The sequence below is a fragment of the Momordica charantia genome, assembly GCF_013281855.1.
Source record: "Momordica charantia cultivar OHB3-1 chromosome 10 unlocalized genomic scaffold, Mcharantia_2.0 BLBB01000010.1, whole genome shotgun sequence".
Lineage (NCBI taxonomy): Eukaryota > Viridiplantae > Streptophyta > Magnoliopsida > Cucurbitales > Cucurbitaceae > Momordica > Momordica charantia.
Genome location: NW_028275158.1, coordinates 16,186,693 through 16,258,781, shown reverse-complemented (window position 1 = coordinate 16,258,781; position 72,089 = coordinate 16,186,693). Strand labels below are relative to the sequence as shown.

General features: G+C 39.8%; 2 protein-coding genes and 3 pseudogenes across 10 annotated transcripts; 4 read left to right on the top strand and 1 right to left on the bottom strand.

Annotated features, from left to right (window-relative positions):
- The first annotated feature begins 6,460 nt into the window (after positions 1-6,460).
- On the top strand, positions 6,461-9,346 carry LOC111023683 (pectinesterase 2-like; annotated as a pseudogene).
- A 14,602-nt stretch (positions 9,347-23,948) lies between these two features.
- On the top strand, positions 23,949-25,979 carry LOC148208677 (plant-specific TFIIB-related protein PTF2 pseudogene; annotated as a pseudogene).
- A 2,266-nt stretch (positions 25,980-28,245) lies between these two features.
- On the top strand, positions 28,246-40,018 carry LOC111023677 (plant-specific TFIIB-related protein PTF2). Of its 9 annotated transcripts, none has more exons than XM_088118032.1 (14): positions 28,246-29,009; positions 29,111-29,168; positions 31,001-31,095; positions 31,192-31,265; positions 31,359-31,400; positions 31,536-31,586; positions 31,666-33,751; positions 35,678-35,879; positions 37,284-37,353; positions 37,445-37,530; positions 38,957-39,059; positions 39,445-39,489; positions 39,602-39,685; positions 39,761-40,018. In XM_088118032.1, exon 7 carries the CDS (start codon positions 31,715-31,717, stop codon positions 33,326-33,328), a length of 1,614 nt encoding a protein of 537 aa, XP_087974158.1. In that variant the 5' UTR covers positions 28,246-29,009; positions 29,111-29,168; positions 31,001-31,095; positions 31,192-31,265; positions 31,359-31,400; positions 31,536-31,586; positions 31,666-31,714; the 3' UTR covers positions 33,329-33,751; positions 35,678-35,879; positions 37,284-37,353; positions 37,445-37,530; positions 38,957-39,059; positions 39,445-39,489; positions 39,602-39,685; positions 39,761-40,018. The 9 variants fall into 9 exon arrangements, with proteins under 9 accessions (XP_087974158.1, XP_087974155.1, XP_087974151.1 ...); XM_088118029.1 differs by having other exon boundaries at positions 31,185-31,265; XM_088118025.1 differs by adding an exon at positions 29,598-29,650 and having other exon boundaries at positions 29,792-31,095; positions 31,185-31,265; positions 31,359-31,586.
- Positions 40,019-54,863: 14,845 nt separating this feature from the next.
- LOC111023681 (pectinesterase 2-like) lies at positions 54,864-56,785 on the top strand (annotated as a pseudogene).
- Positions 56,786-66,384: 9,599 nt separating this feature from the next.
- LOC148208676 (uncharacterized) lies at positions 66,385-66,837 on the bottom strand. The gene has a single exon (XM_088119147.1). The coding sequence runs from the start codon at positions 66,835-66,837 to the stop codon at positions 66,385-66,387; it is 453 nt and encodes a 150-aa protein (XP_087975273.1).
- Between the last annotated feature and the right edge of the window lie 5,252 nt (positions 66,838-72,089).

The window sequence follows — 72,089 nt, the reverse complement described above, 5'->3', positions numbered from 1 at the left end:
TCTAATTTATTGTTTAATTTGTGATAAAATTAATTGTTCCTAAAAAAGTTTACTTATTTGTTTAAATTTGGGCCCACCGTAGTAAAAAGTTTATAAAGTTTAATTAAACCCTATTCACCCCCCTCTAGGGTTGTCATACCGATCCAACAATTGGTATCAGAGATCGGTTTCGCTCTTCCACAAAAATTATTTTTCAAATTTACCTTGATATTAAGTATCCTGTTAATTTTTGAAAAATTATTTGAAAAGCTTAATTGCTAGAGCTATGACAACTTTAGATTTTTTGGAAAGTTATTACATTGATAGACCTCCTTTCTTTTATGGTAAAAAGTATGATATTTGGAGACATAGAATGAAAACTTTTTTGCTTGCTATTGATTTTGATATGTTGTATGTTTGTGAAAATGATTTATCAAAATTCAAATTAAGTGATGAAATGATTTCTTTTAACATCAAAGCTATAAATATCATATGTTGGGTTTTAGATAAAAATATATGTGATAAAATTTCACATTTAACATATGCATATGATATTTGGAATTTTCTTGATGATGCTTATAGTATTGAAAATTCTCCTTGTACTACTAATGATTTATTTGATGTGAAGGAGAATTATAATTCTCAAAATCAAGAAAAATTCCATGAAGTGGAAAAAGAAAAATATGATCGATCCTCTTTGTGTTTGATGGCTCATAAAGACAATGGGAGCGATCTTGAAAGTGATGACAATGAGGTAATTCATAAACCCTCTTCATATGATGAATTGTTTGATGCATTTGAAAGCATGCAATGTGATTTAGAAAAAGTTAGTTCTAAATATGTTAAACTATCAAAGAAATATAAGACATTATCCATAGAGAATAAATTTTTGATAGATGAAAATTCTTGTTTGAAAAATAGAGCTACTAATGATATGTTGTTACATGAAAATATTGATGATTGTTATGATGAGAAAAATATCTTGAATGATAGGATTAAATTTCTTGAAAAGGAAAATGAGGATCTCAAATCTTTAGCATGTGAATTAAAATTGGATTTAAATGATTTGAGAAACAAAAATGAGAAAATTGAATCTTTTTCTTTGAAGTTAAAAGATAAAATTACTAGTTTAGAAAGTGAAATTGTTATTTTAGAAACTAGCAATATATCTTTAAAAAAAGAGAAAATTTCTTTTATTGATAAAATTAAATTTCTTGAATGTGATAGTCATGAGAAAAATGATCTTTTGCATGTGCTTAAGGAAAAGGAAATGCTTGCAATTAAAGAACTTGAAATTGCAAAAGAGTCTATTAAGAAGTTGACAATAGGTAGTCAAAGATTAGATAAAATAATTGAAGTAAGCAAATCTTTTGGTGATAAGAGAGGTTTAGGCTATATAGATGAATGTTCTACTCCTTCAAGTTCTAAAACTATCTTTGTTAAAGCATCACCTATTGTGCCTAAGCATCATCATTGCGGTATTGAAGGACATATTAGACCCAAGTGTTTTAAATTGAAATATGCACGAACTACTTCTTCTAGAAGAAATTTTTCTCAAATAGCAAAGTCTCACAATGCTCCAAAAGAAAATTTCCCAAAAAAAAGTAGAGTGCACAAATTTGTTGAAAAAAATAAATCATTGTATAATGTTGTTTGTTCCTCATGTGGCAAGTATGGACATAAAGCTTATTCTTGTCACTTGTCTAAATCTAGAGCTTCAAATGTAAATGCAAGTTCTAAATTTATGCCTAAGCATGGAAAGACAAATATGCATGTAGAATCAAAATTTGTACCTAAACATGCTTATGTTAGAACTAATTATATACATAGTGCTAAACTTGTGTCTAAGCATGTTCATGGAAAATCAAATTATATGCATAATGACAAATTTGTGCCTACATGTCATTTTTGTGGAGTTAAAGGTCATACTAGGCCTAATTGCTTTAAATTGAAAAATACTCCAAGGAAGAATTTCTATAAGAAAACTATTGTGCCAAATCATTTTGTTAAAAAGAAATTCTTGCCTAATGTTGTTTGTTATTCTTGTGGCAAAATTGATCATAAATTTCATACATGTTATTTGCCAAAATTAAATACAAATAATGTTGGAACTAACTTGAAGTGGGTTCCAAAATCTATGCTTCCTTACAATGAAGGACCCAAGAAATGGGTACCAAGATCTTTTGGTTGAGTTTTATTTTTGTAGGTATGTTTCAAGAAGCAAAGGGTTGCTTTGGACTTCAAATTGAAAATAAATTTCAAATGAGCAACGTCCTGGCTTGCTTGAACCTAACAAAGAAAAATTGCCTATGTGGTAACCTTCATTTTTTTAGATTATTATGCTATTGATATAATTTATGGAATAATTATATATTCTTGATGGGTTAGAAAAGTTTGAATTTGTCTCTTGAACTTTATTGTTTATCAAATAAAATTCCTTTGACTAAATTGAGAATATGTTTGGCACTTATGTCTATTGGTCGATTATTTATGAATTAGTGGATTAATTCTCTTGAAAAACATTGTGGTAAATTATTTTGAGACTTATCGATAATGTTTGTTGCTAATTATTTGAAATATTGGATTGTTATATGTCATTGAGAAATTATTGAATATCAATTTTGCATCATACTGAAGATATTGAGTATTATTTTGACATTTGTCTATATTGCTTGAATATTGGATTATATGTCTTGGAGAAATGATTGAATATCTATTTTGGCATCTTTTACATGATATTCGAATATTGGTTTTTAATATTTATCAAAGTTAATTTATGATTTATCAAAATATTGAAATTTTGATGTTAAGATTTATCCAAATTGCTTGATTCTTTGATAAACTTAAAGTCTTTAATTTTTGGTCCATTAGTTGCTTGTTATCCTTGTGTTTTCTTGAAAAATATTGAGGATATTTTGTCTTGAAAAATATTGTTATGGATGGTTGAAATTTTGTGTTGTGAAATATTGTTTTTGATAGGTGATGGTTATTGTTTACTCTCTTTAAAGAATTTGTTTAGATGCTTTTTGGCCATAAACTATGTGCTCTCTATGAAAATTAATTTCAAAATTTTTGTTCATTATTGAAAATTGTTTGTTTTGAAATTTTGTTTGAAAAGAGTAGTTGAATTCTTTGTCATAGGGGGAGTAGCTAAGAATCAGTTTATATTCTAGTATTCCGTTAACATGTTGCTCAAAAGTGTTCAATTGATTTTTGTGATTTTTGCATTTTCTATCTTTGATTAAATTCTTTTGTAGTCAAATTAATATTTTTATGATGTCATTTGCCTATATTTAATTTGTAATTTTTTTTTGACATAAATCAGAGTGTACCTATGATCAGAAACAATTGGTATCAGTGTTTGCCTATATTTAATTTGCAATACTTTTTAAGTGGTATAAATGCGATATTGTTTTGTTGTTAATTGATATCAATGTTGATTGTTCTTTATAAATTATTTTGTTTAGCATTTAATATTTTTGGTATCTTGATTTTATTTTTGGCATACCGATGGTGTTTTAATTCTTGATGTTTAACTTTTTTTTAGATAAATTGATGAGTTCAATTGAGAGTATCTTTCATGTATGTGATTTATTGTGCTTAATCATAAGAATTAAAATTGCTCTCTTGAAATTAATTAGGGTGTTTGTATTTCTAATTTATTGTTTAATTTGTGATAAAATTAATTGTTCCTAAAAAAGTTTACTTATTTGTTTAAATTTGGGCCCACCGTAGTAAAAAGATTATAAAGTTTAATTAAACCCTATTCACCCCCCTCTAGGGTTGTCATACCGATCCAACACAGCTAAGTCGTTTCATGAAGTAATAGATTCAGTAGGTAGAGAATCCAACAATGCTCAAGCAGTATCCCTAAGATACTAAGGGAATAACTTCAGGCGAATCTACCACTTGCATGAAATACCGCAAAATCTATCGGCTTCAATTATAGTATCTGCAATAGAAGAATTAAAGTTATAGAATGTTGGGGCCGAATAAGCTCTAATCTCCTACATTACATCATCCGCGAGCAGGACGATATTCAGAGGAAGTACTGGCACGGCTTGGCAAGCTCCAGCCCCTGATATCTTCTCTACTTCCTGTTCGGGGGGATTTGGTGCGTTCAGATTTATTGCAACCCCTCTCATACACTGTACTCACTGTTAAACCCTTCTTTTTAAGGTACGTTCTGGTTCTGGGTCAAACGCGAATTCAAATGTAGGGAAATCGTTCATTCACTACACAAATCACTTGAAAGAAAAGTGAGGGACTCTTCAAGCACCGTATTCCAAATACTAAAATCAAAATATAAAATATAAATCCCCGTGTAAGGCCAAAAACTTGTTCGCTTCCTCACAACTAGGCAAAATATAGTGCAAATATAAACTAAATAATCAATTGTAGTACCAAACAAGGTTGTCTCCATAGGGATTTGAGTTATATTTTCGACTCGGTAGTTTAAAATACCAAAAAGAAAAATAATGGTTTGATTCAAGTATTGTGATTGATTTAAAAGTATGGTGTAAAAACAGTAAAATAGCCAGCTACAAAAATCTTTTATGTACAACGCTGGAGCATTCAACACAGATGACATGCAAGTTACAAAGAAGAAACGATTTAAATATAAATCGATCAAGGAGGATTTCGCTCAGATGCTTTCACCTTTTGCTAACCATGCTCTAGCATCCCAAAAGTATTGAATGCCCAGACTGTCGTCGTTCTCTCCCAAGAGACCAAAACATGCTTTAACCAAACTCCCGTTGTAATCAAAACAAGTAATAAAATAAATCTATAGACACAAAAGGGTGAGCCTCATCTCTGAGTACTCACCATTCTACTTGAAATAGAGGAAACTATAGCTAATAGAATTGTTGGGTATTTCTCTACCTTTAAAGTGATTAGAGACTCATGCAAGCGCACACAGGCACAAGTAATACTTGGGAGTAATTCAAGGTCGAATCCTCAGGGATTTGTTTCTTTCAAAGCAGTTTCTAAGGAGTGAATGGTTCAAATATGCAATTGTGGTTTATGAAGAAAATTGTGATGAAATGTTGTTGTTTGGGGTTTTAAATATCAAGTCATTTAATAAAACTCAACCTCTTTGCTTTCTACCCTAATTTTGATGCAAAACATGGAAAATACACGATGTTGGGAAAATGCACCATGCGTAATTCTAGCTTTTTTACTGGGAAACTTAGTTCTACTCTTTCACTACCGCTTTTGGTTGCTACAAAGGCTAGGGTAACCTACAATCATATATCTATGTGTGATTACAATTCTAGAGAATATATATCAACTCATTTGCATTATGGGTCAGATGACCTATGTATAGGACCGTTTTATGTGCTTATGTCTAAGTCACATCTCATATTGGTTTCTTATTATTTTACCTAACTTACCCTTCTTAGGGCTGGGCTTTAGTGTATATGTCAAGTTTCCACTGGCCAAATGGAAAAAAAGACGTAAAGAGAAGTTTTTAGAAACCAACCCAAAAAAGTGTCAGGCGCATTCTGGACAAATTCCGAGTGTGTTGGAAATCAAATCATTTTTACTAAGGCATTTCACAAAGAGGTTGATAACTAATCTATTGCATGATTGAAGGAAAGAAAATGCACGAAAACATAGAGGAAGTATTTTTCATTGAATTCAAATGAATAAGTAAGTCGTACAAGGAGTTTTAGCTTAACCATCTTCTCTTTAGAGTGTGAAGGGAGTGTAAACTCGCTACATAACTTATGAAGAACATAATAAATGAAGAACAAAAGATAGAACTTTAATTAAAAGCAATACGGTAAGCAAAAGTATGAAAATACAAGGAAATAACAACTAAAGCATAAATCTAAAGCATATGAACGATTTCTACAACGAAAGTTTTACCTATTTTAGAACATTATTAAAGGAAATAAAATGCATGAAAACATAAAGAAACTATTTTTCATTGAATTAAAATGAATAAGTGAGTCGTATAAAGAGTTCTAGCTTGACCTTATTCTATTTCGATCACGAGGGGAGTGTAAACTCGCTAAAGAGCTAAAGAAGAACAGAATAAACGAAGAACAAAAGGTAGAACTTGAATTAAAAGCAATACGAGAAGCAAAACTATGAAAACACAAGAAAATAACATCTAAAATATAAATCTAAAGCCTAAGAACAAGTTATATAATGAAAGAAAAAGTAAATTAAGCTGAAAACGAGCTTGGAAGGGATGATTTGCTGCTGGAGGAATGACTTTCTTATATAGGCTCTTGAAGTTGTTGAAATTCCCACCATTTTAGGTGGAAATGAGTTGAGATTCACCTAACTACTTCTATTTGAATTAGACTCACGGTTGTAGCTTGATTCAAACACACATCCCTATGAAACTCATCCTCTCCCTTTCTATATAAACCACCAACCCTTTCAATATCAAAACCCCAAAAGAAAAAAAGAAAATCTGAAAAAGATGATTCGATTTCAAAAGCTTCATTTTTTCATCGTTCTCGTTTCTTTGTTCGTTGTTTCACTAATCTCCCCTTCTCTCTCGGCCAACACCATCGACATATGGTGCAGCCGAATGCCATATCCTAACTTGTGCAAACACTTCTTTAACGTCGAACAATTCAACCCAACGAAGCTCTCAGAATTCAAAAAATGGTTCGCAAAATCGCCATGCAGAGAGCTATCACAGCAAAAACTCTCACAAAGCAACTCGGCCTTAATAGCCGTACCGAAAAAGATAGAATGGCATGGGCTGATTGCATACAGCTTTACAAAACCACAATCCTTCAACTCAACAAAACATTCTCCAATAAATGTTCTGATTTCGATATTCAGACGTGGCTCAGCTCTGCCCTCACCAATCTCGACACGTGTCGCGCTGGGTTCACGGACCTCCACGTGGCTTTCCCGCTGCTGGCGAATAGCCGTACCGAAAAAGATAGAATGGCATGGGCTGATTGCATACAGCTTTACAAAACCACAATCCTTCAACTCAACAAAACATTCTCCAATAAATGTTCTGATTTCGATATTCAGACGTGGCTCAGCTCTGCCCTCACCAATCTCGACACGTGTCGCGCCGGGTTCACGGACCTCCACGTGGCTCACAAAGCAACTCGGCCTTAATAGCCGTACCGAAAAAGATAGAATGGCATGGGCTGATTGCATACAGCTTTACAAAACCACAATCCTTCAACTCAATAAAACATTCTCCAATAAATGTTCTGATTTCGATATTCAGACGTGGCTCAGCTCTGCCCTCACCAATCTCGACACGTGTCGCGCCGGGTTCACAGACCTCCACGTGGCTTTCCCGCTGCTGGCGAATAATAACCTGACCAAGCTTATAAGCAACAGTTTGGCGATGAATAACTACTCGGAATCCAAATCGGAGACGGGTTATAGAGGGGAGTTTCCAACGTGGGTTCGGGTCGGGGATCAGCAGCTGGTGCATTCGACATAGCCGAAGGTGGATCTGGTGGTGGCGCAGGACGGGTCGGGGAATTACTGGACGATTCCGATGGCGTTGGGGGCGGCGGGAAGGAGGAGCGGGAGCGAGAGATTTGTGATATATGTGAAGAGAGGGGTTTATGATGAGAGTGTGGTGATTGAGAATGAAATGAAGAATATAATGCTTTTAGGGGATGGATTGAGGTACACCATTATCATTGAGAGTAGAAGTGTTGGAGGAGGTTTCATAGCTTTCAATTCTGCTACTGTTTGTGAGTTTCTCTCCTTCATCTTTTTTTCCTCTAGATATACTTTTAAAATTTTGGAATCATAATGGGATAATCCCAAAATTTAAGAGATGAAATGGAGATTAGTCCTTAACGTTATTTGAGGAAGATTTTAATTGGGTTAATAATTTCAATTAGAAATTTTAATTTTATGGATTAGTGAAAGTTTTTTGTTTTTCCTTTTTTTCAGTGGAAAATTAGTTTTTTAACAAAAGGAAAGGAGCTTTTGATGTTAAGCTAAGTACCAATACTTTTAAAAATGACATTTTATATGGAATTACGAATTCTAACCCTAAACTTTATCAGAGATTCAGAGATGAGTTTGACATATATGTTTGAGTTAGGTCGGAAACAAAAGAATCCTAATTCACAAATTTAACAAATTCTCATTATTTCACATTTTGGCAACAACCAACAACTGTTTGTAAACGCCTTCGAGTGTGTTTGGGGAAAGAATACCCTGGACACGTGGAGGACAGCCATTGGTGCTCCAAGGTGACCCATGAGTCATGCCCCAGCTCGGACCGCCGAGATCACCACCACTAGCGTTGACAGATGCTAAGTATGAGGGCCGAGGTGAACCTGGCCGAGGTCCGATCTACCAGGAAGCTCGGTGCGGGCCGATGTGAGCTACTGTCAGCGGCGTGATTATCGGGTGTAACCGTCGGGCCCGAGATTACCGGGTGTAACCGACGATCCCGAGATTACCGGGTGTAACCGCCGCGAAATTAGCGGGACTACCACCCATAAATAGAGGACCTCACTCCACGATCAGGTACGATGATTTCTGACCTCGAACTAAACTGGGAATCCGACCTATACTGACTTGATCGTCGAAGTGCTCACCTTTTTGTGCAGGTCCGCCCAAGTATTCAGATCGGTTCGGAGGCCGAGTTCGAGCTGCAATCAGAAGTACACTGTTGTTCATATCCTTGCATAAACAGAGTGTGACTTTGTTCTTCAGTTCTGAGAGGCGAATGTTTTATTGCTTGTGGCATCACATTCCGCAACACCGAGAGACCTGAAAACTACCAAGCGGTAGCCCTCTTCTCAGCTCCGATCTCTCCGTCTTTTTCCGGTGTCAATTCGAGGGATATCAAGACACTCTCTACGCCCATTCCCAAAGATAATTCTACAGAGAGTGCTACATCTACGATACCATCGATTTCATCTTCAGCAACGTCGCGGTTGTCCTCCAGAACTGCATGATCTATGCAAGAAAACCTATCCATGGGTAGCAATGCATCGTGATCGCCCAAGGCCGCATTAACCCGAACCAAAACACCGGAATCTCAATCCACAACTCGAGGGTGATGGCCACAACCAACCTCGAAGCGGCTCGAAGCTCGGTTGGAATCTACTTGGGGAGGCCATGGAAGGAGTATTCTCGCACAGTTTACTTGCAAAACTACTTGGATAGCTCGGTGAAGCCTACAGGGTGGTCAGAATTTAGTGGTAATTTTGCCCTTAATACATTGTATTATGGAGAGTATAAAAACTTTAGGCCTGGTTCTTCTGCTAGCAATAGAGTGAAATGGAAGGGTTATAGAGTAGTTACAAGTGCCACAGAAGCATCAAAGTTTACTGTTGAGAATTTTATTGTTGGGAGTTCATGGCTGCCTTGGACTGGAGTGCCATTCACTACTAGCCTTTGAAATGGATGATGAGTGATTTTGATATTCAAGTCGTTTGACTTTTAGCTGCATAAAACACATTAATAAGTTGTGGTTATTGTGGGTGTCACTTGTAACATCTTTGATTCATATATCAATTGTTGTGCTTGTGTTTTATTGTATTGATTAATAATACACAATTATCGGGGAAGTTCTTCAGCGTTAATATTTATTATTTCTTGTTTCTTTCATTGTCTTCCGAAAATATATCGGAACCATTTCATTAAAGCATGTGAGAAACATACCCAACAGGGAGGCTAGATGAAAGCGCTCCGATCAAGAGAAATGAAATGTATATCATAATTATAAAAAAGAGTTGATTTGGATGACCAAGAAGAGATAAGAACTATGATGTCGTCCCATAAGGATCATATGGATTTCTTGTTTCTTTCTTGGTAATCTGCACAAGGGTTCGTTGGTTTTCGTTTTTCGTTTTTCGTTTTTTTTTCCAAATTTTATTAACAAACTTAAGCATTTTGCAACTCATTTGGTTTTTTGTTTCTCATCTTTTTTTTTTAAAAACATTTTCAAAATTGTATAGAAATTTTGGAAACAATCCAAACAAGTTCATTGTTTGTTGGAAAGGAAACAAAATTAAAATTTTTACACTGAAAAAAGTTAAAATTTGTATTTCAAACTTAACATCAGACAAGTATACATATTTTATTTTACCTAGCATATCTATGATCTTGACAAGGGAAAAAAAATCGTGTACAATTTCCATGTTGACATGTCTTTAAAATTAATTTATTTTGAAGGTATATGTGATTCATGGTCGTAGATATTAATTAATGAAGGTGGAAACTTTTTTTTCTTGAAAGAGGAAATACCGCACCATTCATTCAAAAGGTATGTGAGAAACACATAATAAGGAGAAGCTAAATAAAAGAGCTCCAGTTTAATGAGATGATGGAGATATCATAATTACAAATGAAGGTGAAAACTTTGATGGAGTGTTATCTAGTATTAATTAATTATGTAATTTTGTTATTTAAATTTAAAAAGAATAGATAATATTTCTTTTTGGTGAGTGAAACTAAATTAATTATTGGTAGAATAAATAATTTGTGATCTTGTTTAAGAGATTAAAGTACACATGTTATATATACACAATAACTCAAAATGTAGGGGGAGAAAACATTTATAATTTGTTTCTATATTTGAAGGATGTTGATCGCATTTTTTTGCAGGTAATTCGAGAACAATTTGATTCAACCAATAAGATGAATTATTAAAATCATGGAGGGATACATTATTAAAATCGTTGTGGGATGAATTATTAAAACATCGAGGGATGGATTATTAATATCCTCAAAGAGCCAAAATGAATATAACTCAACGTTAATTAAAGCATATCTCCAATCAACCAAGAAGCTTGTACTACTCCTTAAAACACTCATGAAATAAGATACGTGCGTTGCAACCAGATAAAAAGAATACCCTACCTATTGCTTCTATGTAATTTGTTGATAATTAGAAATTAACAATTCAGCTAAAAAACAGATCTCTACAATCCTGCCGAAGTTGGGTATTATATTTTGATCAACCTAACTGAGAATTTAGATCTTCAAATTTAGTTCTTGGAGGAGCTTTGATAAATCTGTCAATAGCTTGGAAATTGGTTGGAGGGTAAGATAAAAGAGCGCTTAGCAAATATGGTAAAATTACAATTTCACCCTTTAATATATCTGATCATTGATATATATCTCTGATATACCACTCATATAATAATGATATACAATTGATTTACTTCTGATATAACCATGATATCTACTCAACTTCTAACATGTCTTACCACTGATATACGTGTGATAACCATTGATTTACCACGCTGATACAATACATATATATTTGATATACAATTACCATTGATATACAAACGATATACCACTGATATAACTATGGTATCTACTGATATAACTTCATATATGATATATGATTTACCACTAATATAACACTGATATATATTTGAAATATAATTAATATGCTTCTAATTTACCACTTATATACCTCTGATATAACCATTCTATATACTAATATATCTATGATATATGTGTGCTGATATCATACTATTATATCCAATATTTTTTTTAGATGAAAACAATGGTGCAAAATTTTTTATTTTTTATATTTTAAATATAAAATTATTATATAAAAGGTTTATGTGGATCATGCACGTCCAAAAGATAAGTTAAAATTTTGATATACTTTATAAATTTAAATAGTTGATATCTCTTATATTTAGTATCTAACTAATATTAATATTGAATAAATAGTAGTGATATAGTAATCAACATTATTGATAATATTATTATATTAATCAACAAATTGAAATGATAAACTAGAATTTAAACAGTGATATACCAGTAAAAATTAAACATTTGATATACCTTATATTTAGTATATTAGTATATCAATTGGAAATATATTTAGTATATCATAAATTAGAAGTACATCAAATATATATATTATAGGTATAATACGTACATTTTATGTATATTCGTGGTATATCTGATAATGTATATCATGGTACATCTGATACTGTATATGACAGGTACATCGAATGTATATCAGAAGTAATCAGAGTTGCCTCAAATGTACATTAGATATAGATTTGATGTATATCATATACAAATTTACATTAGATATATGTATATCATATATAGATTTGATATGATATACATCAGACGTATATCATAAATAAATTGGATGTATACCAGATATAGATATACATAAGATATATATAAGATATCATAAGGGTAAAATGAGAATAATAAAAATTTCGAAAATAAAAATTCAAATAGTTTACTATATTTGAAATTTTGAAAAGCTGGCGATATTTTTTTAAATACATAAAATATTTTTGCTACCCACTGCGATTACCAAATATGAACTATATACACATATTTTGTCAAAAATATTTCAATGCAGGCATGTATAGTCTTCTGAGAAATGGTAGGTATCTACACTTGTAATTGTAATGTAATATCCTTTGAGTAATCATTTCTTTTTTATTTTTTAATAATTAATTGTCTACGATACTTCATAAAACTAACTACTCCATATCATAACAGTAATGGACTCATCGAGATCATAAATGAGATAATTAATCACACACTAACAAAAGAACACCCGAAGTCTTTAATTATGTACAAAAATAGTCTACTATGAGAATCGTATCAAATTGTCATATATTTATATATATATTAGACACATCCTTAGTATTCTATTGGGCGTAAGCTTATTATAATCCTAATAATTTAATCGTCAATCCGAAACATAAGTCAAATAATTAAGATATATATCATTGATTAAATAATTGAAAATGGAATATAATTCTCTTCCCACGTATCGTTGATAACAAAAGAGATTAAGACGCGATTAAATGATAGAAATAGTTGCTAAGCTTCGACACCTTTCATAATACTTTTGGGTTTGGAACAAAGAGAAAGAGTTAAAAGTTAGTGCTAAAGTAATTAATATCAATTAAGCAACTACTTGATGCTTCTCCATCTTCTCCGATCACTGGATAAGCTTAAAGGTTAAATTATACAAAATACAATTGAAATTTAACCTATGTTTTAATTGTGTTGTTATTATTTAAAAAAATTCAATTATATGTACTCTCAACCTTTAAAATTGTTTAAAAAAAATATCCTGCTATCAACTTTTAAATTAAAAAGAAAACGAAAATGTGACTTGGTGTTGTGGGTTGGGCAACGAATTGTCAAAAGAGAAATACATTTAGATATAAGTAGTTTTCAGTTACATCCTTTAACTCAAAGTTCAAGTTTCAATTACGTTGTTTCCATTAAATTAAAGATGAAAATGTGGCAATATAATGAGCTGATAAATAAATTTGAAGCGTCTTAGTCACAAAAAAAAAATGACGTCATTTTTGGGTAAACATTTTTTTGGAGAGATTGGATCAAATATTATGTTACTCTCATGATCAAAATATTTGGGAGAAAAAAAAAATTTGAGAGGGTATGAACGATGGACATAATTTGGCGTCTCCCTTCCCACGAAGACAAAAATTAAGGATAACAAAGAAATCGAGTCTAGGATCACGAGCTGCTTGATAATTAAATTTGTTGGTTTTGAAGATGAAAACTGTCTTCCTCTATTAGTAATTTCTAATCAAAAGATCATGAATTCGAATCCCCACCCCATATATTGTACTAAAAAAATTTCACAAAATGTTGACTAAAAACTCAGACCCACCTATCTACTTCGTCTCTCCCCAGTGAGCACCATTTTGAATGTGACTATTTGTGCCCACATGTAACTTTCATTTTACAACCCATCAACTCATTAGCTATCATTTCACATATCTGTTTTATTTTCCATGAAAATATTGACAGAATGATATATTTGCAATAATTTTAGAAGTTGAGTGTAAAATTGAAACTTTTGAAAGATAAGGGTATATTTTGAAACCAGCCCCAAATTTCATAGGTGCATTATTTAACCCTAAGTTTTGATTTTTTTTTTTTAATAAAAAACACAATGGCTTAAAGATAGGAAGAAAAACAATAATAAAAATCAGAAAAAAAAATTATAAAGAAATAAATACCATGTTTAGACCAGTCCTCTTTAGATGAACAAATATGTAGTATGGATAAAAATTTGAACCTCTGATTGATGCCAGTTAAACTATACTGAGGTGATCAATAAAAACCAATTAAATTCATCTTAAATTTTAAATAAATGGGAAGAACAAATGTTACTTGGAAATTGATGTACTGAATGAGATTCAATGATATAATAGATTGAGTTGGCTTGGACAATTTTGGTTATTTATATTAATGTTATCGAGAAAAAATAGTACACAAAGGTAGAGCTTGAGTGATCTGTTGACAAAAGTAAATTGAAATTATAAAATGCGGGTGTACAAGCAATTACATTGTAAGCATTTTATTATTATTATTATTATTATTATTATTATTATTCTTTTGTGGGATCGGATGAGCAAAAGACATTGGTCGTGGCATTCGAAGGAATTTTCATTTTTTGAAACAAAATATTAGTTACTTTAATTAGCTCAGAATGTGATCATGCAACACTTACTAGAAAATTATACGCGCATTCAACCTATTGTTTTCAGATTTTATTTGATAAGGGTTTTATGTTTTATTTTAAGAATTATTTTCTAAATTTCAGTCGATGTGAAGAACAAAACGTAAGTTTCAAAAACTTTTTTATTTTATTTTTAAGCTTTGATTAATATAAAAACGTTAAGTTTAGATTATTAATTTTAATTTGTGAACATAAATATTATTTTCATTTTACTAAAGTAATAATAAAATAAATAAAGTATAAACTAACAAACGATTCTCAACTATCCCAAATTTCAATAAATATATATATATATATATATATATATATATATTAAGCATTGTGAAATTATAGTTTTTCTTTTTCTGGAAATATAATTTTAAATATAATAAAAGTTCCACAAACATGGCTCATAATAATGCTATGAAGTAAATTTTTTGAAAAATTAGTACAATCAAAATGGGTGAAGATTCAAATCTACCAACTTTAGAATGTTACTAGTTGGTTGGTTGAATTATGCTCAAGTTAATATAATAAAAATGATAATCATGTCAATTATAAATTCCCTAGTTTGGCCAATGCACCACTAATCTCGAGTGGTTAGCCAACATGAGCTTAGTGTCACAACCATACTAGTAGAGAGTAGGTTGTAATGCCCACATAGTGGACAAGTGGTGGCGACACGCATATGTCGCCCGTCGAGCCATGTTGAGGGCCGAGAGAGAAGTGTCATGATGCGATCAAGGAGGATGGTGCATCACCTATCACACCCCATGGATGTGCACAAGAATGCCTAGAGAAAGCATATGCAGAATGCAAGATGAAGGCGATGTCAGTGGTGTCGGTGACAAGCTCAACGGGGGCCAGTTGGGACCCTGGGCCATGACCTTAGAAGTCGGGGTTCCGTCGAGAGTTTGGACGAGCGGCTTTAGAGTTAGATGCATATTACTGAGATATGCAAGCACGCCAAATTTCGTGGAGTTCAGACATGCGCTCTACGTTGGTGAGTGGCTCCTCGCCACTACACGCCTGCCAGACCAAGAATGCCTTAAAATGTACCTTTAGGGGAGGCATGGTGTCAGCTCTCCACCACCCCTAGGCCATGTCAGGGCCTAAGCGAGCTACCCCGTGGCACATGCGTGTGTCGGCGTGGGCGAGCGTCTACAAGACGAGTGTCTTGGGTGGCTTCCTTTGAGGAGAGAAAACTCGAAGACAGTGTCGGGTGGCACGGGTGTGCCGGCATTGCACCTCGATCCATGTGTCGGAGGTTGCACCACGAGGTCCTTATGCGGTACGGTATGCTCGAACGATACGACACGGGCGCAAGAGTCATCGTGCCTCGATAGTGTCTGGATGGCTGGATGTCCGAAAAGTCCCGATCATAAATACAAGTACATGGGTCGGTTCTTAGTATGCGTGTCCAAGTGAGCAGTGAAGTCCGATGACATCCCGATGCTCGGGGTGGCATCCTAAAGTACCGGTGGGCACCCAGTAAGTGAGAAAAAGCTAGTCTTGGCCCGGTAAGTGGTAATACTCATCCTGATTGCCAAGTTTAGTCATTCCTTATTCGGAAGTCTGTAGGAATCATCCCGACAGTATCCGGTAAGGCCGTTTAGCCCGTTATTGACTAGTTTTTTGGTAGAAATGGACTTAGAGGCATCCGTTGGGTTTGATAAGCTAGCTTTGACATAGTTAAGCGGCAGGAATCTCCTGGTTGTACCCGGTTGGCGTTTTAAGCTCGTTCTGACCCCGTTATGGGTCAGAACTCATCCTGAAAGATTCTGGCTCATCGTAGGAGCGGGACGACCGAGTGGCCGAGAACCAAGATGGTTAGAAAAGAGTTGCGACGTCGTACTTAGAAGACCTTGGCCTAGAGTAGGGGCAAGGTAGAGCCATGGGGCTTGGCCTAGTGTAGAGGCAAGCCGGCTAGAGTCGCGATAGAGTTGAAATGCACGTACGGGCGACGTGCATTGCCGAGACAAGTTAGAATTCCGCTGCAAGTAAAGCTTGGTCGAGGAAGAAAGAACCTTGCCTAAGGTCCGACGAAGCCACAAAGGGCGCGAAAAGTGGATTGGGGCTAGAGTTCCCCATAAGGCAGGCCATGGTCTAGCTTAGATCATGGCGTCGCATGGTTGAAAATTGTACGACCGTGACACTTAGCATCTATTTCTAACCAAGAGGTGATACTACTAAAAAAAATTCTCCTAGTCTAAATATAGCCTGAATCCTCATCTCACATGTTGTAGTACTCAAAAAATAAAAATAAAAATAAGATATTTCACCCTCTTAAATAAAAAGAAAAATAAGAAATAAGAAAGAAAAACATGTACTATAGGGGCCAGTGGCCCGATTAGATTCGTCGGCTCGTGGGTTTAAGAAAATGTGGCCGAAAAGTTGGCTATGAAAATAGAAAATGAAGAAAAAGAAAAAAAATTTGTTGCCAGAAATCGAACCTGGGTTTCTCGAGTAAGAGCCGAGTATCCTAACCAACTAGACTACAACGAAGATGTTTAATCTGGTGATGAAAATTAGGGTTGTTAAATTAACTTGTTTTGGCCTCCTCAATTCTAAAAAAACAAATTTCTAGGGTTTCTCTACTTTAAGTTCTTCTCGTTTTCTCAAAATTTTCTTCCGAAGATCCGGTATTCAGCTAACTAAGGGAAATTGAATCAGATGACCCTCAAAAGTTTTTGAAATCCTCAAATGACTCACCCCTTTAATTGTGCCCAAATGACCCACTTTTTGCATTGATGATGTGTCAGAAGTATGTGAAATGACTAGAATGCCATTTAAATGTAACAGATGACCGTTGGAATAATTCCCGACCGAGGTAGAAAAATTTCCACCCGAGGTAGCTTCAATGCACGGCAAAACCAATTTAATGCACACCAACTTGTACCTAACCAATCAGTATATGTCATTACTAACCTCAGAGAACATATGTCCTTATCGTGAATATTTTCTTTGCACAATCCTAAAAAAACTGAAAAACATTATGAATATTCTCTTTGGAAGTTTCAAGATTTTGGGAGAGGTAGTTCTTTATGCTTTCTCCTTTTGCCAATAATCTTACTTGATGTCTACATTTGAACATATGTGTTTTTATTTGGTCCTCGTTTGGTTTATTTTTGTTACAGTCGGAGTAACAATAACTTTTTTTATTTTGTTTTAAACCCATATGTTCATTCCTCCTGCACTATGCTTTTTAATTTTCGGGTCATTCTTGAGCGACGTGATATGATTCTCGGTCGAGAATCATGTTTTTGATGAACCTCGGGCGTGGTACTAAACTTTATCGACCGGGGTCAGAGGTTTTCAAAACGGAATGTTTGTTAAACTTACCTTGGGTCGAGGTCAGAAGCACATTTTTCTTGATTCCATAATTCTCGGCCAAGTTATACTCGACCCCAGCCGTAAAATTCAATGAGCTACGAAAATAGAGATTAAAGTTCTGTACATTTAATATGGAGGTTGTTCTTTATTTCAATTTTGCCAATATTCTCGAGCTCGAACTCGGTCAAGGTAGAGACCAAGGTTGGTATTTTTTTCAGTTGTGCAAAAAACCTCGAGCGTGAACCAGCCTACCTCGACCGTAAAATACAATGTTCTTCAGAAATAAAGATTAAAATGATCCTAATATTGAAAACCCAGTCCTAAACTTCATTAATTATTGATGTTTTGTCTCAATGTATCTAAACGAGTCCCTGTTAAATCATACTCAATATACTTAAATTCATTCGTATTATCAAATTTAACTAAGTTACGAGGTACAAAATAAGAAAACAGTTCTAATGGACTATTCAAAAATTGGTCTATTTGCCCAAAGTTGAAAAGCAAGTTGCCTCCTAAAGTATGCGATCCTAGACTGTCTTAGAGTATCCAATGCGGACCCAGTTACATCGTACTCGAAATACTTGACGCAGAAAATCTCACAGTCACCACCGCCAATCTACTGTGGTGCTGACATATCTCATCGAATCCGTCATGGTTGGATCGGTAGATTGGGTCGGACTTTCATAACATCACATTTTAAGAGCACTACTGGGATGATGGTGCGCATTACCTTCAAATGATCCTCCATAGCATCATTTGTGGTCATTGAATTCAAGCAGTCTCATACTACGATCTCGCCTTCCTCGAGGTCGATAGATACCATTACCCAATGCTTGCCCCTGATGTTAAAAGGGAGATATATGGCGTCCACTTCCATCCACCTCAAAGGGTAGTCCGTATGAGCGTCGTCAGTATAACCCATGATGCTCTTGTCCCTCCCGTCCCAATCGTACTCGACCGCCACTCTCGAAGGCAATGAACTATCAGATTGCATGCATGTATATGGACCATCCTTACGTCTGAAGTAGTTCTGTAATGTCAAATTTAACCCAATGAGTCATCGACCTATGCACTATGACCAATTTGAAGTTAGTGGATAGGCATGAACACACGTATCGCAAGAACTAGATTGCTAGTTGTAAACTTCTGAGAATACAGGTCAGACAGCTGCTTAAGCTTCTTCCGCACTAACATGAACAACTCATCAACAACCTACAAACAATACCCAATTTATAAACATGAACGTATACATATTTACTACATTTAGTATGGTTATGACCACTTACCTCGGTTGTGCACCAGTTACCTGGCCTCAATAGGTTGTGGAACCAGGCCTTATTCCTGACGGAGTATGCGATCTTCCGCGTTGAACGTTTCTCATGGTCATCTAGCCACACCTAAAATTTGTCATCTTCCTCTTTCGGAAATCCACAACTGGACTGTATTGTATGACCTTATGTCGTTTTCTGTCCACCTTCACTTCAACCGACGCACGCAACTTCCATGGTACTTTCCTTTCTCGTTGCGGTCGCACAATTTGGGGACGTGACAATGGTTGTGATATGAGACGTACTTCGTCCGAGTCTACATGCTGTGATTGGTCTGGTACAACCTCGTCCGTCGCTATGCACTATCGACGTATTGGGACTGAAAGTAAACGAGTTAGAACCTCGATAGATCGACAAAATGAAGTATATGAAGTACGATTTGATACCTCTGGTGTCGGTGTCTGAAACCAGTTCGAGTCTGACTCAACCTCTTCCACGTTACGAACCCTTGCGTCATCTTCCATGTCAACCTTCGGTACCTCGTGAACCTTTGGTTCTTTCGGGACATCAGATGCATTTTGGACCTAGTGAACCTCTGCCATGTCAACGTCCATGTGGTCTGCTCCACCAGCATCACCGCCTACTTTGGCTCTTTGCATATCAGCAAGATCGACCCTATACATCAAATGACATATCACACCATCCAAATTTTAAAAAACATACAGGAATACAAAATTTAATGAATTTGTCTACTTACCCTGGCAAGCCGTCGCAAATACTTCCGTATGGACTTCAACTCACCTTCCACATCCTTGAGCCTCTTTTCCACGGCATCCATATGCATGTTCAACATTCCTAACCGCTTATACACCTTCTTCTTGATCTTCTTCTTCTTTTTCTCTTTCTTCTTATTTGTGGCCTCTCCATCTTCAATATCATCGACCGGTGGATATTCGATCACATCGTCCTGGCCCTCGCATGCGGGTCGCGGACTTTGGAGCCCTTCTTCATCACTTTCCACATCATTAGATACTGGTGGTTCGAATGTCCTATTAAAAAATATCGTCTCCGATTCAGTTTTTCTAAGCTCTTTGTTGTGGCCTGCACGAAATATGATATCACTGAGGTATGGTTCGAAAACAAGTGCATAATAAAGTTAGTCACTTACTGTTGTAGACTGGAAGATGTCTCTTTCTAGCATCAGCCATCCTATCGAACGACCACACCTCCACCGAGCATGCGAGGTACCACGTCATCATTAACTTTCATAGCACTCGTCCAGTCATGAAAGATATTGTCTCATACCGCTACACTTGTATAAATTATAGAGAATGTTAGTAATCATTAATGGGTCCAAATAAATATGGCAATTATATGATATTTATTTACATGAAACACCCACGGGAAACCATACAGACTATACGATTTTCTCAACCTCCCATCATCTGTCTTCTTCGCCAGTGCTCGTTGAAGACTTCTTATTGTCTTCTCAAACGATATGGATCCCAATCATAGTTGCAGCAAACTTCTCAATCATCTACTATTCCTAGCAAACTACTGTCATACTTCAAACTTCTCTCTCGTTCATGAAATACTAGTTCCACGATCGATACCTTCACCATGTCCCAATCATCCTCAAACCGTAACATTTTGTACTTCTTCTCCAAATCGGCCAAGGTCAAGTTTACGTCATCATCGAAGTACAAGGTTCTAAGCCTAACAGGATACGTGTCTTTCCTAACGTGTGCTCTCGAATATTTTAGGCCACTTATGAGGTCAAATTCTCTCCGACCGAATGACATCTTACTCCCAAACAAGTTGAAACTAATAGTGTCCGGACTACTCTTTTCTACCAATACCTTCCTAAGTAACAAGCTATGTATTAACAGCCCGTTAAATACTAGATCCACATCAAAGAGATGGCCAAATACAGTCTTCCTAAAAAGACAAAGCTGACGGGGGGTAAGTTTCTTTTTAATATCCTGGGCTGTCTTTGTTAGGTGCGATAGATAGGACAGTTGGGCGAGGCATACGGCGCGGGAGGGACCTTCGATACTATTTCCATTTCCTATAAGTAAATTCAAACAAACATGCACACTCATATTCAAACAAACAAAGTTCACACTAAAATATATGGTGAAAAATGAACACGGTTTAATTACTCAGTATAGAGGTTTGGTGCTCTTTGTTATTTTTCTCGGGTTCGTCCTCGGGCGAGGTTGAGCCCGAGGTTACCACGAGGTTGAGCCAGAGGTATTCAAAAGACGCTGAACCTTGTCGTTGAACATCTTTCAAATACCTTGGGCTCAACCTCAATGTTACCTCGAGGTTGAGCCTCTTACGAATACCTCAGGCTCAACCTCGCCCGAGGTCGAACCCGAGAAAAATAACAGTAGCACTTCTTCTTCAACCTCCCACCACACCACCTCAAACATTTCAAATGAACCTCCCACAGACATATTTCAAATAAACCTCACACTCTCACACACAAAGACCATACACTCTCACACACAAAGACCATATCGACATAAAAATACACTCAAAAATCAAGAACACCGAAATCAGTTTTCCTATTTTTCGAAACACGGAATACACGATCGATGCCATATTAATCATGTATTCGTTCATCCAAACACCGAAAAACGTAATCGACGGAAAAACCAAACATTGAACTCCTAAACAGAGTTGAAAATTGAAGCCCTAACTTTCAAAGTGATGAAAAAGAACAAAGCCTAACAGAAATGGAACTTACCTCGAGCGATTTCCAACGGAGAAAGAGAAGAGAAAGGGAGAAGACGATGGAACTAGAGCGATTTCAAACGGAGAAGGAGAAGACGAACGGTGCAATTTCGAACGGGGAAGGAGAAGAAAGGGACGTGCGATAATAACTGTTTGATTTTTGAACTGAGGGGTAATGGTGTAATTTCGTATCAATTTAAATTCAACTAAATATTAAAGTGGGTGATTTGAGCACAATTAAAATAGGTGGGTTCTTTGAGCATTTTAAGAACTTTTAAGGGTCATTTGAGTCAATTTCTCATAGCTATGTAATTTCTCTCCCTTCGATTCACTGGCACATAAAATTGTCTATGATTTCTATTTCTACCGAAAGGCTTTTCTCTGAAATTATTCACTTTATTCGTTAGTTCGTATAAGAATAGTGTTCAGTTGGAGATGCAATTTTTTTCCCCAATTAGGTGAAGTTCTGCAACGTAATTTTCACGATTCGAGTTGACTGTTAAATTTCTATTGGGCACCAGAACATTGCATTGTTAGTTTCTGTTCAACAGTTTTAGTTATTTTTCTTTTTAATTAAAGACAACCTGAGAGATTTGGCTTCTTTTTTCCATATTTAATGGTTAAAATCACGACTAGTTACATTCTTTTTTTCCTTTTTAAGATTTGAATCAGTACCATTGGATTACCGGTACGACATAACTTGTAATTACAAAAAGAGAAAACATAAAAAGTCTTTGAATTTGTAAATGTATTATGACTCACCAAGTATTTGGGGTTGAATTTATCTTTCATGGTCGTATTGAACTTCAAAGGTTGTTATTATTTGTGGCATTTTGAAGTTTCATGACTGATGCTCCAGTTAAGGAATAAATGCTTTTTGCTGCAATTAACTTGTATCCGAAGCTAGGGGAGTAGTTGATATTGCTATACTATGGCCAAGAGTTCAGCAGGAACTGTGCTGCTTGCATTTGTTGCTTTGAGTTTTCTAATCTTCTTTCTTCGTTACACAATTCTTATGCAGTTTTACGCATTTATCAATGCCCCTCACCCCCACCCTCGTGCTAAAACATCCTTCGATCTCTTTTATGTATTGAAATGCTTGACATTCTTGTGGTGGGAATTGAGTTTTGCATTCATATTCTTTCGGTGAAAAGTTTTAAACTGATGTCTTTCTTTTTACCCGACAGAGAACCAAGAAGGCAAGCATTGTTGGAAAATATGGTTATATTTAAAAGTTTCAACTTATGCTTTATATTTTTAGTATATTGGAGCTTACATAATTATTTTTGCAGAGAATATCTTTTTCTATTATCATTACTCTGCATCTAGTCCAATCTGAAGTTATTTACTCTTTATTGCGCCCTAATTACTAGATCTCTTCCAGGGAATTCTCAATGAGTTGCTTCATTCTTATGATAGAATTAGAATGCTACCCTTGTAGGGTTCTTATTTGTTTGGTTTTCCTCTTTCAAAAGTCATTGACGACCTTTAAGACAAAGGGACAAGTCCAAAAAATTATTAGGACCAAAGGAGAGAAAATTTCCTATGTAGAAAACAAACCTTTCAAAACGGATTCCCCTGTCCTGGTATCGAAAATAAAGTGGTACCATTGATGGTTTTGGTGGTAATGTTTCCCTAAAATATTTTTTGAGACGCGAGTCGATATACATCACTGTCATCACAAACCATATTTCTCGACTTTTGAAGATCCATGCTTAGTATTGGGATTACAATTACAAGCCTTCGCGTATAGCATACGCAAGTTGGATCATTCTCTGCATGGAGGATTTTCTTGTATTCTTTTCTTTTCTTAAATTCTGCTGTTGATAGGTACCCGATATGGGGCCAGTCTACGAAAGCAGATTAAGAAGATGGAAGTCAGTCATCACAGGAAATACTTCTGTGAGTTCTCTGAAAAGGCAAGTAGTTTTCCTTTCCTTTTCTTTGTCCAAGTTCTCATTTCCTAGTCACTTCTTCATTTTCAAAGTATATGCTTCCAACTTTGCAGTATGCAGTGAAGAGAAAGGTAGTTGGAATTTGGGGCTGCAAAGATTGTGGTCAAGTTAAAGCCGACAGTGACTACACACTCAAGTAAAGATAAATTATTTTGGTTTTCTTTTCTTGTTTTTTGTTGCTTGAAATATGAATGACTTTGATTTTAACGTAATTTTTGGTACCTTTGACAGCACTGCTAGTGCTGGGATAGTGAGGAGCACTATTAGAAGGCTAAGAGAGCGTACTGAAAGTTAAGCCAACTTTTTTTTTCTATTAGAAAGAATGAAGCTTCTATAGATTTCAATCTTTCTAACAGTCACCCCTCACCCGGCACTCACATCTCTCTAGGAAGAGGAACGTTTCTCAGGGTTTGCACTTAGCACAAAACATTGATATTTTCTTCATCGGTGAAATCTCTCATACTGCTTATAATTTTCTCATCTTCAGTAAACCTCGAAACTGATGTATTGAATTTGCCTCCATTTTCGTCTCTCCGATGAGTTCCTACAATAATTGTGGTAGCAAGTCCCTCCTCCGTGACGATGTCTCCGGTAACCTGATTTGCTTCTCCTACAGTATTGTTCAGGAATTTGACAACTACGAGGCTCAGCTTTGCGGTATCAATGGTCCACAGGGCACATTCGTTCGCATTGGAACCTCAGGTTCGGGTGGCGTTCTGAATTACAAAGACAAGAAAATCTTTGAGGCTCAAAAAATTATTGAAGATGTTGCGTTTAGATTAGGATTGTCTCCTTCCAAATAAAACGACGTTAGGCTTTTAGTAGCGACGATTACAGAAGGTGAGTATGGACTAGGTGATTGGTTCCCAATTCTCATTGGTGCTTGTGCTTACGTTTCCATGAGTAATGATAATATTCCATGACCAACGTCGGAGTTGCATCGACCATTGAATGTGATGTTCATGAACTTGGCAGAATGGTTCTCAGAGTTGTCGATTTTTGGATTTGAAAGGGCTTGAGTTCCCGGTGTTTAATATTGTGGGGTCATTAGAGCGGGCGGCAAGGAATTCACTGTCTTTCTCGAGAGTAGAAGCAGGTACAATGGAGAGAATGATTAAGCAAGGAATCTTTTTGTTACAGTGTGCTATGAAATGATTTCTGACAACTGGGCGACAACCACTACCTATGGTGGCTGTTGTGCTAGTTCTAGTGTCAAGATTGAATGGGGTCGAAGTCAGTATTGACAATGTAGTAATGGAGGTTCATGCCAATTTTTCTACGAGTAAGAAGAGGTACAGGGAACTTTTTCAGGCACTTGTGGAGGTTGGCAAAAAGTAGCCTTGGGGATAGGATATCACAGCGAAGAATATTGTGAAGAATGCACCTTGCGTGATCCAGTATATGGAGTTGAAATCAATGGCAAATGTTGGTGCTAAGGGGAAGAATTTGGAGAATGTGGGGATTGATTTGCAGGACGCAGTAAACGAGTGTTTAAGAAAAGAGTTTGAGTATGGGAGTGAAATTAAGAATTTAGAAGATGATTCTTGAGTTACGGAGCAATAGTAGGTTTGATGAATCCACTAGTGACTATAGGAACAAGCTCAGCATTTCACATGAATGTTTATCCTTGATTTATAACAAGTTTTTGAATGAAATGGATCATCTCAGGTCATCGAGTGGGATTGTAGAGGTCTATGGAAGAAAGCAGGGAAGAAAACCTAGTTTTCACTCTGGTACAGAGTGGTGGGAGGGAAAATCAGAATTAAGCAAAAAGCTTCTATTGCAGCAATTATTGGAGACTGATGTAGGGTTGAATAGTATCCCGCCATCATTTGTTTCTCGTTGCAATGCATACAAAAAGAGGAAGGAGAAAATAAATGCTGCCAGTATGCGAATTCAGAGGATCATGGTTCCGTCAAATGCTACGAGTAGTGATGTAAATACTGTGAAGAAAAGAAAGCGAAAGGGAGCTAATGGCATAGAATGGGAAGATATAATAATTGAAACCCTTCTTCTTTATAACTATAATCATGGCTTGGGAATTCTGGCTGGAAATACGTGTGGTTAATTGGACTATCAAGCAACTCCTACTTGTTTCTAATTGTTGTTCTTTTTTGTTCTGGCGAACCACGTAAAAGGTCAATCAGGATTTCCTTCTGTTCCCCTTTGCTATAGGCTCTCTGAACGTGAATGATTCAATACTCTAGTAAATTTATGTCATTGGAAGGATTTTCCAGAAGTTACCCTACTTGTTCATTTTTTTTTTGTCATAACAACAACCACTGTTTTAAAAATCGATTGAGGCGTAAGCGCCTCTTTGCTTACGCCTCTGAGGCTTGAAAGGCGTAAGCCTCAAGCTCCAATGGGGAATTATAAAAAAAAGCTCATTTAATGCTTAAATTTCTGTCCCTTGGACTAGTGGATTGTTTTACGGTGGTGGAAAACAACCGAATTAGTTTTCTTTGTCTGTTTTGTTTCATTTTTTCTACTGGCAGCCCAACCTTTTCTACTGTTATATGGTTTACAAGATTTTCAACAAATATTACACCTAAATATATGTTAGAAGTTTTTTAATTTGGTTAAGTAATGTTTTCGTTCTAACTTTTAATAAAAGTAATTGATGTGTTTTTTCTAATTTTTCTTTTATCCATATTTTTCCTGTTTGTTTTTTTTTAATATTTCAGTATTCCTTTTTATTTTACTAATTTTTTAGAATTAAATTTTAGTTCTAATTAAAAAAAAAGATGCATTTCATACTTCTATATGAACACTAACATATTTGTAATACATGATTTTACATTTCTATTATTTTTTTACTTTTTTTCTATTTAAAATGAGGCTTACGCCTCACATCACCTCAAGGCTTACGCCTCGCCTGTTCATGAGAAAAAGCCTCAAAATCGCCTTAAGTCTTTTAAAACATTTATAGCAACTCGATTAGAAGCATTGTTCTTACATATTTCACAATTTTATTTAGTATCAAGAGAAATAAAAAAGAAGATTAAAGGGAAAAAATATTGAAGATTAGAGTACTTTTATGCATTACTGAAATGACGTGTAGGATGATAAGTACGGGCATGAGTCATCACCATCTGTTCTACGAATTCTGATTTAGCCTCCATCTCTATTTCGCAGGAAGAGGCTGTCCGACCAACTGTTTAGTTCAATCCTTTCTTTCCTCTTTCATTTCTTCTTCTTTTTCCTTCTTTCTTATTCTCTGTTTCTCTCCCCCGTCATTGAGGGAGAGATTATTGACCAACTGAAAACACAAGTTTCGAATTTTATTTGTAACTCTTTCGAAAAGACAAGAGGAACTCTTACTTATTAATTAGAAACAATGCTCTTTTAACAAGTCAACTTGGAGGGAGGGAATTAGAATTGTTAATATAGGTTCTTTACACTAATTAGGTTGTACTACTTGGGTTGTTTTTGAAGAACAGAAAAACAGAAGTTATAAACAACATAATACATTTTTTAAACTATTTCATTTAGTGATACTGTTAATGTACATTGTTGGACTTCTACACGTTTTATATATATCGACATAGTTTTCACTTTATTAAATCAATAGTCCTTTTCGTTATTCAATACGAAAATACACACACAAAAGCAACTCAATTACCAAATTTTCTACCAAATACATATTCAAAATAGTGTAATACAAGTTATACAGCTTTGTCTTTCATTCCCTCTCTAATTTTAATATTTTGTGTTTTAAATCATCAACCAAATGCGTCCTTATATGGTTAAAAAAATGTATCCTTATATTTATGGGTATTTTGATATACAATGGAATATATGTAAATTTTCATTTTCCATTCAGATGGCCCAATGAACGTGCCGAAGGCCCGATATAATTATTTGGGCCCATAAACGTGCAGTTCAATTTAGACATTCGGCTCATTTTCAAAATTCAGCTCTTCTAGTTCCCGCCGCTGATTTCGATCTTTCTCACAGTCACCCCTCACCCGACACTCGCATCTCTCTAGGAAGAGGAACGTTTCTCAGTGTTTGGACTTAGCACAAAACGTTGATATTTTCGTCATCGGTGAAATAAATCTAACAAAATTATTATTATTATTTTGTATAATATAACAAAACTTATTCAGTAATTCTTTTAAATAAGTTGTGGATTCTTACAAAAGTAGTAATTTTGTAATTACAATATAGTTTACTAGATTTATTTTAATGATGTATTTTCACCTGAGTTGTGCATCCTCAAATTTAATTTAATAATATATTATCAATTTAAGTTGTTTGAAATATTTATTAAGTTTTAAGTAAATCTTTTCAACTTTTAAGTTAAATATTTTTATTCTTATAATAATATATATATATATTTTAATTTATTTCGAAAGTTAAATATTTTTATTGTTAAAAGCATTATTTTTATTTTAAGATTTAAAACGAGCTTTGAATTCTTTGGTCGAATTTTCAAATTTGGAATTCTAATTTTAGGTAAATTATAATTAAGTTTAATTTTGGGTTTATTCGTTTTTAAAAAGGTAAGAAAATAAAAGAGAGAAAGAAATGAAAGAAAAAAAAAGGAACCCTAGACATCTTCTCGTTCCTCGCCCTTATTTCTTCAGCCGCCAGCCCCACCCCTATCTTTTTCTCCTTCTCCGGTGTTCTACCGGCGGCACACGGTGGCTGCGACTTCGAGTCCACGGCAGCAGTAGCAACTTCGACGTCCTCTCGGAATCCAAGACCCACGAGCATCCAAGACCGTTGGGAGCCCCTATCGACCCCGGCGAGAAACCGAGCAGCCGCACCTTCCTCGACCAGATCTGCAGCGGCGAACGGCGGTGCAGCATCTAAGGACGACGCGACGGCGTGTGGTCTGGTGATCCAGCAGCGGCACATCTTGGTTTCTTCGACGATAGCAACACCGGCGGCGCCTCAGCGATTTTTACAGCGATCCGGTAGTCTCGATCCGGCGGCGGCGCAGAACGGGTAACCTGCAGTAGCGGTGGCTCGTGCCCAGATCTGGCCGGCGCGCTCCCTCTGGTGAACTATCCCGGTGGACCCTCCACGAACTAAATCCAACGTCTTTCTTCCTTTCCCGACGATTTCTGCAGCGTTTTCAGCAATCCACGAACATCGGCAACCTTGGATCCATGTTGGTAGTGCAGCGATGTGTCGAACAGCAACATCCCAATATGTTTTGCAAATCCTAGCACTGATTTCTTCCTTCCACGTCGACCCACACCCAAACGAAGGACGATTTGAGTTACCCGCCCCCTCCAACATTTATTCGACGTTGACCCACTCCTATAATTTTCTCTTTTACTCGTTAGTAGTCTCACTACCTTTCTCCTTCCTATAATTTGCTCTTTTACTCGTTAGTAGTCTCACTACTTTTCTCCTTCCTCTGTTGCTTATATCTTTTCCAGTGCCAACAATACTTATTGCTCATGAGTTTACGATGCTCTGCCAGTACATAAATTTCAGGTTCGAATCCCTTATCCCAATTCTTATGATATGAACGTATATTGTATTGTTTATGAATCAATTTACATCAAGATATAATTGCAAAGTAACAAAATATAACAGCCTTGGATTTCAACATTTTCTTGACTAATTTGGACCTTGGGAGTTTCCTCAATGACCTATATTCATTATTCAATAACTTATAAGGACTATGCATAGGTTTCCTCAATCTATAGACAAACTTATAATCAAAGTTTCTTATCTATTTTCTGATTAAATGAATGGATGACAATCCATGAAGTTGCAGATACCTCATGATAGATCACTTATAATAGGCATCTCCATTTGTTCTGTACTCAAGTCTCTTAAATCGTTCATTGTCGGTGAAGAGAACGCTTCTACATTTTTTTTTTAATTTGATCTTGAACTTTGATATTTCATATTGTCTAGAGGACTCCTCGTGGCAGGTGTGAAAAAATGGTAGATGTAACAGAAGATTCAATGTAAGGGTTAATAGTTTAGTTTTGTGATTAGTCTCTTTTGCAAATCTGATCTGATTTATTTGAGAACTTTTATCTATCTCATATAGGTTTAAATTTGTTCTATCTCCCGAACTAACACCTGCAACTCTCTATTTGATGAAGTGATGCAAGTGGTCTTCAAGTGATGAGATCGCTAAGCTTAATCAAACGAATTGAGGGAGACTGAAGAACGGTTGGATAGTACCGAAGCCGAACCGAAGAAGTTTTAGCCAACAATCTACGAGAGTTCATTAACTTCAAAAACTAATTTGAAAGTTTCTTGAGTCAATTCTCAGGCGGATCATGCCCTGTTTATCTGGATAGGCATAAAACCTCTAGTTAGGTTTTTGTAGCTTTGGAAAGATTTCGAACCTATAAATTCAATAACTTTTGAAACATTTGAACCTGGATTATATTTTGGTATTTGACATTTTGGTATTTGACCTTCAAATGAGGTCTCTCAAGAATGTCGGGATTGAAATTAACCCATTTTATTTTATAAAAATTAAATAAATATTGGCAGAATAGTAGATCTGTCGACGCTTTTCAAAACGTTGGCATAATAGTAGATCTGCCAACGCTTTTCAAAACGTCAGCAGATATACTATTCTACCGACGTTTTGAAAAGTGTCGGCAGATAGAAACTTTTGCCAACATTTTGAAAAACGTTGGCTGATGGAAACTTCTGCCAACGTTTTCATAACTTCGACAACTCAACCAAGATTTCTCTAAAATGTTGGCAAAAGTTTCTATTTGCCAACATTTCTTTAAAACGTTCGTAGATCTGCCGACGTTTAGGAAACGTTGGTAGAAAGTCAGCTCTACCAACGTTTTTTGAACGTTGGCAAAAGTATTGTTCTGCCAACATTTTTTAAAAAACGTTGGCAATGTGATTTTCCAACGCACTTCTGGCGGCTTTTTTGCTGACGAATATTTATCATTGGGAGAAACTACTCCCAATGTTTTTTTGGTCTTGTCCCAACGTTTTATAGCGTTGGGAAAAATTAAAATTCTTGTAGTGAAAGGAGAGAGAAGTTTCCTCTGTAGAAAAAAAAAACTTTCAAAACGGATTCTCCTGCCCTGGTATCGAAAATAAAGTGGTACCATTGATGGTTTTGGTGGTAATGTTTCCCTAAAATATTTTTTGAGATGTGAGTCGATATACATCAGTGTCATCACAAACCATATTTCTCGACTTTTGAAGATCCATGCTTAGTATTGGGATTACAATTACAAGCCTTTGTGTATAGCATACGCTAGTTGGATCATTCTTTGCATGGAGGATTTTCTTTTATTATTTTCTTTTCTTTTCTTAAATTCTGCTGTTGACAGGTACTCGATATGGGGCCAATCTATGAAAGGAGATTAAGAAGAACGAAGTCAGTCAGAACAGAAAATACCAATACTTCTGTGAGTTCTGTGGAAAGGCAAGTAGTTTTCCTTTCCTTTTCTTTGTCCAAGTTCTCGTTTCCTAGTCACTTCTTCATTTTCAAAGTATATGCTTCCAACTTTGTAGTATGCAGTGAAGAGAGGCAGTTGGAATTTGGGGCTACAAAGATTGTGGTAAAGTTAAAGCCGGCCGTGCCTACACACTCATGTAAAGATAAATCCTTTTGGTTTTCTTTTCTTGTTTTTGTTGCTTGAAATATGAATGGCTTTGATTTTAACGTTATTTTTGGTACCTTCACAGCATTGAGTGAGGAGCATAGGAGGCTAAGAGAGCAGACTGAAAGTTAAGCCAACTTTTTTTTTCTATTAGAAAGAATGAAGCTTCTCTAGATTTCTCTTCATATCGTGTTCTAGGAATTGGTTATTTTTGAAATTCAGCTCTTCCAGTTCCCGCCGCTGATTTCGATCTTTCTCACAGTCACCCCCACCCGACACTCGCATCTCTCTAGGAAGAGGAACGTTTCTCAAGGTTTGTACTTGGCACAAAACGTTGATATTTTCTTCATCGGTGAAATCTCCCATACTGCTTATAATTTTCTCATCTTCAGAAAACCTCGAAATTGATGTACTGAATTTGCCTCCAATTTTGTCTCTCCGATGAGTTCCTGCAAGAATTGTTGCAGCAAGTCCCTCTTCCGTGACGATGTCTCCGGCAACCTGATTTGCTCCTCCTGCGGTATTGTTCAGGAATTTGACAACTACGAGGCTCAGATTTGCGGTATCAATGGTCCACAGGGCACATTCGTCCGCGTTGGAACCTCAGGTTCGGGTGGCGTTCTGAATTACAAAGACAAGAAAATCTTTGAGGCTCAAAAAATTATTGAAGATGTTACGTTTAGATTAGGATTGTCTCCTTCCAAATCCAATGACGTTAGGCTTTTAGTATCGACGATTACAAAAGGTGAGTATGGACTAGGTGATTGGTTCCCAATTCTCGTTGGTGCTTGTGCTTACGTTTCCATGCGTAAGGATAATATTCCATTACCAATGTCGGAGGTTGCATCGACCATTGAATGTGATGTTCATGAACTTGGCAGAATGGTTCTCAGAGTTGTCGATTTTTTGGACTTGAAAGGGCCTGAGTTCCCGGTGTTTAATATTGTGGGGTCATTAGAGCGGGTGACAAGGAATTCACCGTCTTTCTCAAGAGTAGAAGCAGATACAATGGAGAGAATGATTAAGCAAGGAATCTTTTTGTTACAGTGTGCTATGAAATGGTTTCTGACAACTGGGCGGCAACCATTACCTATGGTGGCTGCTGTGCTGGTTCTAGTGTCAGAATTGAATGAGGTCAAAGTCAGTATTGACAATGTAGCAATGGAGGTTCATGCCAATGTTTCTACGAGTAAGAAGAGGTACAAGGAACTTTTGCAGGCACTTGTGGAGGTTGGCAAAAAGTTGCCTTGGGGAAAGGATATCACAACGAAGAATATTGTGAAGAATGCACCTTTCGTGATCCAGTATATGGAGTTGAAATCAATGGCAAATGCTGGTGCTAAGGGGAAGAATTTGGAGAATGTGGGGATTGATTTGCAGGACGCAGTAAACGAGTGTTTAAGAAAAGATTTTGAGTATGGGGGTGAAGTTAATAATTTGGAAGATGATTCTCAGTATTTTGAGTTACAGAGCAATAGTAGGTTTGATGAATCCATTGGTGACTATTTTGAGTTACGGAGCAATAGTAGGTTTGATGAATCCACTGGTGACTATAGGAACAAGCTCAGCATTTCACATGAATGTTTATCCTTGATTTATAACAAGTTTTTGAATGAAATGGATCATCTCAGGTCATCGGGTGGGATTGTAGAGGTCTATGGAAGAAAGCAGGGAAGAAAAGCTGGTTTTCACTTTGGTACAGAGTGGTGGGAGGGAAAATCAGAATTAAGCAAAAAGCTTCTATTGCAGCAATTATTGGAGACTGATGTAGGGTTGAATGGTATCCCGCCATCATTTGTTTCTAGTTGCAATGCATACAAAACGAGGAAGGAGAAAATAAATGCTGCCAATATGCGAATTCGGAGGATCATGGTTCCCTCAAATGCTACGAGTGGTAATTCAAGTACTGTGAAGAAAAGAAAGCGAAAGGGAGCTAATGGCATAGAATGGGAAGATATAATAATTGAAACCCTTCTTCTTCATGGCGTGAAAGAGGAAGAAATTGAGAAGGGTCATTACAATGTATTGCTGGACTTGCATGTATTCAATTCTTGAAATTCTTAGAGGTTTTCCGCTGTTAAAAATGTATAGGAACGAGTTTATAGGCATGTGTAGTGGGAGATGAAGTGTACAGTTTTCAGCACGATTCTTATTATATTGTCTATTACAGAAAGAGAAGTTGTTTCTCCTCGTTTGAATGTGTCGATTGATAAAGATTTGGGCCATCTATATGAACGCAGGAGGAACTTGAGTTTATAACTATGATCCTAGCTTGGGAATTCTGGCTGGAAATACATGTGGTTAATTGGACTATCAAGCAACTCCTACTTGTTTCTAATTGTTGTTCTTTTTTGTTCTGGCGAACCACGTAAAAGGTCAATCAGGATTTCCTTCTGTTCTGCCATTGCTAGAGGCTCTCTGAACGTGAATGATTAAATACTCTTGTAAATTTATGTCATTGGAAGGATTTTCCATAAGGTACTTCCCTACTTTTTTTTTTTTGTCATAACAGCAACCACTGTTTTAAAAATTGTTTGAGGCGTAAGCCTCTTTGCTTACGCCTCTGAGGCTTGAAAGGCGTAAGCCTCAAGCTCCAATGGGGAATTATAAAAAAAAAGTCATGCGGTGGTTTTTGGCAGTATTTGGCTCATTTAATGCTTAACTTTCTCTCCCTTTGGGCTACTGGATTGTTTTACGGTGGTGGAAAACAACCGAATTAGTTTTCTTTGTTTGTTTTGTTTCGTTTTTTCTACTGGCAGCCCAACCTTTTCTACTGTTATACGATTTTCAACAAATATTACACCTAAATATATGTTACAAGTTTTTTAATTTGGTTAAGTAATGTTTTCAGTTCTAACTTTAATAAAAGTAATTGATGTGCTTTTTCTAATTTTTCTTTTATCCATATTTTTCCTGTTTGTTTTTTTTTAATATTTCAGTATTCTTTTTTATTTTACTAATTTTTTAGAATTAAATTTTAGTTCTAATTAAAAAAAGGATGCATTTCATACTTCAATATGAATAGTAACATATTAATAATACATGATTTTACATTCCTATTATTTTTTTACTTTTTTTCTATTTAAAATGAGGCTTACGCCTCACACCGCCACAAGGCTTACGCCTCGCCTCTTCATGAGAAAAAACCTCAAAACTGCCTTAAGTCTTTTAAAAACATTGACAGCAACTCGTAGAAGCATTGTTCTTACATATTTCACAATTTTAGATAGTATCAAGAGAAATAAAAAAGAAGATTAAAGGGAAAAAATATTGAAGATTAGAGTACTTTTATGCATTACTGAAATGACGTGTAAGATGATAAGTACGGGCATGAGTCATCACCATCTGTTCTACAAATTCTGATTTAGCCTCCATCTCTATTTCATAGGAAGAGGTTGTCAGACCAACTGTTTAGTTCAATCCTTTCTTTCCTCTTCATTTCTCTCTTCTTTTTCCTTCTTTCTTATTCTCTGTTTCTCTCCCCAGTTATTGAGGGAGAGATTATTGACCAACTGAAAACACAAGTTTCGAATTTTATTTGTAACTCTTTCGAAAAGACAAGAGAAACTCTTAATTATTAATTAGAAACAATGTTCTTTTAACAAGTCAACTTGGAGGGAGGGAATTAGAACCGTTAATATAGGTTCTTTACACTAATTAAGTTTTACTACTTGGGTTGTGTTTGAAGAATAGAAAAACAGAAGTTATAAACAACATAATACATTTTTTAAACTATTTCATTTAGTGATACTATCAATGTACATTGTTGGGCTTCTACATGTTTTATTTTTATTGACATAGTTTTCACTTTATTAAATCAATAGCCCTTTTCGTTATTCAATACGAAAATACACACACAAAAGCAACTCAAAAAGTGATTACATTTGGTTAGCATTATACCCATAGTATACGCCAGGTATACATGGAAAGCAACCATTCACCTGTTCCTTGCCGCCCAACAGCTTTCTTTTACTATAAGCAGCATTCAAGCACCACTTGCTTGTATATTAAACATACATCAAAGCATCTATATCCATTATCCACGTATACACATACATCAAATACATTCATGCATGCATATTTGTATGTATGGACATCACATGCATCTGATTAAAAAGAGCACAAAGAGAGGGTTGAATTTTTCTCTCTTGAAAAAGAGACAGACTTGTACAAAAGGCAATGGAAATGCAATACACAATTTACATATGATGATATGATAGATTGATGACTTTGTTTTCTTTTAATGAAAGAAATTGAATTGAAGAAGATGTGGTGACGGTAGTAGATTGATAATTAATGGTCGTGCTGACGGTTGTATGTATTAATTCTTGAATTTAGAACTTCTGCAGCGAAGACTTGTTAAAACGAAGTCTTTAACTACTGATTTTTTTTATGCATTTGCAGGTGTTGACCATGGCAATTGTATCAATTAAGTGCCATACATTTTCTATCATTGTTTCCCTGGAGAGAGAAAGAGAGAGGCCAACTTGTAATGCATATAAATCGACCGTTGCTTCTCTTCATCTTCCTTGTAGACTTGTTTTGTTCTCTCATTAACCGAGAAAGCTTCTTCGCACTCCTCTTCTATTGCTATATTGACATGACGGTAAATCTCTCTCTTCATGACCACACATATGTCAGTGTGTCAGTTCACTTGGTAACTTGCAATTTTAGTATATTTCTTGGACCATATCTGCCTGTCCTGTCAAGTTTTAACAACAGTGTCTCAAAATAGAAGATTCCCATTTGTTTCTTGGGCTATTGGGTATGTGTGGTTCAATACCGTTGCGAGTTTTTGTTGGTCGGGTTGTTTTCTATAGGACAAAGAAACCTATTTTTTAGCTAATAAGAAAGAATCCAACAGCCCATAGATACGTTTTTGGATTCATGCATGTTATTTTCTCCGACATTCCACAAAATTTTGAGGATGTCTTAGAACACGTTTAAGTTTTGCAAGGAAAACAAATCCTCTCCCCAACCTAATCTTGTCAGAATCTATTCAGCACGAGAGTTTCAGCTGGTATAAGATGTAGCCTGTAGCGTTGTGATAGTTGATTCTATGGTGTTCAATATCCCTTGTCTTGTGGTGAGTTTCACAGTATTCAGTGAGATCCATTCTTGTAAGAAAGTAAGAATGGTATAAAAATAAAATTGAAAAATAATAATTATAATTTATAACAACCAGCCCTTATATTATGAAAAAGGTGATGTTGCTTTTTGATATATTATTGTGTTAAAGATGACCTTTCCTTGGATAGGTGTGTTTCCCATTATTTTGTGAGAACTATGCTTGGGAGAGAGATAGAGAGATATTTTGGCTTTCTGGTTTCCATATCAATCGATGATGTGATACCTTTTGAATAACAAATTAGTTTTGACTAACACACCAGTAGGAATAAGTCATCGTCTATCATCTGAAGTGTCACTTTTTATTTTTTTTATGCAATTAGTTATATTATATACACAACAATGAGAATTTTCTACAATTTCATACATTTTTAATTCTCTTGGTTTCCATAAAAATAATGCACCATATCTAGAATTAGATAAAAACTTCTGGTTGTTGCTGTTTAATTTAAATAACTATTCTAGGCTTGTTAATATTCACTTATTTCTTTATATTTAAAGGTGAAAAATAAACTTAAGACACAGGACCCCACATATCAGATACCTGTTCTTGGTTAGGAAGTTCTCAAACTCATCTTGGTTATCTTAGTGGAAGGAATTTGAGAATGAAGGGTTATTTATTTAATTAGTGTCTAGTCAACCTTTTAGTTTTTGGCCGCATTTATACTTTATTGGTTTCTCAAGCTTTCAATTGCAATTGGGAGTCTCTTTTCCAATGTCTATTAAATATTTCTGCTGGTCATTCCATGAACTTCCTAAGTCTACAAAACAGAGGATGTTGTTGTGTTTTTTTTTTTTTTTTTTGAGCAATTCGTATCATATTATGCTATGCTTGCATTTTTTAAATTAAAAAAATTGAAACAATTTCATTGGAATGTTTCAGTGTAATAATGGTGGATGAGGCCCGTGAAAGGTCTATCTCAACTGACATGTTACTTGGTCTCTTGAAAAAGGTACAAAAATCATTGATAAGGACAAAGAATGTACTTTCAATATCTTTGCAGCTTATACATTCTTTAAGGGTGTTAATTGCCTGTAATCCAGATTCAACGGCCGCGACTTGATCTGCAATTGGTTATCTCTTCTGCTACGATTGAGGCTAAATCTATGTCAACTTTCTTCCAACCCAGGTTTTATTTTATTCTGTTTTTTAAATTTTATTTTACATTTTAAAATTTGAATCTCATTATGTTTTTAACTTCGAAAAGTATAGCCGCTCATTGCTATTTCAGTTGGGCCTTTTCCTACTTAGGCCCTTGCTAAAACTGAAAATTGAGGGAAATGTGATATTCCCCGCATCGATATTTGGTTTTTGTTATACACACACACACTGGATAATGTTCCTTGACCATTATGCTTTCAATTCATTGACGGACAAATATTTAACAGTGAGGTAGAATTATACAATGCAGTGTTACTGTTTTGGATGGTGTGGTGTTAAACGGATGTTATTCACTCCAATGGAGGATGGATGAATGTTAGAAATTTGTGCAACCTAGCATCTAAGAGATTGGACTCAAAGATTATCAACCAAAGTTTTTATTATTATTCAAAAGTATTCCAAGTACAAGAGACTACCATTCTATTGATAGAGGATGTTACCCCAATGACTAGTTAACCAATTACTAACCAAATAACCAACTAACAAAAAACTGTTCAAACCAATTAACAACTAAATCTTACAACTAACATTATCTTTGATCAGAGAGTTTTTTGTAGCTCCTTTTGAGTAGGATGGATGACTTTCCTATCTTGTTTGCCTTTCTCATCTAATCAAATGACATGTTTGGCAAAGATTTCATACCATTGTATCATCTTTCTATACTTTTAAATTTGGGAGATGCAAGTTCATATCATATGGAAATTGTAGCTGAAGCATTTTTGACATTCAGGGAAGAGGGTTTAATGTACAAATTTTCTACCTTGGAGTCTGTTTCAAACTATGTCCAGTCTACTGTTCAACTGTATTGTCAATTCATGAACAGGTGACCTTTGAGATTGTGTATATTATTATTAACTATAACTACTTATCAGTATAAGAACTGATTAAAATATTTATAGTTGGCACTTATTTTTTAATAATACACAATTAATTTTAATGACATTTCAAAAAGCAGCATACAAAGGGAACTAGACTAGTATAAGATTACTGCTAATTTGATGCTTCGATCAGCACCCTGTATGACCTGTTCAAGGCATATGAAGGTTGTTGCACAAGCAAGTAGATGAAGGCAATCTTCTCATGAATTCATTCTACAATTTAGTCGAAAGCTGACTGATTTTAGAGAGATGCAACTTTCATCTGAGAGAGGTGCGAGTGGAGTTGAACGTATTAGAATATCAGTTCTAGCATATGAACCTTGCAATTGCAGCAACGAGCACAAACCGTTAATGTGCTAATTTGTAGGAAGTGGTTTTGGAAGTTCGATTGACATTTCTATGACATATGAAAGTTCTCCAGATTGGTGGAAAATTTTGTATTTCCTTAAACCATACCATAATGTAATGTTTTATATTGAACCAATATTTTTGTTAAAATTTATGTTTGTTCCTTAGGAACCTCCAGGTGATGTACTTGTATTTCTCACTGGCCAAGATGATATTGATGCTGCTATTCAATTGCTTAGAGAAGAAGAGCGAAATGATCGAAAAAAATCAGGTCCGTTCGTGCAACGCTCTATTTAGATTTGAGTTGCGGACACTTGTTGATCATGTAGCATTTAGAACTTGAAATAGTGCAATAATTATCATGTGTACTCATGAGCATTGGATGCCCCCATCCATGATCGTGTTTCTGTGTCAGGATCTCATCATCATCCCTACAATTTTTATAAAATCTTGAGATAAGATAATAGTCTAATCTTGTACCATAAATTCATAACCCAATTTCTTATAGTTTGCTTATTTTGTTTGGTTGTTGGTACAAAATAAATGATGCCAACAGTTTTAACTCTGCCCAAAAACTACTCATGATGTTATTTGGGGTTGATGCATATGGCAGATTTTGGTTCATTTCAAGACTAACTTACATGCTTCTTTTTCAGAATTGATCGTCTTGCCTCTACTCTGGGCTTTCACCTGCAGAGCAGGTTAGTGACAACCAACAAGTTACCTTGTATCTTAGTGGGACGAATAGACGTCTTGCTTTATATTGAATACTCATTACAGTTGTCTACGCACATACTAAATAAAATGCTGTAGGAGCTTGTGTTCTCACCCACACCCAGGGGGAAGAGGAAAGTAGTGATTTCAAAAAATATAGCAGAGACATCATTAACTCTCGAGGTTAGATTTGTGTTTATTAAAAGGCTTTCCTATAGCTTGGAAATCCCTCACTCTGGACTCTTCTATTCTGTGCAGGGCATTGTCTATGTTGTTGACAGTGGGTTCTCTAAGCTGCGGTTTTACAATCCAGTAATTTCGTTTTTCATTTAATTCATCATAATGTGTATAAAGATTCACTGTCTGTATCTTCTGCAAAAAGTTGTGCTTCCTCCCATTTTCTTGGTTGACTTTTTTGTAACGCTAATCAATATTTTGGCTATTACTGATGCTACAAGTCTTGATGTGTTTTAAAAGTTATGTTGAAGACTTGAATAATAAAGACTATTTTAACCATCTTTATTGGTGAAGTTCCCTTTCTGTGGATCATATAGGTGATGATGCACTGGAAATGTAATTTTTAATTAATCTCCTGTTTTATAGATATCAGATATTGAAAGCCTTATTGTTGCACCAATATCTAAGGCCTCGGCTAGACAAAGGACTGGTAGGGCTGGAAGAATTCGACCTGGGAAGTGTTACAGGTCTTCATCTTTGCTATTAAGTAGCAACTTATGTTAATATCACCTACTACCCCTTATTTCAGTTCATTAATCTGTCACAGTCAAGACATCAATGCGGTAATGTTCACTTTTGTATTCACTCCCTGTAGTACTCAACTTAAAGTCAAGGACATGACACCTTGTGAGCACTTTGTCAACTTCTAAAATGGAATCAACAAGTCTCTCCCCGATAAAAGATGTCTGGTTGCTGGAAATTGTCTCAAGAAAAACTGCATTCACTCTCCTAGCTAAACTTTTTAAAAATAATCTTGTAAACAAGTCACAAGGCTTGTTGAAATATGTCTTGGGACATTTAAAGAGCGGCTGTATCTAATAATGATTTTCAGAGTTGGAGTAATGGAAAGAGGAGTTAAACGTAATTTCGTTGTAACCAACTAAGCCAACTGCTCTCTTCCGCGAACCCTCCATAATTTCCTTCAAAATCATTTCTCCACACGTAAATTTTCCTTTTTTAATAACTTTTTCATCAATTCTTTTTTCTAATAATAAGTGTCAATGGGTGAAATTAATATCCTTCCAAAACTAAATTAAAAAACGTTATATATATAAATGATTAAACCCAACTATAAAATTTTCTTTTGCTTCAAAACTCGACAATGTAGGAGGGTGAAAGTGGTCCAAGCATAATTTGGAATAATATTTTAAAAAGGACAAGTAAAAAAAAAAATATATCCATGATTACAAAATTAAAATCTAACTAGGTTCACTATCATATAAAATTAAAAAGAAAATACTAATTTACTATATTATTATAATGTTAATCATTGGAATAAATATATGATATACTAGTAATTACTTTTATAAAACATACATGTGTGTTTGTAAATATTTTAGAAAATTTTACTTAAAATAACCCCAATAAATATATGATATACTAGTAATTACTTTTATAAAACATACATGTTAGAGACCTCTAGCATGCGCATATTTAGAAAAAAGAAACTTACCCCACAAGTCCAACTCCACAAGAATATTTATAACTACAAACACAAATTTTTAAAATGATGAAAACTTAGACAAGTAAAAAGCATATAACATAACCAGAAAAACTTATATATCCACAAAACTATTATTGTGTATCCACAAGAATACTTATCTAACCACAAATTTGTAAAAATGATGAAAGCATAATTAACTAAAAAAGCTTATAATTAACATGACTAGAATTTCCTTTTTTCTTTTTATATTTATTAAAATATTATTGTCTTGCTAACCATAAATATTTTCAAAATGATGAAAACTTAAATAATCAACTGAAAAAACATATGACATGACAATAAGAACTTATATCTACAAAAATAATATAATATTGATTAGCAGCTTATAATAGCTATGCACAAAATTTCAAAACGATGAAAACTTTACCTGTTGAAATTAATAACCTAACCATTTATGCAAGAGCTCGGCCATTTAAATAAAGAGAGAAAAAATAAAAAATTTCCGATTTTCCTAGCTAGCTGGATTTGGAACATTTTGTTTGGTCGGATTTATTGATTTTGCTGTTAATTAAGAAGATGTTGTATAGCTGGATGGAGGGTATTAATAATGTTACCTAATCAAATCTAGGGTTTAATCTTCAATGGAAGAAAATAAAACTTTTTAAGGCCAAAATTCACAAAATCAAATCTAGGGTTAAATAAAAAAGATGGAAGAAGCATTTTGGAAAATGAAATTTTCTGAAAACAGAAGAAATGGGCAATGGGCATGGTGGTTTCTTACTTGGCGAGACGGAAATTCATTTGGAATTGGAGCTGATGAAGAAGAAGGTCCTAATGCCGTGAAATTGCTAATTTCTTCTGCTTGCAGCTGACTGCTTCTAAAAATAGAAAGTGAAGAAGAAGAAGGGAATTGACCTGAAATTTGGATCGAAATTGAAAGTGTTTATGCAAGGATATGCACAACAGTGTATCTCTGATCGCAGCTCGAACTCGGTCTCCGGACCGATCTGAACACTTGGGCGGACCTGCACAAAAAGGTGAGCACTCCAACGATCAAGTCAGTATAGGTCGGATTCCCAGTCTTAATTCGAGGTCAAAAATCATCGTACCTGATCGTGGAGTGAGGTCCTCTACTTATGGGTGGTAGTCCCGTTAATCTCGCGACGGTTACACCCGGTAATCTCGGGACCGTCGGTTACACCCGGTAATCTCGGGACCGACGGTTACACCCGATAATCACGCCGCTGACAGTAGCTCACATCGGCCCCCACCGAGCTTCCCGGTAGATCGGACCTTGGTCAGGTCGCACCTCGGCCCTCATACTTAGCACCTGTCAACGCTAGTGGTGGTGATCTCGGCGGTCCGAGCTGGCATGACTCATGAGTCATCTTGGAGCACCAATAGTGGTCCTCCACGTGTCCAGGGTATTCTCTTCCCCAAACATTGGCCGCCTCTCTGTCTGGTCCGATCTCGACCTGGCAGAGAAGTTCATTCGACTTGCTTTGGACACGTGGCGACTTCCTATTCGTGGGAAAACATAACCGTTGCGGTGGATTTATTGTCGGAATATTCAAATATTCCGACGCTTCGGATTTTCGGGAGGATCCTAGCCGCTCGTTGATTACACGTGTACGGTGGGAAAATTTTTCCGACGAGCTATAAATACCCCCAGTCCTTCAGGTCATACCTTACGCTTCCTGAATTATTGGAGTTCGATCTGAAAGGCAGCTCGAGCCCTTGGTAGGTCGGTCTCTTCCCTCTCACTTTCCCTTTCGAATCATAGTTTCCATGTCGTCCTCTTTTAGTAGCGACTTAGGATCTGATGAGGATTTAGCTCGTAGGTTGGAGTTCGAGCTCGAGGAGATAGAAAACTTTAGGTTCTCCGATGACGGGGAGGATAGTGATGCTTCCACCTCGGGTCAGGGTTTGGAATACCCTTCTAGGATACCCGAGCACTACCTCGGATCCCTTCGTAGGGGGTTCGCTATCCCTGAAAACATCCTCCTTAGGATTCCGGAGGAGGGGGAGAGAGCTGACAATCATCCAGAGGGATGGGTCACTCTCTACTTCAAAATGTTTAAGTACGGCCTCAGACTTCCCCTTCACCCTTTCGTCCAAGAGTTTCTTTTTCGAACTGGGCTGGCTCCGGCTCAAGTGGCCCCCAATGGGTGGGGTGTTATTTTTGCTTTGGCCATCCTTTTTTGGTTACGAGCTCAGGACAACGAAGAGGCCGAGCTGCTGGACGTAGACCAGCTCCTCGCGTGCTTCGAAGCGAAAAGGATAGCTAAGAAGCCCGGTCGGTACTATATGTGCGCAAGGAAAGGCACAGGAGGTATAGTTAAGGGGCCGACCTCCATCAAGGGATGCGTGAGGAAGTGGTTCTACGCTTCTGGGGAATGACTTGCAAAGGACGAGTCAGGTCGTTCCTTCTTTGACGTTCCCACTAGGTTTGGGAACCTAGGTACGGAGTAGTTCTTACTTTTTGTGATTTTCTTTCCTGTCATTCAGGTCTAACTCGGACTTTGTCTTTGTGCAGTATCAATCCGACCAGTCCCCGAGCTTACTCAAGCCTTCTTCGACACACTGAAGTATTACAAGGAGCACTTTCCGAAGGGCAGGAAGGTCGGAACCTTGGTGACCGACAAGCTGCTGCTTGAGTCCGGGCTGCTAGATTACAACTCTGCAGTTCGTCCCGTTGAATCTTCAAGGCCGAACTCCGAACTTGGTATGCCGAGCTTGCTCCCCCTCTTTTTCTTCTAACTTTGTGTTGACTCCTGTTTTTGTTTTGCAGCCATGATTTGCGGATTTGCAAGCAACGTGAAATGCAAGTCCAAGGGCCGAGCCCATGCTCTTGAGGCCGCCCAGAGTTCGGAACCTGCCACTGCTGCTGTGGCAGGGCCAGCCTCGGAAGATCCAGCCCCAGTGATCGAGCTGGAGTCTTCTGGGGGTCCTTCGAGGGAGAAGCGCCCCAGGGGTCAGACCGAGGCGGTGGACGTCTCGCCCTTGGGCGAGGAGGTGAGGGAGGAGGTCCCTCTGAAGCGAAGGAGGAAGAAGAAAAAGACCACCTCCCCCTTGGAGGTCGGAGCTCGTGGGGCCCTGCCTGCGAGCTTCGCAGATCGGGTGGACGATCCTGAGGCCAGGATGGGCGGGACGTCCGACGTGACAGCACGGTTCAGAGTCGAGCCGTAAAATTCTGGGGTGAGGGACCAGGTGTCCCGCATCTCGGCTGCAAGTTTGGACCGCTGCCTCAGAAGAGCGTCCAAATTTGTAAGTGACCCAGGGTCCGTCCTGCAGAGGACCATCGACTACGCCGCTGAGGTAAGATTGGTGTCTTCATTTTTGCTCAATTTACCTAACAGGCAGCTCGGTCTAATTTTCTTCTTGGTGTTTTTTCTCAGGCATTTGTTGCTTCCATTCAATCGGCTCTGGCTGTAAAGGCCGAGCTGGATGGGAGGGAAGCTCTGGCAGCGAGGGAGAAAGAGGAGTTCTCTGCTGCCTTGGAGGCTGCTTCTTCCACCATGAAGGATGAGCTGCTGAAAGCTCACTCTGAGGTGGAAATTTTGAAGGCCGAGGTGGAGGCCAAGGCCCGAGCTGCTGAAGAAAGAAGAGGACAGACGCAAGGCCCAGTTCCGAGCTGTCCATGCTATCACCAAGGGCTTGGAGAAGGAGAAGTTCCAACTCCTCAAGGAGAAGGACGACATGCTCCAGGCGCTTGAAGCGAAGGAGGAGGAGCTGAAGCATGCGACTGCCGAGCTGGAAACGTTGAAGGAGCGTCTCAGCAATGGAGCCCTATTGGAGGAATTGTTCAGGCAACATCCTGACTTCGATGGATTTGCCAAAGACTTCTCTGACGCGGGCTTCAAGTTTCTCATGAAGGGCATTACTTCCGACATGCCTGACCTTCAGATTGATCTCGGTGGTCTGAAGAAGAGGTATGCTGAGCAGTGGGCGTCTGGGCCTAGCGGCACCCCTGGCCCCCAAGCGTTGGTGGATAAGTATGTCAGAGATCTGGACTCTGACTACTCCGACCTCGAAGAGGATCAGGTCGGCACCACTCAAGAGGGCGCTCCTCAAGCAAGCTCTTAGGCGATCACCTTTCATGAGGTCTTTCTCTGTCTTTCTTCTCTTCTTTTGTTTGTAAGTGTCAGGGCAGAGCTGCAAGGTCTATAAGCCTTGGCTCTACTTTCCATTCAATAAAGAGGCTTCTCATTTGTTTTTACTTTGTTGCCTTCTTTCTTCGCTTTTTCTTTAAGTTGAAGCCAATGTCACCTCGCGCCTCGTACCTTTGAGGTCGCGCCATTAATTAAAATACTTGAAATTTTGAACTCGAATCGCTGTCTAGTATTCAATGCATTGCACCAACTCTGGACTTTTTAACATCACACCTTTAACTTAAAAACGTTAAAAGGCTAAAACCCTAAGTCCATAACTGTTCTTCATATCGCACCTCGTACCCTCAGGTTCAAAGGCTTGATCATTCTGAACTTTTCACATCGCCCCCTTGCCTTGAAGGTTTGGATTTTAAGTTCACCAACGGTTTTGGCATCGCACCTCGTACCCTTAGGTTTTGGAGGATTGAATTTTAACCGACTGTTGGAATGTGATCGTGGGGGAGTCCGTGACCCCCATTTAATTTCTGGTCGAACTCGGAATCATGGAATTAAATCATCACGTTTATTCCGATCATAATTCGTTTGAAACAGTTTTTACAGATCTATTGAAAACCATTTGGCATTTCAAGGATAATAACGCTTCAGGTGCTCCGCGTTCCACGGGTGCGCGAGGACGTCTCCTTTCAGATCGGCCAATATGTACGTCCCAGGTTGGACTATTCCCTTGACCTCAAACGACCCCTCCTAGGTTGGGTCAAGGGCACCCACATGGGTTTGGACCTTCCTTAAGACCAGATGTCCGACTTGGAAGGTCCGAGGTCGAACGCGGGCGTTGTAGTGTCTGGCCATTCTGCCCTGATATTCCGCCAGGCGTAGCTGGGCCATTGCTCTTCTTTCTTCCAATAAGTCGAGGTTGAGGAGCAGCTCTTCCTCATTTGATGTAGGCTCGTGATGCTCTACTCTGTCAGATGGCATGCCGATCTCAACTGGGACTACAGCTTCGGAGCCAAAGGCCAGGGAGAACGAGGTCTCACCCGTCGATTCTCTTTGGGTGGTCCGGTATGACCATAGAACCTCTGATAGCTCCTCGGCCCACCTGCCTTTCTTGGAGTCCAGTCTAAGTTTGATGCCTCGCTTGATGATCTTGTTGACTGCCTCCACCTGCCCATTTGCTTGCGGATGTGCGGGGGACGAGGTAAGGTGACTTATGCCAAGCTTGCTGCAAAAGTCTTTGAACTTTGCATTGTCAAACTGCTTCCCATTATCTGTCACAATGGCCTTCGGTATACCAAAGCGACATATGATATTTGTCCATACAAAGGACGTGACTCTGGATTCCGTTATGTGGGAGAGTGCCTCGGCCTCGGCCCACTTTGTGAAGTAGTCCACAGCAACCACAACGAACTTGGTCTGGCCTTTGCCCAAAGGGAAAGGACCAATGATATCTACCCCCCACTACGCGAATGGCCACGGGGCCGAGATGGGGGTGAGCAGCTCGGGAGGTTGGTGGATTATATTTCCGTAGCGTTGGCAATTGTCGCAAGTTCTAACGAACTTCTTGGCGTCCTGGCTGAGGGTCGACCAATAGTATCCTTGTCGGATCACTTTGGTTGACAGCGACCGGGCGCTTGAGTGATTGCCGCACACTCCTTCGTGGATTTCTCTGAGGACGTATAGGCCCTCTTCAGGGGTTAGGCATCTCAATAGAGGCAGGGAAAAACTGCGTCGGTACAACACTCCACCTCGGACCACGAACCGAGCTGCTTGCCTTGCCAACTTTCTGCGCTCCTTGGGGTCTTGTGGTGAATTGCCCCTAATGAAGTCCACAATTGGGTCCATCTATGAGGGCTCTGGAGTGTCGATCTCCATCAGATCTGGCTCTGAGATCGAGGGATTATCAAAGATCTCGACGGGGACCGACCTGGCCAGTCGGTCTCGTACGCTGATGCTAACTTGGCCAAGGCGTCAGCATTAGAATTTTCTGCTCGGGGAACCCGGCTTGCTTCGTAAGTTCGGAACTGGGCGAGGTACGATCTGACCTTGCCCAAATACTTCTCCATTCGGGAGTCTCTGGCTTGGTACTTTTCCTTGATCTGGCTCACAACCAGCTGGGAGTCGCTGAAGACCTTACACAAGAGGCCCCCAATGCTCTAGCGATTCGCAGACCGACAATAAATGCTTCATACTCAGCCTCGTTGTTAGAAGTCCGGAAGCCGAACCGCAAGGCATACTCAAATCGCTCGCCTCCTGGTTCGAGCAAGAGGACCCCGGCCCCGCATCCCTTCTCATTGGAGGATCCGTCGACATAGATTGTCCACGATAGGTCGGACTCGCTCAGCTCGGAAGGTGGTGTGAGCTCGGCTATGAAATCTGCCACTGCTTGTCTTTCAACGCAGTTCTGGGTTCGAACTGGATGCCATACTCACTTAGCTCCATTGCCCACTTCATCAGGCGTCCAGAAGCTTCTGGCTTATGGAAGATGTTTTTTAGGGGCAAGTTAGTGAGCACCACCACAGTATGGGCTTGGAAGTATGGTCTAAGCCGTCGGGCCGAGGTGACTAAAGCGAGAGCCAACTTTTCCATTTGAGGGTATCTGGTCTCGGCTTCGGTCATAGCCTTGCTGTGTAGTAGACCAGGTTTTTGCCGCGCTTCCTCTGCTGATTAGGGCCGAGCTGACGGCACTGTCAGACACTGCTAAGTACAACTGGAGCTTGTCCCTTGGCAGGGGCTTGGCGAGCAAAGGTGCCGAGCAGAGGTAGCTCTTCAATTTCTGAAATGCTTGTTCGCACTCCGCTTGTCCATTCAAACGCCCTTTCTTTCGTAGGACTTTGAAGAAAGGAAGGCACTTATCTGTCGATCTTGAAACAAACCGGTTCAGGGCTGCAATCCTGCCATTGAGGCACTGAAGCTGTTTCAGCGTCTTGGGTGCCTCCATCTCGAGCACGGCTTTAATCTTTCGGGGTTGACCTCGATCCCCCGGTGGTTCACCATGAAGCCAAGAAATTTTCCCGAAGAGACTCCAAAGGCACATTTAGCTGGGTTGAGCTTCATTTGATATGTCCTTAGAACCTCGAAGGCTTCGGTCAGATCGGAAAGATGCGACTTAGACTGCTTGCTCTTGACGAGCATGTCGTCCACATACACTTCCATATTCCGGCCAATCTGCTTGGCGAACATTTTGTTCACCATTCTCTGGTAGGTTGCTCCTGCGTTCTTTAAACCGAAGGGCATGACCTTGTAACAGTACATACCTTGGTCTGTTATGAATGCGGTATGATCTTGATCTGGGACATGCATCTTGATTTGGTTGTACCCAGAGTAGGCATCCATGAAGGTGAGCAGTTCGTGCCCGGCTGTGGCGTCCACGAGCTGATCAATCCTCGGCAGTGGGAAGCAATCTTTCGGGCATGCCTTATTTAGGTTCGTAAAGTCTACGCACATTCTCCACTTTCCGTTAGATTTTTTAACTAATACAACATTGGAGAGCCACTCGGGATACGAAATTTCTCTTATGTATTCAGCTTTCAAAAGTTTGTTAACTTCCTCAACAATTACATCACTCCTCTCCTTGTTTATAGGTCTTCTTTTTTGTTTTACAGGTCGGAATGACGGATCTATGCTGAGGCGATGCGTCATAATCTTCGGGTCAATGCCAGGCATGTCCTCATGAGACCACGCAAAGACGTCCGAGTTGGATCTGAGGAAGTGGATTAGCTCCTTTCTGTCGGTGGCCCCCAGCTTAGTTCCTATGCTTACCTGTTTCTCGAGACTAAGCAGAGGAACAAGCTCGAGCTCCTCAGTGGGTGCGACAAACTCCCTCCTCGGCAGGTCGGCCTCGACTCGAGCGTCCCATCCCCACTGGTGAGAGTTTCGAGGGCGTAGATCGATGAGCCTTTGAGTGCGGAGGCATAGCACTCCCTCGAAGCGGTCTGTTCTCCTCGGACCGTGCCCATGCCATTGGGGGTGGAATACTTCAAGACTTGATGAAGTGTCGAGGGAATGACCCGAAATGAGTGGATGATGGGTCTCCCAAAGATGACGTTATAGGCCGATCTACCGTCAATCACCACGAACTCGGCCATTTGGGTGACCTGAGTTTGGTCCTTCCCAAATGTGACCGGCAAGTCGATGCAACCCTCTGGGATGATCGATTCTCCAGAGAACCCCAACCAGCGATGTCGGGCTTTTCTTCAATTGCGACCTCGTCCATCCCAGGGCGAGGTAGGTCGGTAAGGACAGGATGTTAGCAGATGCGCCTCCGTCTACCAGCACCCTTCTGACCACCACATGATCAATCAAGGGAGCGATCACAAGTGCATCATTGTGGGGCAGGTGGACCTCCTCCAAGTCTGCACTGCCGAAGGAGATTGGGCAGGTCGGCCTCTACTCCCTGATGATGCACACCTCGCGCCTGGCTGCACGAGCTAACTCCTTTCTTTTATGTCCGGACTGGCCCCCGCTTGGCCCTCCGAAAATGGTATTGATGACCGCAGGTCGGTCAGTGCGCCGGGGCGGCGTCCCCAACGCTTCCGCTCTTCCTTTTTCTCTGCCGAGCTGGTCCTGGGCTTTCCCACAAATTTCTTCAAGTAGCCATCTTGAATTAGATCCTCAATTTGGCGCTTCAATTCCGGGGCTCCCCGAAGCTTCTCAGGGCGTTTGAGGAGTTTTTCCATTCCAGACTCCTCGATGTTCGTTAGGATCTCGGAAATTGGAATCGTGGTCGGGGTGAAGCGTTCGTAAGGTCGGCTCCTGGTAAGTCCGTTCTCCGCCCTTCGATACTCAGCTCGGCCACAGGAGAAGGATCCCTTGTCCTTGGACTTGGGATCTGCCTTTTCTATATCTTTTCCACTTCTGCCCCAGCCGATCTTTCGTTCTGGTCGGCCGGTTTTGGTTCGGAGGAGCTCCTGTCCATCGATGACTTTCTTCGCCTTCTGAAGCACTTCGGCAAAGGTGGCCGGGGCCTCCTCTCCAAGCTTCACCGTGAGGGCTTCGTCGGCTAGACCGGTGAGAAAATAGCACATGGCCGAGTCATCGGAGCAGTGTGCGACCTTCAATTGCTCCTCCTGGAATCTGGTGACATATTCTCGCAGCGTCTCACCCTCCTTCTGTCTGATGGTGACGAGATGGGTCGCTGTCTTTTTGTCATAATGCCGAGAAGAGAACTGGGCGAGGAACTCCCTTCTCAGTTGAGAGTAGGTCGAGATCGACCTGGCTGGCAGTCTCCGATACCACAATCGCGCTCTGCCAGTAAGCGCGATCTGAAAGGCGCGACATTTGATTGCGTCTGATGCCGCTTCGAAATCCATGAGGCCCTCAAAGACCTCAACATAATCCTTAGGGTCCTTTGACTCATCATAAGGTTTCACGGTAGGAGCTTTGAACTTCGGAGGGATCGGTGCTTCCAAAACGTCCGAGGTGAATGGCGATTCTCCCAGGTCGCCATCGTTTAGTGGACCTTCTTTCTGCTCACATTTGGCCTTTAAGGCCTCAACCTGAGCATCGAGCTTGCCCCTCAGCTGGTCGAACTCTTCCCTTGTGATCATCCCTGCGGGAGTTGCTGGGTTATGAGAAGACTCAGCCTGCTGGTTGGAGCTCCGATGTGAGCGGGATGGTGACTGTCCTTTTCGGAAGGATAAAGCCTCTCTTTCTGTTGAGATGCTCACGGAGGTCTCCCCTCTGGCGAGTGTGTCCCTCGTTCTCGTTGTCTTCGGGATGTTCCTCCTCGACTGGGCCGAGGTGGGAACCCCTTTGCTCGCGTATGTCAATGCGCGTCACTCGATTTTCACATCGGGACCCTGCGCCTGCAGCTAGTATCATTTCGTTATACATTTCCTCCATGGACCGCATTTGTGTGCGCATTGCCTCCATTTCTCTCTGGAGTGCGTCAAAGTTCTCACTTGTTGGAGCCGGGGCTGGACCCCGGGCGCCCTTCTTAGAGGTCCCACCTCGGCCACGGGTGGCCTTGGATGTCCTTAGGTGCGCAGGTGGTAGGACAGGCGCGATGATTCGTGCCCACCTGTGGAGGGGTTCTGTTGCTAGGCCGTCGTGACCTTGCCCCTCTACCAATGCTGCTCCGACCTCCCTCTGGTGGGCATCGCTGGCAGCCAGAGTCCTTCGATCTGCCGTATTGGTCGAGTTTGCTGGTTGAACCATTTTCGCTCGCGTGTTGGTTTAAAAGAATTGGGATGACTTAGATTGTCGACTCCCCACAAACGGCGCCAAATGTTTATGCAAGGATATGCACAACAGTGTATCTCTGATCGCAGCTCGAACTCGGTCTCCAGACCGATCTGAACACTTGGGCAGACCTGCACAAAAAGGTGAGCAGTCCGACGATCAAGTCAGTATAGGTCGGATTCCCAGTCTTAGTTCGAGGTCAAAAATCATCGTACCTGATCGTGGAGTGAGGTCCTCTACTTATGGGTGGTAGTCCCGTTAATCTCGCGACGGTTACACCCGGTAATCTCGGGACCGTCGGTTACACCCGGTAATCTTGAGACCGACGGTTACACCCGATAATCACGCCGCTGACAGTAGCTCACATCGGCCCCCACCGAGCTTCCCGGTAGATCGGACCTTGGTCAGGTCGCACCTCGGCCCTCATACTTAGCACCTGTCAACGCTAGTGGTGGTGATCTCGGCGGTCTGAGCTGGGCATGACTCATGAGTCATCTTGGAGCACCAATAGTGGTCCTTCACGTGTCCAGGGTATTCTCTTCCCCAAACAGAAAGGATTTTTAGTCGTCGATTAATTTCCACGGAAGACGAAGAGGAGGAAGATGATTCTTTCATATTCATTGTCAACATTATTCCACCTCTCATCTCTTTGAACATACACAGGTCTCCGCAAAGTCGTAAGACCATGTATGGGGCTGACGTTGGACCAGTGTCGGAAGGTCAAGGAAGTTGGTGACCTAATGACAGGGGAGCTGGCGACCGAAGCCCTAGTGAATGGCGGCCGTAACTATAACGGTCTTAAGGTAGCGAAATTTCTTGTCGGGTAAGTTCCGACCCGCACGAAAGGGATCTAGGCACTATCTCGGAGAGAGGCTCGATGAAATGGACATATCTGTGAAGATGCGGACTACCTGCACCTGGACAACCCTATGAAGCTTCACTATTCCTGGGATTGGCTTTGGGCCTTTCGTGCGCAGCTTAGGCGGAGGGCGAAGAAGGCCCCCTCCTGAAGGCGTGCAAAGGTTTCCTCGAACCAGACGAAGATTGGCCCAGAACCAGAAGTAAAAATTTTGGTAGATAGGGATCCCATAAAACTTCTTTCGAGAAATGGGCCAGATTGGGTCATTTCTCGAGAACAATAGCTAAGGATCCTGATACTACCACTTGGATCTGAAACCTTCATGCTGATGTTGTACTCCAAAGTTTACCCATTAATATTTATTCTATTTTCATACTCATCGCTCAATAATAAATGACCCTTTAAAACCATATTAAAATTATAAAAAAAACACCATTTTACTAACATCCATACATATTAAAATTATAAAAAAAACACCATTTTACTAACATCCATACATTATATAGTTTCATAGAAATGGAAGGATGGATGTATTAGCCAATTAAGCTGTTTTAACTTTTTAACCCTAGTTAATAACCATTAAAATTTTTTGGTTTTTATGTATTTAAAAATTAAACTTATACTTTTCTTTATTTTTAAATTTTTATTTACCATTTAAAGTTTTCAAGCCTAATTTCCAAAATAATAATAATAATAATAATAATAAATAATAATAATAATAATAATAATAATAATAATAATAAATAAATAAATAAATAAATAAATTGGACGAAGAGCTCAAATTGTTTCTAAGCCTAATTTTTTAAAATGGTGTCAATATTTTCTTTTAGGGTACGTTGGAAAAATTACATATATTTAATCTATATTTTCGCAAAATGAAACTAATTACAGAAAATTTATCTATACAAATTTGGAAATTTTGAAATTTCGTGATATGGAAGTAAAAGAAAGAAATATATATTGTAATTAAAAAGAAAAACTTAAAAAAAAAAAAGAGCTAGTGAAGAAGGTATTTGCCTTTTCTTGTTCCTCCGGTGAGGTCCATAAGTTGTTGAAATGAGTAGATCTTTGGCTTGAAGGTTGCTCTAACCCCCCTACTAAACATTTGGGGGTACAAACTAACAAAGCTCGAAGGGGGGTCCCCGAGGTATTCGCCAACCTTGGACACCCTAAGCTCTACGGAATTAGGTATGAGGTACGTTTCGCGAAGCTCGGCTAGCCTACCTACCGAGCAGGTTGAGGAAGGGAGCTTGACTATCGGGTTAGCCACAGGCCTTCTCGAGGCAGATGCTGGGTTGGGATTCCATGAGGTAGAAGCTACGTTTGGGTTTCCCGAGGTAGAAGCTAGGTTCGGATCTCCTAAGACGTTATCTGTAATAGAAGAACTAGATGACTCGAACAACGGATCACTAGACGAGCTACTCATGGTCGGAACTATCAGGATGCCTAAAAACTACCTAGGGGAGGACGGAGAAGTACCTGATTTGAACGACGGCCGAGGTACTAAAAGAACTCCAAAGTGAGAAGTGTCACAGGGAGAACTCCGCTTTTTATAGAGCAGTCTGGAGGCGCAAGGACCGTCCGATCAAGAGGTAATCAACGGACAAGATTTGTCCACGATGGGTGATCTCTGTGGCGACGTTTGAATTCTCGAGACAAAGAATTAGGACTGACCAAATTCGTGACGTCACGTAGGGACACATGGTTCAACTCAGTCTCATTTAGCTCGGAGTACTTCGCCGAGCCGACCTTCGCCTCGCCAGAGTAGGGACTAATGTTGGATGCGAATTTTGACCTGCCACGTGTCAGAATCGAAAAGGTGGATTGAATTAGCATCCGTGTAAAATATAAAAATTTACCCAAGCCCATTGAAGTCGGCCGTTAGGGCACAACCTACGAAGCCGAGCTGACCTTGAGTGAATTCTATAATGGTGTTTCTTCCGAACTCGACAACACGCCACATTTTTAGGATGTGTTAGAATTTCTGTCGGGTCCAATTTCTATAAATAGAAACTCTCGCCTTGAATGCAAGGTACGCAAACCCAGCTATTATTCTGCAAGTTAGACTGGACTAAGAAGCTAACTTTCTCGTCGTGCTGTTTTTCAGGTACTCTCAGCACTCATGGAGGTCCTTGGAAGAAGAGTGATCGTCTAGTCCACTCTGACCTACACCTAATCTGAGCTTGGTGATTTCGAGCTCAAACTGTTTACTATCACTTTCATCTTTATTCAAACAGAAAAATCAGACCAATCCCAGTTGTGTCTCTTCTTGATCATCTTCCTATATATATAAACAACCATCCACCCCCCAAAACCATCAAAATAAAAAACCCATCTGAAAAGATGATTCAATTCCAAAAGCTCCATTTTTCCATCGCTCTCGTTTCTTTGTTTGTTGTTTTACTAATCTCCCCATCCCTCTCGACCAACGCCATCGACCTATGGTGCAGCCGAATGCCATATCCGGACGTGTGCAAACACTTCTTTAACGGCAAAAATTTTGACCCAAGAAAGCCCTCCGACTTTAAAAAAATGACTCTCAAAATCGCCAAGGACAGAACTCTAGTAGCAGAGACCCTCACGAAGCAACTCGGCCAGAAATGCCGTAACGAAAAGGAGACAGCCGCGTGGGCCGATTGCATGCAGGTTTTCCAATCCACAATCCTCCACCTCAACAAAACATTCTCCGACAAATGCTCCGATTTCGACATTCAGACGTGGCCCAGCTCCGCCCTCACCAACCTTGACACGTGTCGCGCCGGGTTCGCGGACCTTCACGTGGCGGACTACGGCGCCGTTTTCCCGCTGCTGGCGAATAATAACGTCACCAAGCTTATAAGCAACAATTTGGCGATGAATAACTGCTCGGAAACCGAATCCGAACCGGGGACGGGTAATGGAGGGGGTTTCCGACGTGGGTTCGGGGTGGGGACCGGCGGCTGCTGCAGGCGGCGTCGCCGAAGGTGGATGTGGTGGTGGCGCAGGATGGGTCCGAGAATTACTGGACAATTGCGGCGGCGTTGGTGGCGGCAGAGAAGAGGAGCGGGAGTGGGAGATTTGTGATACATGTTAAGAGAGGGATTTATAAGGAGAATTTGGTGATTGGAAATAAGTTGAAGAATATAATGCTTTTGGGGGATGGATTGAGGTACACCATTATTACTCGGAGTAGAAGCGTGGAGGAGCTTCCACTACTTTCAATTCTGCTACTGTTGGTCAGTTTCTCGCTGATTTTTAAGCCTTTTAAAAGTTTAGGACTAAAATGAAATAATCTTTCATATTTGAACTTAAAATATTTATTTTGTTTTTAAAATTTTGAAGATTATTTTATTTTGATCCACTTATTTTTAGGATACTAAACTTTATAGGAATAAAAAAAAAAGATCACCTTCCTATTAATAGATTACCTATATAACTCGATTACATGTATAGCAACAACGGTATACACTAAAGAAATAAATATTACATTAGTTTAATCGGCTAGATATTATAATATTTAACGAACTCTATACCTAAATTTTATGAGATCCAGATGAGTCGTGCATATGTCTTTATTGAGTTAGCTTGGAAACAGAAAGAAATCTTATTTTCAGTCTTGAAACATTTTTCATGATTTAACAAATTCTCACGTTCACATTTTTCTCTTCCTTTCAGCAACTCTTGTAAATACCTAATATATAACACTTGAGATCTTGTGACTTTCTTTAGATGTGACTGGAGAAGGTTTTATTGCTCGTGGCATCACATTTCGGAACACTACCGGACTTAAAAACCACCAAGCGGTAGCGCTTCGGTCGGGCTCCGATCTCTCTGTCTTCTTTCGATGCAGTTTCGAGGGATATCAAGACACTCTCTACGTCCATTCTCAAAGACAATTCTACAGAGAGTGCTACATTTACGACACGGTTAATTTCATCTTCGAGAATGCCGCTGTCGTCCTCCAGAATTCCATGATATACGCAAGAAAACCTATCCCCGACCAGCAATGCGTCGTGACCGTCCAAGGCTGGACAGACCCGAACCAGAACACTGGGATCTCGATCCACAACTCGAGGGTGATGGCTGCGACCGACCTCAAACCAGTTCAAAGCACGGTTAGAACCTACTTGAGGAGGACATTGAAGTACTCTCGCACAGTTTACTTGAAAAATTACTTGGATGGGTTGGTGAACCCTGTAGGGTGGTTGGAATGGAGTGGTAATTTTGCCCTTAATACATTGTATTATGGAGAGTTTAACAGTTTTGGGTCTGGTTCTTCTACTAGCAACAGGGTGAAATGGAACGGTTATAGAGTAATTACAAGTGTCACAGAAGCATCAAAATTTACTGTGGAGAATTTTATTGCTGGGAAGTCATAGCTGCCTGGGACTGGAGTGCCGGCATTGCTGGCCTTTGAAACACTTGAAAATTATCTTTTATTTTGTTCTTCCATTTGTGGACTGTTAGCTGCATAAAACACATTAATTCGAGGCTATTGTGGGGAATTTGTAACATCTTTGATTCATATATCTATTGTTGTGATTGTGTTTTATTGTATTGATCAATAATACATCATTCTTGGGATGCTCTTCAAACCTGAATGTTTATTCTTTCTTTATATAATTTGGATATCTAAATTATCTCACTTTGAAAATAAAAGATACCTTACCATGGTTTATAATAGACATGTGCTATTCCTCTCATTGCCAATTGACTTTGAGATGGAACCCATGAATACTAATATGGTATCAGAGCCCAAAATCGATGAGCCAAAAGAGTCATGAGTTCTAACATTTTGCCAATTAGTTTATGTTAAATGTGTAGTCTAAATTACTAAAAATATCCTTGAACTTTAGTTTGGAATATGTTTCAAAAATACCTCTATCCTTAGACAATACCATTTTCTCAAAAATCCATTAATATTTTGAACCAAAAATTGTTATGGCAAAATCTGGAACAACGTGACAATAATTAACAAAGCTTGCCTGAATTAAGTCCGAAATTAAAAGAGAATTGGAAGAAGCTATCGTTTTAAAAGGGGGGGTCGTGACAAAATTAGATAAAGAATGGAGAAGCAAATTTCATTGACATGAAGGAAGAAAACTTAGGCAAAATTGGGACGTTAATTTGCCACATCGTTCCATATTATTTTAGGTGACTTTCCGTTCAAAATATTAACAGATATTTGTTCAAAATGTATCTTTTAAACGTTATGATAGGTCAGGGATAATATTGAAACTTTTTGAAAAGATAATGATATTTTTTAAATAGAAGACAAAGTTCGGGGGTTTATTTTTCTTTTTTTTTTAATAAATTTCAAATAACGCAGGCACATCACCAAAACTCATTTAATAATTTTTTTTTTAAAGAGATACCATTTCATTAAGACGGGTATGTAAGGAACATGCAAAAAAGAGGCTCAAACGAATGCACTCCAGTTGAGAGAAATAGTAGCTATTTCGTAATTACGAGATGATTTTGTTGACCAAGATGAGGCAAGAATCTTGGAATGACACGTTGTACACAAGATCTTGATGAATTTGAGAAAATGTGATTGTTGCGCTCCATCCAAATATTCCAAAGAATTGAGACAATAGTAGAAAATATATTGTCTTACCCTCATTGATAATAGCTAAAAATATTACTAGTATGCTATTATTTCAATTTCCTGAATGGTTCGAGGATTTAAAAAATTGGAATAAAGAAATGCATGTAGAATGCACCTATAATGGTGTTCAGTTATCAGAAAAAGAATTTCTAAAAAACTGGTTAACAGACAACATTCAAATAAAGATCTTATTTCCTTTTCGTATGAAACAGTGTCACATATCTAGGTTCCAATCCCCTAATAAAGATTTAATAAAAAAGAAAGGACAAAAAAATGATTTTTTTTAACAGTTTGGGGAAGGGAAGCTGAACTTCCTTTTAGTTCTCCCCGGAGACAACTTTAGTTACTCCAAATAATATCCCTTCGATCTTTTAGGGGAGAAGATGAAGCTTTTCTTGATGAAATCATCCACCCAAGCAGCTCGGGAGAGGAAAACAGATGTTAAAAGCCTAAAAAATAGCAGACCACAGGCAACCTGTATATTAACAATGCAAGAAACAGGTGGTCAAGAGATTCGGATCGGCAATAACATAAAACTCATTTAATAATTATTATATGTTGATGTTTTATTTCCATTTAAAAACAAATGTTCCAATCCAACACCAACATTATTGCTTATTTTTTGATAAGGGAAGGTTGACAAATACAATAATAAGATGTTTTTCTTTTTTTACCATAATTGTAATAGTCTCTTGATATTGGTATTTCCAGGGAATATATTGTCATTACATTAATTAAAATGTCTTGAAATATCACGTCGAAGATAACTACATTCTAAATACTCACAGTTTTGCTTAGTTTCACTAAAAAAAATTCATACCAATGAACATAATTGTCCCCATCCATATATACCTATGATAGTCTCTCCAGTAAATGCACGACCTTTTTTACACTATTTACAAACTCAATAATCCTCCTCTCAAGTAGTCATTCATCCGTGTCGACTTCTCGAATCAAAACAAGAACTTGCTCTAAACCCAACATGGTTAAAGGCATCATTCATCTTTTATGGATGGATTGAAGATGAATGGATTTAGTGCTTACCAAGGGTGCAATGAAAGAAAAAAATTACATAGTCTCTTGACTATTTGTTTTATGAATCATCTAAACTCCAATCAAATCAATCAAATGTATACGTGGGTAGTCTTCCCCCATCCCTATTATTTATGCAAAGAATTGCACAACGCTGTTAAACGAACCAAGCTCGAACCTGGTCCCCGGTTTGACCTGAATTCAAGAGTGAACCTGCACAAGAGGGCAAACTCTCCGACGCTCAAGTCAGTATAGGTCGGACTCAATACTAAGTTCGAGGTGAGATTCGATACCTGAGCGGAAAATGAGGCCCTCTATTTATAGGTGGCGGGTCCGACAGCACTCGCGACCGAAGGTTACCTTTGTCCTTTTTCACATCGAACCTGTCGGGTTTAAGCAGATTGAACCCATCCAGGTCGGACTGGTGCTTTCTATACTTAGCCTTGTTATTGGGCGAACCTGACTTCCTCGGCAGGTCCGAGGTGGACCTGGGATACTTTAATCCTTGGTCACCAATAAATGTCCTCCACGTGTCCAAGGTATTTTTTACCCCCAAACATTGGCCCCCTCTCTGTTAGGTCCGATCTCGATCTGACAGAGAAGTATCTAACTCAACTTTGGACACGTAGCGACTTCTAATTCGTAGAGAGAATACAACCGTTTTGGAAGATGTTTGGTTCCGCCAGGCTGTCGGAGTACTCGAGTGTTCCGGCGTTACAAATTTCGAGATGATCGTGGCCGCTTGTTCTTTACACATGTACGATGTAGAGGTTTTTCCGATTAGCTATAAATAGTTCCGAGACTTCAGGTACGTTCCCTGAATTTTTGGAGTTCGATCTGAAACCAGCTTGAACCTTCTGTAGGTCAGTCACTTTTGTTTTACTCTTACTTTCGAACATGGTAGTTTTCATGTCTTCCTCCTCTAGTAAGGATAGTTTAGGTAGTGCAGGTCGGACTATAAGTAGTTCCCCTCCTAAGTCTAATGACTCTGGGGAGGACTTAGCTCGTAGATTAAAGTCCGAACTGGAAGAGATAGAGAACTTTAGATTTTCTGATGATGGGGAAGATAGTGATGCTTCTACCTCGGGCCAGGGTTTGGAATACCCTTCAAAAATGCCCGATCACTACCTCGGACCCCTCTGTAGGGGGTTTAAAATTTCAAATGACATCCTCCTTAGGATTCCGGAGGAGGGGGAAAGAGCTGACAATCCCCCAGCAGGATGCGTCACTCTCTATTTAAAAATGTTTGAATACGGCCTCAAACTTCCTCTTCATCCTTTTTTTTAGGAGTTCCTAAACCGAACTGGACTGGCTCCTGCTCAAGTGGCCCCCAACGGATGAGGTGTCATTTTTTCTTTAGCCATCCTTTTCTGGTTACGAGCTCGGGACGAGGACGAGGCCGAGCAGCTGAAGGTCGACCAGCTCCTTGGGTGCTTCGAGGTCAAAAGGATAGCTAAGAACCCGGGTCGGTACTATATGTGCGCAAGGAAAGGCGCAGGCGACATAGTTAAAGGGCCGACCTCCATAAAGGGATGGGTGAAGAAGTGGTTCTTTGCCTCTGGGGAATGGCTGGCAAAGGACGAGTCAGGTCGTCCCTTCTTTGATGTTCCCGCTAGGTTTGGGAACTTAGGTATGGAGTCGCTCTTGCTTTCTTTTATGTAGCTCTAAGCTTTTTAATTCTTTTGTTTCTCATATCTAACTCGAACCTTCCTTTGCCTTATGCAGTGTCAATCAGGCCAATCCTCGAACTCACTCAAGCATCCTTTGGTACTCTTAAGTATTACAAGGATCGCTTTCCGAAGGGCAGGAAGATCGGAACTCTGGTGACAGACAAGCTGCTCCTCGACTCTGGGTTGTTGGATTACAACCCTTTAGTTCGTCCAATCAAAGCCTCGAGGCCAAACTCCGAGCTCGGTAAGTCGTGCTCGACCTTAGCTTCTGATTTAACTTTTGACTTTGATTTCTAACCTTTTGCTTGTTTACTTCATAGCAATGGTGTGCAGATTCACAGGCAGTGTGAAGCGCAAGTCTAAGGGCCGTGCTCATGCCCTTAAGACTGTTCAAAGCACGGAGCCAACAACCCCTGTTTCGGCTCGACCTGTGGCCTAAGGCGACGCTGGGCCTTCTTCTGAGGTTCCCACTCCCGTAATCGAGTTGGACTCTGCTGGGGAGCACTCTAGAGAAAAGCGTCCAAGGGACGAGTCCGAGGTGTTGGACGTTTCTCCCCTGAACGAGGTAAGGGGAAAGTCTCCTTTGAAGAGGAGAAGGAAGAAGAAGAAGAAGACCACCTCCTCCTCGGAGGTCGGATCACGTGGGACCCTGCCCATGAGCCATGCCGGTTTGGTGGGCGACCCCGAAGCTAGGATGGGGGGGGACGTCCGATGTGCCAATGCGGTTCTGGGTTGAACCGTCAAGCTCCGGGGTAAGGGACCAAGTGTCCCGTATCTCGGCATCATGCTTGGACCGCTGCCTTAGGAGAGCGTCCAAGTTTGTAAGCGACCTAGGGTCCGCGCTGCAAAGGACCATTGACCACGCTGTTGAGGTAAGAATCGCTTCTGCTTCTGTTCTCACTTTTTATTTTTACAACTTATAGCTCGGTCTAACTCTCGTGTGCTTGGTCTTCGCAGGCGTTCATTGCTTCCATTCATTCGGCAGTGATGATGAAGGCCGAATTGGATGGAAGGGAGGCTTTGGCAGCGAAGGAGATGGAGAACTCCTCTGCTGCCTTAGAGGCTGTTACCACAATGAAGGGCGAGCTATTGAAGGCTCGCTCTGAAGTGGATATTTTGAGGGCCGAAGTGGAGGCCAAGGCGGAGCTGCTGAAGAAAGAGGAGGAGAGGCATAAGGTTCACCTCCGAGCTGCCCATGCGATCACTAAAGGGTTGGAGAAGGAGAAGTTCCAACTCCTAAAGGAGAAGGACGACACGCTCCAGGTCCTCGAGGCGAAGGATGCAGTGATAGAGCGTCTCACTGCCGAGCTCAAGGTGGAGAAAGAACGCCTCGCCAACGACGTTCTTTTGGAAGAAGCCTCTAGGTAACACCCAGACTTTGATGAGTTTGCCAAGGACTTCAGTGATGCGGGCTTCAAGTTCTTGATGAATGGCATCACTGCCGACATGCCTAATCTTCAGATCGACCTCAGTGATCTGAAGAAGAAGTACGCTGAGAAGTGGGCCTCTGGGCCCAACTGTACTCCAAGCCCCCAATCGCTGGTGGAGAAGTACGTCAGAGAGTTGGACTCTGACTACTCCGATCTTGAGGAAGAAGATGCTCCTAGTCAAGAGCAGGTCGAGGTCGGCACTACCTAGGAGGAGGTCCCTTCACAGTCGGGCGGGTCCCAAAAGGTCAACCTTCTGGCTCTCAAGGCGAGCTATCCTCCCATCTCGGAAGTAGCTGAGGTTTCCTGTCTTATTTTGTTTGGTTTTTTTTGTAAGTCTTTGGGCAGAACTGCAAGGTATATAATCCTTGGCTCTGTCCATTAATGAATGAAATCTCCGTTTCTTCATTGCTGCACGTCGAGCTCTGTCTTTTCTTTTATTGCTTTTTCCTTTAGCTTTTGAATTTGCTTTTGTATATTTGAACTCATATATGAACAATTTCATCTCGCACCTCTGACTCGTAGGTTTAAAGGATTGAAAATGGGATGAACTCTTTTCACATCGCGTCTTTTACTTATGTTTGTCTTTAAGGTTTGAATTTGAGAGTTTTCTTCTCTAGTCTTTAATATTTCTCCTCGAACTCGGAAGTCCAAAAGATAATATTAAACAATTTGAACTTTCTACATCACACCTTTAACTTAAACGTTCAAAGGGTTGAATTTTGAGTCCATAACTATTATTCACATCGCACCTTGAACCTGTAGGCTTGGAGGATCAAATTTCTTGAACCTTCCACATTGCACCTTTAACTTAAGCGTTTAAAGGATTGAATTTTGGTTCATAATTGATTTTGACATCGCACCTTGACCCGTAGGTTTTGAGGATTGAATTTAATCAATTTTACCTTTACCTTACCGGTTTTAAGTCTTATGGGAGTCCGTGGCCCCCATTTAATTTCTGATCGAACTCAGAGTCATGAAATTAAATAACTCTGTTTAGTAAAAGTTCCTCCCCTTGAAAATTTTTACAAGTCCATTTTGGGACCATTTTGACATTTCAAGGGTAATAGCGCTTTAGGTGCTCTGCATTCCACGGATGCGCAAGCACGTTTCCTTCCAGGTCGGCCAGCATGTACGTTCCAGGCCGGACTATGTCTTTAACCTCGAATGGTCCCTCCCAGCTCGAGTCAAAGGTGCCCACATGACTCTGTACCTTACTGAGGACCAAATGTCCAACTTGAAAGCTTCGAGGTCGAACTCGGGCATTGTAATGTCTGACCATTCTATTTTGATACTTTGCTAATTGTAGCTGAGCCATTTCCCTTTTTCCTTCTAGTAAGTCGAGGTTAAGGAGTAGTTCGGCCTCATTTCTTAGCGGTTCGTGCCATTCTACCCTGTCGGTCGGCATGCCGATCTCAACTGGAACGCAGCTTCAGAGCCAAAGGCCAGTGAGAACGGGGTTTCGCCAGTTGATTCTCTTGGGGTGGTCCGATATGACCATAATACTTCGGGTAGCTCCTTGGCTCATCTACCCTTTCTGGAGTCCAATCTCAGCTTGAGACCTTGTTTTATAATTTTATTTATCGCTTCAACCTGCCCATGTGCTTTTGGATGCGCAGGGGACGAACTGAGATGACTTATGCCCAGCTTTCTGCAAAAGTTCTTGAACTTTACATTGTCGAACTGCTTTCCATTGTCTGTCACAATAGCGTTTGGTATACCGAAATGACATACAATATTTGTCCATATGAATGATGTGACTCTGGACTCTGTAATGTGGGTGAGCGCCTCAGCCTCGACCCAGTTGGTGAAGTAGTCCACAACGACAACGGCGAACTTGGTTTGTCCTTTACCCAGGGGAAAAGGTCCTATAATGTCCACTCCCCATTGCACGAATGGCCGTGGGGCCGAGATGGGGGTGAGCAGTTCGGGAGGTTGATGGATGATGCCTGCAAAGCGCTGGCAGTTATCGTAGGTTTTCACAAACTGCTTTGCATCCTGCTCGACAGTGGGCCAATAGTATCCTTGTCGAACCACTTTGCCCGATAACGACCTGACGCTAAAGTGGTTTCCACACACTCCTTCATGGACTTCCTTAAGGATGTAAATACCTTCTTCAGGAGTTACACACTTAAGCAGAGGCAGGGAGAAGCCACGTCGGTACAACACTCCATCTCGGAGTATGAACCGAGCTGCTTTTCGCGACATCTTCTTATGAGCCTTTGAATCTTGCGGTGGATTTTCTTTAATAAATTCGCCGATTGGATCCATCCACGAGGGTCATGGAGTATCAATTTCCATCAAATCTGGTTCCAAGATTGAAGGATTATCCAGGATCTCGATAGGGACCGATCTGGCCAGGTCGGTCTCATATGCCGATGCCAGTTTGGCTAAGGCATCTGCGTTGGAATTTTCTGATTTTGGAACTTGATTTACTTTGTAAGTCACGAACTGAGCGATGTACGATCTGACTTTGCTTAGATACTTTTCCATCCGTGAGTCTTTCGTTTGATACTGTTCATTGATCTGATTTACGACCAGCTGGGAGTCACTGAAGACCTTGATGTGGATGGCCCCCAGTTCTCTAGCAACGTGCAGGCCTGCCAGAAGCGCTTCGTACTCGACCTCATTATTTGAAGTTCGAAAGTTGAACCGCAGGGCATATTCGAACCACTCGCCACCAAGTGCGAGCAAGAGGATTCCTGCTCCGCACCCTCTCTCATTGGAAGATCCGTCTACGTAGATCATCCACGGGAGGTCGAACTTGGCCGGCTGAGGTCGTGGGGTGAGCTCCGCGATGAATCTGCCATTGCCTGCCCTTTCAACGCAGTTCTAGGCTCGAACTGGATGTCGTACTCGCTCAACTCCAATGTCCACTTCATCAGGCGCCCTGATGTCTCTGGTTTATGGAAGATGTTCTTCAGGGGCAGGTTGGTAAACACTACGACGGTGTGTGCTTGGAAGTACGACCTAAGTCTTCAGGCCGAGGTGACTAAGGCGAGAGCCAGTTTCTCTATTTGGGGATATCTCGTCTCGGCCCCGGTCATGACCTTACTTGTGTAATAAACGGGACTTTGGCGTACCCCCTCCTGTCGGACACCGCCAGGTATAAGTGGAGCTTGTCTCCCGGTTTGGGCTTGGCGAGCAGAGGTGCCAAGTAGAGGTAGTTCTTTAACTGCTCTAACGCTTGTTCGTACTCTGCCGTCCACTCAAACGACCCTTTCTTTCTTAAGACTTTGAAGAAAGGAAGGCACTTATTGGTTGATCTTGAGACAAATCTATTTAGAGCTGCAATCCTGCCATTGAGCCACTGAAGCTGCTTCCGAATCTTGCGTGCCTCCATCTCGAGCACAGCCTTTATCTTCTCTGGGTTGGCTTCGATCCCCCGGTTGTTTACCATGAAACCAAGGAACTTCCCCGAGGAGAATCCAAAGGCACACTTGGCCGGATTGAGCTTCATTTGATACTTTCGGAGAACTTCAAATGCTTCGGCCAGATCGGAAAGATGCAACTTTGACTGCTTGCTCTTGACAAGCATGTCGTCCACATATTCCGGCCGATCTGCTTGACGAACATTTTGTTCACCATTCTCTGGTAGGTTGCCCCCGCATTCTTTAGGTCGAAGGGCATAACCTTGTAGCAATACAGACCTTGGTCTGTTATGAATGCGGTATGATCTTGATCTGGGATATGCATTTTGATTTGGTTGTATCCGGAGTAGGCATCCATGAAGGTGAGTAGCTCGTGCCCTGCTGTTGCATCTACGAGCTGGTCGATCCTCGGCAGCGGGAAGCAGTCTTTTGGGCATGCCTTATTTAAATTTGTAAAATCTACGCACATCCTCCACTTCTCGTTAGCTTTTTTAACTAATACAACATTAGAGAGCCACTCAGGATACAAAATTTCTCTTATATATTCAGCTTTTAAAAGTTTGTTTACTTTTTCAACAATTACATTACTCCTCTCCCTATTTACATGTCTTATCTTTTGCTTCACAGGTCTAAATGATGGGTCTATGTTGAGGCGATGCACCATGATTTTCGAATCGATGCCTGGCAGTCCTCGTGGGACCACGCGAAAACGTCCGAGTTGGACCTGAGGAAGTTTATCAGCTCCTCCCTATTAGTGGCCCCCAGCTTGGTTCCTATGCTTACTTGTTTTTCAGAGCTAAGCAAAGGAACAAGCTCGAGCTTCTTTGTCGGTGTTGAGAACTACCCTTTTCCCACTTTCGGTAGGTCGGCCTTGGACTGCAACAACTCATCCTAGTTGGCTTGTCCTTCTAGCGTGCATACTGATGACCCTTTAAGCGCGGAAGCATAGCACTCCTTCGAAGTTTTCTACTCTCCTCGGACCGTGTCCACTCCATTAAGAGTTGAGTACTTCAGGACTTGATGAAGTGTTGAGGGAACGGCTCGGAACGAATGGATGATGGGTTTTCCGAAGATGGCATTGTAGGCCGACCTGCCGTCGATCACGACGAACTCGCTCATCTGAGTTACTTGTGTATCATCTTGCCCAATAGTGATCGGCAAGTCAATACACCCTTCTGGAGAGACCGATTCTCCAGAGAATCCAACCAAGGGTGTCAGACTCTTCTTCAACTGTGACCTGGTCCACCCCAAGGCAAGATATGTTGGAAGGGACAAGATGTTGGCAGATGCGCCTCCATCTACCAGCACTCTTCGAACCAGGACGTGATCGATGACAGGAGCGATTACAAGCGCGTCATTATGGGGCAAATGGACCCCCTCCAGATCGGCATCGTTGAAGGTAATGGAGGAGGTCGGCATCTGCTCTCTAATGATGCACACCTCGCGCCTGTCTTCGCGAGCTAGCTCCTTTCTTTTATTTCCAGACTGGCCCCCACTTGGGCCTCCGAAAATGGTATTGATGACCGCAGGTCGGTCATCTCGGCGAGGTGGCGTCCTTGAACGCTTCCTCTCCTCTTTCTTTTCCACCGAGTTGGACCTCGGTTTGCCAACGAATTTTTTGAAGTAGCCATCTTGAATGAGATCTTCAATCTGGCGTTTCAGTTCCCAGCAGTTCGACGTGTTATGGTCGTGATCGCGATGAAAATGGCAATATTTATCTTTATTGAACTTCTCTGGGTCTCCTCGGAGCTTCTCAGGTCGCTTGAAGAGCTTTTCCATCCCAGTCTCCTCAATGTTTGTAAGTATTTCAGAGATTGGAATGGTGGTCGGAGTATAATGCTCATAAGGTCGGCTCCAGCTGGGGCCGTTATCCAACCTCTTATACTCAGCTCGGCCACTGGAGGAAGATGATCCCCTATCCTTAGACTTGGACTCAGCCTTCCTCTTCTCTTGGCTGGGCTTTTTCTAGTCAATCTGCTTCTCAGGACGGCCAGTTTTAGTTCAGAGAAGTTCTTGCCCGTCAATGACTTTTTTAGCTTTCTGCAGTACTTCGACGAAAGTGGCTGGAGCTTCCTCTCCGAGCTTCACAGTTAAGGTCTCATCTACCAGGCCGGTGAGGAAATAACACATGGCCGAGTCATCAGAGCAGTGTGCGACCTTCAGCTGCTCCTCCTGGAACCTTGTGACATATTCTCTCAGCGTCTCACCTTCCTTCTGCCTGATGGTCGCAATGTGAGTCGCTGTTTTTCTATCATAATGCCGAGAAGAGAATTGACTAATAAACTCTTTTCTCAGCTGGGAGTAGGTCGAGATCGACCTGACCGGCAACCTTCGATACCACAAACGCGCGCTGCTAGTGAGTGCAATCTGGAAGGCGCGGCACTTGATAGCATCTGTCGCCGCCTCAAAATCCATGAGGCCTTCGAAGCCTTCAACATAGTCTTTTGGGTCCTTAGACCCATCATAAGGCTTCATGGTAGGAGTTTTGAACTTTGGAGGGATTGGAGCCTCCAAGATGTCCGAGGTGAATGACGATTCCCCTAGGTCGCCATCGTCGAACGGGCTTTCTTTTTTCTCTCATCTAGCCTTCAAGGCTTCAACCTGAGCATCGAACTTGCTCTTAAGCTGGTCAAACTCCTCCCTTGTGATCATTCCCTCGGGAGTTACCGTGTTGTAAGAAGATTCGGCCTGCTGGTTGGAATTCTTGTGCGAGCAAGACGGAGATCGTCCCTTTCGGAGGGACGAGCTTCTCTTTCTGTTGAGATGATCGCGGAGATCGCCTCTTTGATGAGTGTACTCCTCACCTTCATCTCCTCCAAGGTGCTCTTCACTAACTGAGTCGAGGTGAAGACCTCTTTGCTCGTGCACCTCATCGCGCGCCGCCCGATCTTCAAATCGAGACCCAACACCTGTGGCTTGAACCATCTCGTTATACATTTCCTCCATGGTGCGCATTTGGGTGCGCATTGCCTCCATCTCTATTTAGAGTGCATTTTAATTCTCCCTGGTAGGAGCTGGGGCGGCTCCTCGAGCAGTTATCCTCGAGGCACCACCTCGGCCACGATTGGCCTTAGCCGGTTTTGGATGTGCCAGTGGCAGAACGGGTGTGGTGATGCGCGCCGACGTACGAAGTGGCTCGATCCCAAGGCCTTCATGGATCTGCCCTTCTGCCACCTCTGCCCCGACCTCCCTCTGGTGGCCATCATTGGCAGCCAGAACTCTTTGGTCGGCCGTGTTAGTTGAATTTGCTGGCTGAACCATCTTTGTTCACGTTTTTTTTAGATCGGGATGACTTAGATTGTCCTTTACCACAGACGGCGCCAAATGTTTATGTAAAGAATTGCATAACGCTGTTAAACAAACCAAGCTCGAACCTGGTCCCCGGTTTGACCTGAACTCAAGAGTGAACCTGCACAAGAGGGCAAACTCTCCGATGCTCAAGTCAGTATAGGTCGGACTCAATACTAAGTTCGAGGTGAGATTCGATACCTGAGCGGGAAATGAGGCCCTCTATTTATAGGAGGCGGGTCCAACAGCACTCGCGACCAGTGGTTACCTTTGTCCTTTTTCACAACGAACCTGTCGAGTTTGAGCAGATCGAACCCATCCAGGTCGGACCGGTACTTTCTATACTTAGCCTTGTTAATGGGCAAACTTGACTTCCTCGACAGGTCCGAGGTGGACCTGGGATACTTTAATCCTTGGTCACCAATAAACGTCCTCCACGTATCCAAGGTATTTTTACCCCCAAACACCTATGAAACTCATCCTCCCCCCTTCTATATAAACTACCAACCCCTTTCTAACATTCATTATAAAAAAGCTAAAAGAAAAAAAAATCTGAAAAAGATGATTCGATTTCAAAAGCTCCATTTTTCCATTGTTCTCATTTCTTTGTTCGTTGTTTCACTAATCTCACCATCCCTCTCGACCAATGCCATCGACCAATGGTGCAGCTGAACGCCATATCTCGACGTGTGCAACCAGTTCTTTAACGACAAACAATTCAACCCAACGAAGCTCTCAGAATTCAAAAAAATGGCTCACAAAGTTGCCATGGACAGAGCTATCGCAGCACAAACTCTCACAAAGCAACTTGGCCTTAATAGCCGTACCGAAAAAGAGAGCCCTGCGTTGGACGATTGCTTACAGTTTTACCAAACCACAATCCAATAAATGTGTTGTGTTTGTAAAGAGTGCAAACAAAGTCCCACATTGGTTAGGGAAAGGGGTGATCCATGATATATAAGGGAGGACAATTATCTCCATTGGTATGGCCTTTTGGGTGGAACTAAAAGTAAAGCCGTGTGGGCATAGCTATGGGTCGGGGAATTATCGGACGATTGCGGTAGAGTTAGCGGCAGTGGGGAGGAGGAGCAGGAGTGAGTTAGGTCGGAACCAAAAGAATTAGTTGTGAGTAGCGTCTTCTTAGGCTCTGATCTCTCCGTATCTTTCCGATTCAGATTCGAGGGATATCAAGACACTCTCTACGCCCATTCCCAAAGACAATTCAACAGAGAATGCTACATTTACGGCACCATCGATTTCATCTTCGGCAACGTCGCGGTTGTCCTCCAGAACTGCATGATCTATGCAAGAAAACCTATTGATGGGTAGCAATGCATCGTGATCGCCCAAGGCCACATTGTCCCGAATCAAAACACCGGGATCTTGATCCACAACTCGAGGGTGATGGCCGCGACTGACCTCGAACCGGTTCGAAGCTCGGTTGGAATCTACTTGGGGAGGCCATGGAAGGAGTACTCTCGCACGGTTTACTTGTAAAACTACTTGGATGGCTTGGTGAAGCCTGCAGGGTGGTCAGAATGGAGTGGTAATTTTGCCTTTAATATATTGTATTATGGAGAGTATTAAGAATTTTGGGCCTGGTTCTTCTCCTAGCAATAGAGTGAAATGGAAGGGTTATAGAATGATAACAAGTGCAAGCAAAGTTTACTTTTGTGAATTCTATTGGTGGGAGCTCATGACTACCTTGGACTGGAGTGCTATTCGCTGCTAGCCTTTGAAATGGTTGAAAATCAGTAATTTCGATATGCAAGTTGATGACTTTTAACTGCATAAACACATTAATAATTAAGTTGGGTTTATTGTGGGTGTAATTTGTAACACCTTTGATTCATATATCAAGTGTTGTGCTTGCGTTTTATTGTATTGATCAATAATACACAATTCTCGGGGAGTCCTTCATAATTGAGTATTTATTCTTTCTTGTTTCTTTCATTGTAATATGCCTCTAAGGTTTAGTAACGTTCTCATTTCTATTTTCCTTTTCAAGTTTTATTAAGAATCTATTCAAGTTTTATTAAGAATCTTAAGCATCTTGTAATTAATTATGTTTCTTGTTTCTCATTTTCTTTGGAAACATTATCGAAATTTTGAAAACAATTGAAATAAGTTTCTTGTTTCTGTTTCTTTTCAAATTTGTTATAAAACATATGCAACATCAGATCATTATTGTCTTATCCAAAACTCACATCATTGTCCTTGCCTCTGCATGGACTTCTAAATCCAATCAATTTTGAATTGAAATATACCTTCCATTTCTCTCCATTTGAGTGCTTTTATAGAGCACTTTTTTTTGTATGTTTATCACATACATATTATCATAGGTATTGGACCATGCAATTCTATTTTTATTTATTAAAAGTGAAGGAATGAAAGCAAGAAATAAGAACATTATCAAATAGGCCTTCAATGATTGCATTCTTTTTTTAGAACAATGGGAGTTTAAGCGAAAGATAGTGCTCTTTATCTTTTAGTACAAAAATGAGAGAGTGGGTGCATAAGTCTCCACCCCACTTATTGTACTAAAAAAAGAATAAAAAAAGAATAAAAGTGGAAACCATGAATCATGCCATTGTTTAACTACTCAAGTGTTAATTAATTATCAATTTGAGTCAGGAGAGATGTAGTTCAAGACTTAGTTTACTAAAATGTCAAGAAATTAAAAAAAAAAAAAAATTCAAATGTACACGGAGTTTCAAACTTTGGAAGGTACCAACACCACATCCTTGCATAGTAAATTGCTTGTCCTTATTTATATTTATATTTTCAAAATCTTAAAATTGTGGGGATGGTTGGATATATATTTGCAGTATTATATATATATATATATATTTTTTTTTTTAGTTTTATTTTTAGTTGTTTAACTTAGTCCATTCACCATCCGAATTGAATAGGAGGGAATAGCTATGAACTTGTTAAACAAGTATCCCCTTACAAAAGGAGCACAGTATCTACCATCTCATAGAACAAGAGCCTTTCCCATCCCAGAAGTTGTTCTGGTACAATCTGCAACCAGGATTGTTGTATCTTCGAAGTGTCAGATTTTCTCAATAGACAACATTTGCGAACGTGTTGGTCTCAATCCAAAATTTACAGGCTTTTTCTTTACCTCTCTATTTTACTGTTGTTTATTAAATTAATTATTTGTATTGATGGTTAATTATTTCAAAAATTTCTATCCCTATATATACTTCCAACAACATTCACAACCAGTTAATTCATGTTAAATTACTAAGTTGAGCATAGTTCAACTGATTTAGGCAGATCGTGAATTCTAATTCCCACTTGTTAAATTTTCGATTAATAATTGTCTTATTCATTTAAAACAAATAGTCTAATCTAACCCAACTTTTTGATTGCTTATT

Bases quoted from the DNA above. Each gene is read 5' to 3' on its own strand.
- LOC111023677 (XM_088118032.1), top strand. From the start codon at position 31,715: ATGAGTTCCTGCAAGAATTGTTGCAGCAAGTCCCTCTTCCGTGACGAT.
- LOC148208676 (XM_088119147.1), bottom strand. From the start codon at position 66,837: ATGCCGACCTCCTCCATTACCTTCAACGATGCCGATCTGGAGGGGGTC.